The sequence below is a fragment of the Miniopterus schreibersii genome (assembly GCF_964146895.1).
Source record: "Miniopterus schreibersii genome assembly, chromosome: 1".
Lineage (NCBI taxonomy): Eukaryota > Metazoa > Chordata > Mammalia > Chiroptera > Miniopteridae > Miniopterus > Miniopterus schreibersii.
In genome coordinates this window covers 69,209,865-69,281,953 of record NC_138101.1, presented here as the reverse complement: position 1 = coordinate 69,281,953, position 72,089 = coordinate 69,209,865, and positions in this window count along the sequence as shown.

Sequence of the window (72,089 nt, the reverse complement as noted above, 5' to 3'; positions counted from 1 at the left end):
CATTCATTGCTCCCAAATCCTTCACATTTCTTCCCCTCGCTTGTAGTCCTTAGAGATTATTCTGATATCTCTTCCAGTAGGGAATCCAAGCAACTAGTGGTACCAATATCAGCAAACCTCATTAGGATTTATACCACAGCAAATACAGAATATTTTAAAAAGAGTACACATTCCATATAGGTCAACATACTACAGCTTCTGTGCTACTTAGTGGGATGTGTCTGCCACCCCAATGTGTGTCTTCAACTTACGGGCAGCGACAGGTACTCATTGACTTTGCTATAGTGTCCTCCATGCTTGTCTGTACTTCTCCTTAGCGCCTGGCTTTATCTCTTGGAGAGAATTCACAGATTTATCGCAAGTTGGTTCAGAGAAGCAGAATTTTTTCTTTTGTCTCTCTTCTTTGTATCTTGTTCCTCCCATCAACATAAATTTGGCATTTTAAAAAATTTCCTTCCATTTTAAGTTTTCTTTTGATTAAGATTTTCTCTATTCTAGGTAGAAAAATATAGCATCCTCAACATGAAATATAGGAACATTTGTCTCTTCTAAATCCCTTGTGTATGAATGATACATTCCATATTTGGCGTAGCTTAGTGTGAAGTGCTTCAGTATAGACAATTTTACATGTGTATTTTCACCTACACATTAGCACAGATTATAAAATGAAACATGTAGCCTTCAAAAGCACTTTCTCACTGGTAGGGAACTGATTTTGGCTGTGGGCCTCCTGCATTGACTTTCAGGGAACTTCGGTATTTCTTGAAGAGACATCGCCCTATAGATTTGGAAAGTTAGTGCAAAAAGAGATTAATCTTCATAGATATTCATTTTGAATGCATTTTTAAAATACTTTAAATAACCCTGGTTGGTCACTTTGTATCTTAAAAGATGCCCAAGTATCCTGATAATTGGCAAAAGAAACACTAAAACTTGACTGCTGATGAAAGCAAGTGACCAGTTAAGGTATGGGACATGATAGGGAAAAGACTTACTTTGCATTATCAATTCATGAACATCAGAGACAGAATTTATGTTACTCTGAACCTGAGCATAATTTGTTAAATGTGTTGCACCTTGAAGCTGAGGCCTGGAAAATATCTTTAAATGCCTTGGTTTTGCTATTCAAGTTATGTATTTAGGGAAGTACAATAGCTGTTTAATATATTTTTTATGTATGAGAGGTGAAGTTCATGAATTACATGATAGCATGTTTACTAGTTTGTTTCATCTTTAAATAAATATTGAGTACTATCAAATAAACCTTTCAATTCTTATTTGTTATTCTTGTGTTTCCAATTCTTGGCATTCATTAGCAAGGATAAGATTTTTCTTTTTTTTTTTTTGGGTCAACATTGAGTCCTATTGTCCTGAAAGCAGCTGCTGTGAGACTGTTTAAAAAGCTTCAACTAGTTAAGAAATATTTTAAAAATAGCTGTGTCATTCAAGTTTTTCACTTATAATTTATATTCTTTGAGCCTCAACCAATGCCCAACTCTTAGCCAGTCCCTGAGGGTAATATTTAGTTTGACTCAAGAGTAGCTTCACACACTTATTGGCAGGTATATGTTTTGCTAATCAAATTTGCACTTCTAATCTAGAGGACTCAAGGGATACATTTCTTACCTGCTATTTTACTTAGCTTACAACCCCAAGGGCAAGAACAGTTTCCATTATCTGAATTTTGTTCATGATAAGCTACAGCAGGAATAATAAAGAGCAGAAGAGGAAATGCTCTTTTGCTTATGAATTATAATACATGAGCAAGAGACCCCCTTTAAGAAATCATGATATTATACTATGTATTACTCATGTCATTCACATATTATAAAAATTATTTACCCTATCACTTTAGTTTAAATACCTTGAATGTAATTGTTTTCTATGTTTAGCCATTGTTGTGCAGAATGCTTTTCTCCTATTAATCATGTAGTTTTATATCCTGATTGAAAAAAATATTAAAATATTTATTTTATTTGTTTTAACTAATCTTGTTTTAAATTCTAATGCTCAAATTTATGTGGTCATGATCTCAAGTTATTTTAGAAACAACCCTGAGGGCTTTGAGTATCTTTTTGGCGGACACAAACTTCATCGCTCCTGAATTTTTGAGCAAGTCAAAAATAATGTCCATGTAAATCTGTTCCCCAGATCAATAATAAAATTAAATGCTTATAAAAATCTGCCTTTTCCAAAATTTACACAAGTGATAACTTATTTCCCCTTTATATTTTATTATTCAATGTTTTTTAACATACCTGAATTTTAATGTATGTGAATGCATTAATAATTATACAATTTTGATGACTATTTTAGCTTTAGATATTTATTTTTGTTCTCATTTCTTTGCTTTTGTTATAGTTCTTTACAGTGGTTTTTCTCTTCTAATTTTTAAATGATTTTCTAATTTTCACATTTCTTCATATTTTTTTCTTTGTTGCGTTTTGTTTAATGAAAGTACTGCATTTCTGGGGCCCTCAGCAACTTCTTGTGTCTGCTTATTTCTGGATGTTCATCTTGGCTGTTTAATTGCACTATGCTGCTCTAGGACAGATAATTTTTCTTTGATGACATTAAATAAGATTCACTCAACTTTGTTTATTTTTTCAGCTGTTCTTTCATAATAATTTTAATAAAAACTGTGAAATGACTCCACTCCAAGGAGGCAGCTGACTCAAGAAGAGAACAATAGTGGCCAAAAATGCTCTTGTGTGATCTCTCAGATGGGTGCTGTCACCGGGAAGGGCTTTCATTTCAGCCAGGATGCCGATGATGAAGCATGAGCACCACGGCTCTGAACTCCCTCTGGACAGAGCTTCATGACATATGGAAAATGTTTCCTGACTTATGAAAACTAATATCAGGACAGAATTTACCAAACAGCTCAGGTCACTGGGGTGAAATAAGCATTAACATAATCCTTAAGTACAATATTTAAGTCATAGATATCCTACTAATGAAAGAAATATAGTTATTTGTTTTAAAAATCTATAGGGGAAATAATGATGCAATCATATACTTAATAGTTAAAGTGTAATTTTTAAAAAAGTGAATAATTCTTTCTTGAAAATCAAGTACATGGACTTAAAATGACAATAAATTTAGTAATCTGCTTTGATATTTTTTGTGTGTGTGCAGTAAATGCAAAGTTTAAATCTTATGTCATTAGGTAAAACTGTAGTATCTTTAAAATGACATCAAATGAAACAAATGTAATGGCTATTTGAGTTGATATATGCTATACAGTGGTGTCACTAAAATCTGGCTAACAAGATATCAGCTAGTAAATCTTTTAAAATTTTAGGGACCATCCATTTGTCAGAAATTCAAGGTAGCTGTCACTAGGTAGTTACCATGCTTTATGTATTCACAAAACAATCACTGGTTGGGCATAAGCTGTTTCTCCAGCCAGGAAATTCAACATATTGGGAAACAAAACTGAAATCTAATTTATCTTCCAAGTTTGCAGATATAGGCCCTATCAACCATCTTCACTCTCTATGACAAATCTCATGCAGACTCCTCCCCAAATTATTGAGAATTAAATCCAAAGTGACTTCAGAATGACAACCTCCAATATGGGGTTAATTATAACATTGCCTTACTGAGGACAGTTTTTAGAAAGTAGCAGTGTAGCTAAAGCTCTAACCTTTTTTAAGCACTGGGACTTTGTTTTTTCTATTTTTCTGGTTATTTCTAATGTAATTGTATTTATTACCTCATATTACAAACCTAGCCAGCACCAGCATTAAAAGTGTTGTGCAAACACTAATTAACAATGTCCATGTCACTAGCTCCTGATATTTGTATTTGATTTTCTCAGGTGGTGGACAAACACTGCCTCAGACTGTGGATAAAGTTCCCCAGGTGGTATTGGCACCAATGAAGTCTTCAGAGGAGGGCTGTCTATGTCACCTGAGAGACCAATGTAGGGACACCACCCAAGAAGGAATACTTTACCCTAAAATATAGCTAAACTTTACAATTTTTTTTCAAATAAAAAGTAAAAGGCTACTTCATGCAACACCATGGTTGTATTGAAACCCTGAGCCCTGACTGGGACTATCCAATGCATTTAGAAGTCCAGCTTTAGGACTATATCAGCTTTTTAAATTGGTAGTCAGGAAAAAAAAGGCTCAACATTTCATCATATCAATTTTATATTTCTCCTTGTTTGAGACCTGTTTTTTTCCACTTATTTTACACACACACACACACACACACACACACACACACACACACACACATAAAATCATTTCTTCTTTTTTATGCTTCCATAAAATTTTCAACATTGAACCTTGCTTCCTTCCCTCCTGTATTTAGACACTTTTTAAATACCCATTTGACATTTTAGGTTTGACTTCAGATAGATGCATAGATAGATGATAATGATAAATAAATAGATAGATGATAGATAGGTGATAGATGATAGATGGATATTAGAAGGATGGATATGTAGATAGTTGATATTATCCTGTAGCTTCTTGATGTTTCTCCCCACACTGCTAAGAACTAAGCAAGATTACTCTGCCCAGGCAAATAAAAATTTTAGCTCGAATATCACTTTCTGTGATAGTGTGTGATATATGGAAACAGCATAAGATATAGGGTAATAAAACTTGGAGTTTGATTTCAACACTTACTTGCTCTGTTACCTTAACAATGTTATGTGATCTCTCTGAGGTATGTATTGTTTAATATGTTAGTGAAGATAGTAGCATCTGTTGTACATCTAATAGGGCCCTTGAAGAGAATAAATTAGAGCAGCACTTTTCACACTGCCTAAAAGGGAAGGACTAGACATTTATGTACGTATGTATGTATGCATGTTTTAATTCCAGTACATCACAGACTATACTTTTATAAAATACGATTTATGAAAGTTAATTACTAGACAATTAAAAGAATAAAAGAAAATTCAAAACACACAAAATGAAGGTCACCTTTTTTTTAATCATTAGATTTTATTGAATAAAAATTACTCTGTTGAATTGCCATAAAAGTTTGTAAGTATTCACTCAATTTTTGCATTTATCTTATTGGGGACTAAAAGAGAAAAGTTCTGATTATTCTTTTCTGTTTTAGCCATTAAACATATAATCCACTATAGTTATTTTCTTAAGCAAGTCTGTGGTTGCTTTATATTACTAAGGGGGCTTATTTCATAAACATTTTAAAACATATAAATATACATAACATAAAACAGTTTCAATTCTAAAGACTACTATATTATAGTCTATTAACTTTACCTCTCGTGCCAATTTGAATTCTGAAATTTAGCTATTATGTACATTCTACTATATATGTAAAACTTTCAAAATGAAATTAGCAAAGGAAAGTACTATAATATACAAATAATTAGATATGTCTAAGATGATAAAGAAAACATCTTAGGGTAAATTTTTTTTGTTAACCTCTCTGAAACGTCAACTTTATAACTACCCTGCACCTTCTAGTTTTCTATGAAATACTCCATTACACCTGGCTGTTTTCAACTAATATAATGATACATGATAAAGCCTAATTCACTAATTTTATTTTAAGCCTCTGCATCTAATGTAGGAATATGTAATTTAGATAATACTCACATGCCAAGTGTTTTTCCAAGGTTATGTGAGTGTCTATTATTATAATATAAGTTGATATGGGAGTGGAGTGTGAAAAATTTTAATAGTACTAAAGAAAATTTAGGCAAAAGAGCAATGCTGCTTTCTTTTTTTCACTATTTTAAAATATATTTTGAAAATTTTAATTAATTAAATTTACTGAGGTAACATTGGTTGATAAAATTATATAGGTCTCAAGTATACAATAAACAAATACAGTAAAGTTGCAGGATACAAAAAAATCAATTTATAAGAATCCACTGCATTCTTACATACTAACAATGAAATTTCAGAAGTGAAAAAAAAACCAAAACAATTTCTTTGCAATTGCAACAGAAAGAATAAAATAGCCAGGAATAGATTTAACAAAGGATGTGAAGGACCTATATACTGAAAACTACAAAGCATTATTAAAGATCTTGAAAAAGACACAATGAAATTGAAAGATATCCCATGTTCATATATTGGAAGAATCAACTTAGTTAAAATGTCCATATTACCCAAAGCAATATACAGATTTAATGTAATCCCCATCAAAACCCAATGACGTGTTTTAAAGAAATAGAACAAAAAAAGTCATCAGATTTGTATTAAACCACAAAAGACCCTGAATAGCCAAAGCAATCTTCAGGAAAAAGAATAAAACAGGAAGTGTCACACTACCTGACCTCAAATTATACTACAGAACAACAATAATAAAAACAGCATGGTATTGGCAGAAAATCAGGCCAATGGAACAATGCTGCTTTCTTAGGACAAACAGCATTCTGTAACGATAATGATATCCTCATGAGACAATCTATGCTTTCAATTAATTATTCCTAAAATAGATACTTTGTGAGATGTCACATGATTCTATGAATGCAAATGCTACACACTAAGGTGGGTTAATATTTCATCCTGAGGGGTATTTATCTCTGAGTGCTTTGTATGTCTTTTAACCTACATTTATGCAGCTTTTGCAGTTAACTAAAATGAAGCACAAAATTATAGTGTTTCTGTAGAACCTGAAATATCTTATAAAGACAGAAGTTATTTTCTTAGTATTTTAATATTTTGAAACTTGAGGGACTGAGTTACTGAGAGATCAAGCATGTTGCCTTGGGTCTCTGGCATGTCCGTGGCAGAGCAGATCCTGAGTCCTGGTCTGTCAGTCTGAAGAGGTTTCTCAAACACTGTTTCACATGGAATTATAATATTATATTGGATTTATACAGTCAATTTCCCTAAAGAGTTCAGAGAAAATGCCTATCTATTATTTTTTTTATCCTTTCTCTTGAGATTTCAAGGAGTTTGTTTTCTGATAGGTAAGCAATAGAAAATAAAATTAGGCTTCCTTGAAAAATGGAGAACTAGAGATGTACTTATGTAAAGTGATTTGTTCAAGGTCACACAGCAAATCAATGAGAACTTGAACTAAAATATATTTTATAATTTTCCTGCTTTACCCATTTTCCTTGGAATATCTCTGACTGGTTCTTTTCTCTCACAAGGGCTGAAATATTGTAAACAAATGAAGAGATTGTCTTTAAAGGATTTATTATATATATTCAGAGAAAGTTAGAACAAATGAAGAAAAGTTCAGAGAAATAAGCACTCTTTTACACCATTTTAAATTTAGGGGTAGAGATAAGTTTAAATTTATAGTTAGAAGAAAAAAATTTACAGTTAGAGTGTCTGCAGGACCACACACAATCAACCATGCATTATATAGCACAGATTCTTAATCAATGCTTGCAGAATAAATATATACATGAATGGGTAGAGTAATAAAAATGATATTTATCTAAAATAAAATAAATTGTCACGTTTAAAAGTATTCACTCCTTCATTTGTGTACACTATGTAGCAGGCAATAAATTAGTTACTTGGAACACAAGGTCAATGAGCTTATAGTCATGCCAAGGAAACACAGGTAAAAAGCTAGTTTATTCACAGACTGTAAAGTGTTATGACCTAGGTGGGCACAGGTCTCCTAGTGGCATGTCATACGGTCCTGGGAGGAAGCACAGCCTGGTGATGTCAGACATTCCAGGAAGAGGTAAGCATGTGTATAGCCCAGGAAAAAAACCCCAATTCACTGTGAAGAGAACACAAGATTAAGAAAATCTTATGCCTCATGGACACTCATACACTGAGTATTTTTCTATTTTTAATTAACTAAAATATTTTTAAGAAAACTTTGAAAATGTTAATATAGGTGCAGTTTGTGGCAGAGGTGGTTTGCTGAAATGCCTAGCCACCTCTGTCTTCTGGCAGATTCCAAAATCTGGAAGGCTGGAAAGTTTATCTATCAGATTTCTTCAAAAGTAGAGCTCAGGATACAAATACATCTTACCAATTTGAAGTTGGGACTCGTATGAGATTTTGAAAACAGAAGGATAAACTATATTCTTTTTTTCCCCAATCCTTACCCAAACGTATGTTTATTGATTTTAGAGAGAGAGAAAGGGTGAGAGAAAGAGAGAAAGAGAAACATTGATGTGAGAGAGAAACATTAATTGGTTGCCTCCTGTACTCTGTCCAACCGGGTATCGAACCACAACCCAGGTATGTGTCCCTTACTGGGAATCGAACTTGCAACCTTTTTGTGTATGGAACAATGCTCCAACCGAGTCACCAGGCCAGGGCTGATGGACTATATTCTGGCTGCCTGAGTTGGCGCTGCTAACAGGCATGCTCTTGGAGATATTGGATATTTTTGCCCAACATTTTAGTGTCTAGTCATAGGTCTGTGAGTGTCAATAGGCGTTGGCAGGAAGGATGGCAGGAACCTCCTGCCCCAGAAGGCAGCTATAATGGATTCCACTTGAGCATAGCAGTTCCCCTGCAGCCTCCTTGTGCCCACCTTCCTGAGAGTGGAGGGAGCAGCGCCCTTGGCCAGTGTGATGATGTTTCCAGAGTCTTTCCTGGAGGCCTTGCCAAAAATCCCACTCCTCTAGCTCTAGTAGGAGCACCCAACTTCCCATACCAAATTCCTCTGCACTTTCAGTTGCTAGAAGTATTTCTTGCAGTCAAAGAGAACAGAAGCTTTATCAAACATGGTCTTATGAAAATAAGAAATAAATGAGTCTGTCACCTCTTATAGGAAATTTTGATTTATACATTTTGATTGTTCTTAAACATACCACATTCTGAGCAATTTATATAATGTCTTACTCACCTCTAGTGTCCATCATTTCATATGCATCTAATATATAGATGCTCAGGAAATTCTGCTGATTATCTGAAATCAATCAATAACAATTGCATCAATCTATCCAAATTTATTTTTCTTTCATTTTTTAAAAATTCTGTTTGGTATAAATTAGTTATAGATGAGAGTATATAAAAGTTTTAATGTTCAAGTTAATAGATTTTTACTTTTAAAATTTCTTGGTATTTTATTAGTTTTCATTTCAAGTGGTGATATATACACTAAACAACGATTTTGCTGTACCCAAGGCAAGAGATAAAAAACGTTCAATAGCGGATTGGGAATTCCGAGACACTGGCATGTTAATTTATACATAGTTAATTTTTTCTCCCAAAAGCATCTGATAACAAAATGCAATTTCATCAAAATATTGATGGCAACTTTTGTCTTTTCTAGTTCTCTTAATTAACAAAATGAGGTAAAATTGATTCACAGGTACAAATTTTATTTTATACATCCAAAATACACACTTTAAATCACCAGTAGTCTGATTAAAGAATAAAATATTCAAGACAGTCAGCTGAGATTATTCCTATTCATTTATGATTATGACTATATTATAAGTAAAATATAAAAACACAAGATAAAGTTTATAAGACACATAACAGATCATATTATAATTCGTATAGTATCATGGATGAATGGCAGGTATATCATTTTTTGCCAATAACAAACCTCTGTATGTGGCCAAAAATACAAAAATCACTAAGGTCTAAAGTATATCTGTATATTCATTATCTGTGCTTCAATCATTTTAATAACTTATAGTCGAAGTAATATAAATAAAAACAAGACACCCTAGGCCTTCAATGAGAAATGGCTAATTAGAACTCTGTCAAGATTTACTTCTCTTTCCATGGTTCTCCCTTTATTCTTCACAAAACTTTCACCTGACTCGTTGGCTGCTTTCAGCATATTTATCTGTGGGCACATAACTATGAGCAACTGTGAAGCCAGTTCCCCAGGTGGAGGCTTCACATTTGCTCTGCTGAGCATGACATGCTGAAGCAACTAATGATTTCAAAGTCACAGCTAGTGGGCTGCTTTCATCTGGGGTCTAGGCTCAATAGCATGGCCGATGGGGAGGGAGGATGTGTTGATGGGAATATGTAGGCACTTTGAGTGAAAAAAATCGCCAGGAGCAATAATATGAATGGAGTTTTTAAAAATGAAAATTACCCTATCTCTCCATCCTTTGATGTGGGGTCTGGCAGGTTGAGACAATGGGAACAGACACTTACATGTAGAAAGGGTATATTGTTGGGGACTTCTTGAGGACTTGAGTACAACTGGTTGAGTCTTGGTTTTTGGTTGGTGAGAATTTTTGATAATGCTGCACTTCCAGCAATTTTATTATTTGTCCTCTCTTTGAACAGCACCTCCACCTCACGTACTTTATCAATAAAAATAAGGCTGCTCTATTGAATGTATAAAATGATATGATCTGGCAAGTATAGTGAGTCAGCTGAAGGTTTTGATTCATGGAGTGATGAATTTTTCTTGGAGGGATGTCGATAACCCAAGATCTCTCTCTAAATGGCAAGAAGTTAGATTAACAACGAAATAGCGTGCATACAGAGACTAAGGGAAAAGAAGTGGTGTGAGAGCGACCCATTAATTCAGCACAGAGACAAAAGGTTGGGTTATCATGTTATAGACAAGTCAATGTTCAAAGACACAACAGCTTCCTTTAGTCAAATAAGATATTAACACATAGAGACATAGCAGATAAAGAGGCAGAAATCAAAGCATCAGCAAGCCCTACCAAATATGTATAACTGCATCCAAATGATGTCTTATTACCAATTGTGAGTATGATAGCTCAATGACAGTAGTCAGTTGAAACATGAAAAATGCCATTGGGTTTGTTCACATATTGTCAAAATGTCTCTTTGTTAGTTTCTCCTGAGTCACAGTAAATGCCTTATTGAACTACAGACTTTTCAGGCTGTTTCACAAAAATAAAATTTTATAGGACTTAGAAAGTCTTGAAATTATGGCATCATCTTAAAGAAACTCCAGGTATTTGGGGGTTCACAAATATTCTTAAGAACATGTAATTATTTGGCCTGCCACTTGAACATTCATGTTTGGCCTAAGATGAAAATACACATTAATAAACCAAAAATATCTCCTATATGTCTTTAATATTTAGAGTTTTCTGTATGCTATAACCACACTTTAATACAAATGGAAGTTCTCTTTGAGTCCAGATCTTATAGTAGAGCAACCTGTTTGTCAGATATTATCATTTTATTTCCAGATTAGAGGGAATGCTGTTTGCAAGATTCAATTTCTCAATTGCCTTTTGCAAAAGGTTGGGACCATTTTTATACCTGATTGTGTGTCAATTGCACCATATGTTATTATACTGTATGTGCAATTTATATATGCATTTGTTAGGTCGAGTCCAGCCAAAACGAGGAAAAAAGAGCAAGCTTTAAACAGGCGATTTTCAGGTCTATACTTTCTTGGAAAAGCAATATGGGGAGGGATGCTAGCCTCTTCGTGAGATTGCATTATGATCTAGTGACCCTGAAAATAAGGTCAGGAGGAGGTCTCCCTGCTAACTGGAAAACTAATCAATATAATTCAATATAAGGATTGGTGCCCCCAAATCACATAACTTCTCTCCTTTTCGTTCCCCTTCAATATCAGCCCTGAGACTTCAGCCTCCTCATGGTTTTCCCCCATTGCTCACATGCCTATCATCCTGCATGTAGGCAGATGCTAATGAAAAGTTGTAAAAATCTTATATTATTGATTAGGCATGTAAAAATCAAAAACTTTTAACTGAATGTCATTTTCATATTCAACTTGTTTGAACTGAGATTTACTTGTTTGAAATTTGATTTAATGTATTTCAGTTAAAACAACAACTTGAGGATATAGATTGTTTTCAAATAAAATAAATGTATAGAATTATATTTTTCCTAATAGGTCAATTTTATTGCTTATACAAAACCCCAATTATTTAGATGTGTAGCAGGTTTGCAAAGAAACTTCTCTGTGGGCTGCTCTGCATTTGATTCAGATCAGGTACAGTTACTGAGAAGGAGAGCAAGACAAAGGGTAAAAGGTCACTGGTGACTAATTTTCTGAAAACTAGCAGCTTGTGTAAGTAATAGAACATTTATTGCCTTTCAATGTTGTCCCAGCAATGAGCTAGAAAATCCATAAGAATTCCCAGCCCTAGCCTTTATTAAGGCATAGCCTGGATTAGTTTAATGTGCAATTTAAAGTCACTGCCTGCCAATACTTTGCTTACTTTTCTTAAGTAGGATCATTTTCTACCCGTACCCCCCAACAAAGTAAAAATGCAAAAAAAGAAGTGTGTTTTTCTTAATCATTTGAGAGTGAATATTTTTTTCAATTTAAGTTATACATTTATTTCTTCTTACATAGTACAGATCCTGACAAAATGACCAACCCCAAATGAAGCTCTTTTCATTCACAGTAAATGATGAAAAAAGGTTAGGTCTGCTCCCTTTGTGCCTATCTGCTTCCTGCCTGAATATTTCAGTGTTTATGAAATAGGTATCCATGGACTGTTTAATAGGATATTTTAAATATAATTACAACATAATTTTAAGACTCAGTGTTTTTTGACTAGAAAATAATTTTAAATATTTATAAAAACATGAGTCTTAATAGAGTAATACTATCAGATACTGGGTAAGGAAGAGAATTCACACTATTTGATGCTCAGATTTGTGTATATTTATCTCAGAATCCTCTAAACAATTTCATAAAGTTGGTTTCAACATCATCTTTTTAAAGATGAGAAAACTGTAACTTGGGAAATTTAGTAAACTAGTCAAAGTCCCAAAACTAAAAAAATCAGTAAGTTTTGTTGTTATATAAATATCTCTAAACTCTTTTTATATGACTCTACATTGATTTCCAGAAGCATGTTATGGTTGGAATATCCTTCAAGGCTTCTGATAAGGCCCCTTTACAAACTGGACCTTTCAAGCCTCTGAAACATGTTTAAAGATGCCAACCAGGTTTTCATATATTTATTTATTTACATATTTTAATTTTTTTAACTTTATTGGTTTGACACTGGCTAATAAAATTATACAGATTTCAAGTGTACAACTCTATAATACATCATCTGTACATTGCATCATGGGTTCACCACCTAAAGTCAAGTCTTCTTTCTTCACCATTTTTACCCCCTTTTCCCTCTTCAACCTCCCTCCACCTCCATTCCCCCCTGGCAATCACCATACTTTTGTTTCTCTGTGAGGGTTTTTTCCTTAATCCCTTCTCCTTTTTCACCCAGCCTCCTAAACCCCACCCCTCTGACAGCTGTCAGTCTGCTCTCTGTATCTATGAGTCTGTTTTTATTTTGTTTGTTTATTTTGTTCATTAGATTCCACATGTAAGTGAAATCATAAGGTACTTGTCTTTCTTTGCCTGGCTTATTTCACTTAGTATAATACTCTCCAGGTCCCTCCATGCTCTCTCAAAAAAGTAAGATTTCCTTTTTTTTTTTAGCTGAGTAGTATTGCATTGTGTAAATGTCCCACAGCTTTTTATCCACTCATCTACTGATGGGCACTTGGGCTGTTTCCAGATCTTGGCTATTGTAAATAATGTTGCAAAGAATATAGAGGTGCATGTATTCTTTCAAATTAGTGTTTCAGGTTTCTTCGGATATATTCCCAGAAATGCAATTGCCGGGTCATAAGGCAGTTCGATTTTTAAAAAAATTTAATTTTATCCTCACCTGGGGATATTTTTTCCATCGCTTTTTCAGAGAGGGTGGAAGGGACAGAGAGAGAGAAACATCAATGTGAGACACATCTATTGGTTGCCTCCTGCACTTGCCCCAAGTGGGGCCGGGGATTGAGCCTGCAACCTAGATATGTGCCCTTGGTCACAATCAAACCCAGGACCCTTCAGCCCGCCGGCTGATGCTCTAATCACTGAGCCAAACTGGGTAGGGCCCATTTTCAATTTTTGAGGAAACACCATACTGTTTTCCACAGTGGCTGCACCAGTCTGATTCCCACCAACAGTGCATGAGGGCTCCCGTTTCTCCGGACCCTCACCGGTGGAAATAGTATCTGATCAATTATGAGCTCACTTCTCTTGGTCGCACTCTCCCTCCCCAAACGCTCCCCTTGGAGAGGTCAGGAACAGCTAGGAACTGAGGAGGTGAGAAGGAAAAACAGAACAGAGAACAAGATGAAAACAGCACCCTGCTCCATTTCAGATTTCCAGTCCAAAGCAAGCGTAGCTTGGGAAAGGGGCAGATTTAATACTGAATTAGGTTTGGAGTTCTGATTAATATGTTGGATTAGATAAACTGAGTTTTAAAGTGAGACAGTATTTGTGACTTCACATGAAGACAAAGCTATCTGATACCAATGAAGTGCAGATTTTGAGCAGAAACTAAGGAAGATTAAACCCTTATGACTCACAGTCCGGGTCCACCAGTTGACAGTAGAATGCTGTTCCCGCTAGGCTGGTTGTTCACCCACTCTCTCAGAAACCACCTTTACCAAGGACTCAAGCAGGACAAAGTTGTTTATGCCCAGTCTGGAAGGAAGCAGTCCATGGCTTCTCCCTAAGGATGCCTGCGAAACACCGGCCCTCTAACCCTGGGTCTTTACGGGGAAAGCCTCTGCTCACCTCCACTTTCCTATACAGTCGTGAGGGAGGAGGGTGGGTAAAGCAAAGCCATGCCCCTCCTCTCTAGGGACATGATGTGCATGTTGCTCAGAACAGTCCCTCACATCACTGAACCCACAACTTGACCAGAGGCCTCAACAGCCACGACAGAGGCAGCATAAACATAGATTTATTCTGGGCAACCGTTTGTCCAGCTAGACTTCTATTGCTTTGGACAAAGGGGAGAACAAATCTGGGTCTCTGCCACTGACATATGCTGAGAAGGAGTAAAAAATAAAACCAACTTAAACAAAAATGGATATTAAATTCAATGTAAAAATTGCAAGATCCATAAATAAAGCCAAATTACCTTTTTTAAGCAGAAAAACCAGCTTTTCAAAACATGTATATTATTAATTTAGTAAATATTATTTGGAGAACAGTTTATAAAACCAAACAAATGATGCTGACAAAAAAATTTGCTCGGGTACTTCAACTTTTCCCTTGTAGCCCTGCTAAAAACAGAGGCAGTCGGAGTTACAAACCCCAGGGGCCCAGAGAAAGCTGAGGCAGCTGGCTATAACTGGAAAGGTGATTGAAGTTTCTTGCTTGACATTAAATATTCATACACATTTTGCATTCTGGCACACAACACATGCTTGCTTCATAATAAAGTAATATTTCCTGTTACTTAAAAATCAGTAAAAATACAAAAAATTTCCATTGCTCTTCTTAAGGAAGGGACTAAAAATTAGACACCCACAAGCTACAAAAAGATTAGTGCAATGAGTATAATTCAAGTAACAAAAATGGAATTATCAAATATTTTGATGACCAATAAATTTCAAACCTTTGAGTCACTCACATAGAAGTCAACTGATAGGTTACCCAATACAAAATGTAATTTTGTATGACAACAAAACCCAAGTAAAAAACAGCAATAAACTAAAAAGGTATATAAACAGAGTTCAATAAAATATAAATAATAAACAAATATATTTTTAAATATTTATCCTCAATAATAATCAAGTTCCATGAGCATTACAACAAACTGAAGTGCAATTTTATGCATACAAAACTGATATAATATTGTTTAAAATTATAACATTTTATGCTGCTGATTTTACAACAAATAGATATTTTCAAATTGCTGATAGTATCATAAATTTGTGCAACTTGATTGAAAACCAACATAGGTATATGTTGTAAAAACAACAAAGTTTTTCATTCTCCTTGACCAATTAAACCACTAATGGAAAATTTTATTTAGGAAAAAATTATCCAAAATTAAAAGATGCTGTTATTTATATATATCCTAAAATAGGGAGATTTGAACACAATTTAAATGTCCAGCAATAGGAGAATGCTTTAATAATTTATGGTACAGCACATTGAGTAGCAATTACAATTATTTGTAAGCTATTTGTACAAAATTGGAAAATACAATAAATATTTTTAATGGCAGACTATGATTATGATTCAACTTTGTAAAATATGCAGACAAGTTCCAGAAAATAAACAATTTTAAAAAGAATCCTTTTTGCTAATAATAATAATCCATTATGGAAAAATTTTACTTTCTTAATTTTTAAAGTGATCTTTTTGTAAGTTCTTAAGTGTTAGATGTGGTAGCTGTGTCATTTATAGTTGCTTGAAATTTTTTATTAATAATTTCTGTAAATTTTTGTTGTTCCCCAAATTGTGATTCCCACATTCCCAATGTAGAATACATTAATATTATATATAAATTAAATATATTATTTATTGTCTATTAACAACAAAGCCCTAGTATGGTATTGGGAGTATCAAGACGAATAGACACATTCTTTATTCTAAACAGTTTATAATCTAGAGTTAAAACAAGCTGATTATTGATACTTCTATGCTTAAAATATGGCAAATTTTACTGTTAAGAAAATGTTTATTCCCCACAACTCTGATTTCTATGAGGTAGGATTTCCCCAAAACACTGCTAATTATTGCTTCACTCCATGCTCCTCCGCAGGGAGACAGAATGGGTTAACAGATCTGTGAGTTTGGTAAAGAAATTGGACATGGATAACTCCGCCTTTCCCTTCTCTTAGAAGCCAGCTGCTTATAAAGCACTATGTTCATCAAAGAACAAGTTTTGTCCAACACCATCTGTAACTGAGTTGGTGAGTCAACATAATTCTGGGATTCAGTATTAACTTGGAAACCCACCCCACTGCTGTTAGGTCTTCCACGCCATTCTTGTCATTATCAGTAATAAATACAATACTATTCTATTCTTTCCTGTTAGTAAATTTATAACTCAGTCAGGGAACAAAAAAAGAGCTATTTTTTTGGCCTCTTTAAACCCCAACTTCCTAAAGTAGAACAAATAAAATATAGTGGGAATTCAGGTAAAGAGAAGATTTTTTGCTGCACCAGAAAACATGTAGTGGAGTAAATTACACTTTAGTTAGTTTTAAAGTTCGTGTAGATATGTGTCTGGCTGGAGGAACTGTGGGGATACAGGAAGTAGCAACAGCATGACAAAATGTCATAAAGATAGAGAAGGAGATAAATGCAATGCTCATTCGAGGAAGACAAGGCTTTCTGGCTTGCCTATAAACGTTGTCAGTTTGTAAACTATATTTCAGTTAACATTTTTAAAAATCTATTCTACTGTTGATGGATATTTGGATAGTTTCCAGCTTTTGGTTAGTGCAGAAAGTGCTGCTATGAACATTTGAGTATATGTCCTTGGTGAACATATGTACAAATTTTCTGATGGGTATAAACCTAAGAATATTTGAGGCATGGTGTATAGATATGCTCCGCTTTCCTAGATATATTTATCCACCATTCTGATATACTCTTTTGCAAGTGTATATTTAGAAAGAACAATGCCCTTTTTCTCTTGATTTTCCCCCCTATTGACTTATAAAAGCAGTATACTGTCAGAGGACTTCTGAAAAGTATCTTGGAGGGACTATTAAAACTATGAGAGCTGCTTGAAATTTCATAGAGCTCTCAGAAAAAAAGTGTCAACAAAGTAAGTTCAAGGTGGAGTGATGACAAAGAATGACTTTTTTTCATGTTTGAATCTTACTAAGCCCAACTCATTTAGGAAAATGGTTATCCTTGAACACATTTATATTTATACTAAACATTTTATTTACCAAAATGAGATTGTGTTATACATACCAATTTTCTCTCAATTAATTTACATTATTTTATGGATGCCTCTCCAGATAAATGAACAGATATGCTTCATTATCGTAAATATTTAGCTGCCTGGCTTTTTCATAACTCATGCTATCATTTTCTTATTAATGATAATTTAAGTCATTGCCAAGTTTTTGTCCTTAAAATATTGCATTCTTGTACATCTATCCCTGTATGTATATGTATGTGTGTACTAGGATTATATCTATAAGAACGCTTATAGCAACAATGCATTTTGTTATTGTTAGTATCATTGTTGTTGCTAAATGATGTAGACTAAATTCCCAAAGTCAGCTTGCTTTATCAAAATTTTTATCAGTGATGAGGCTTTTGGCTCAGATAAAGTGTTTAAGTATTGTGGTTTACAGTGCTCACTTAGCCTCTTATATATTATTAAAAGAATACACTGAATAGCTCTCATAATGATTAATTCTCGTGCACTTTTTGATTTTCCTCCATATGCTCATTTTTTATACTTGTCTACATTTGAAAAGCCCTTTGTGATTGTGTTAAATAGGAACCTTAGCAGGCCTGGAGGTGCATAGTCTCATTGCACATTAGGAATGCATTAAGTGTGGTCTGGCAGCAAATTTACTCTTCTTAAATGATTCCTAGGCAAAACATATAACATAATGACAACAGGTTGTACTTGTTTCTGACTTGACAGCTGGTTGAGACTGGTACTGGCTAGAAGATTTATTTGGAATCAGCCCACATCTACTCACTGGGATTTAAAAAAATGCAGGCATAGTATTACATTTAAAAAATTTTCAAGGGGATTCTGGTAAAGATGTTAGAGTAGGTAGACACTGTATTTACCCTCTCTCATTACCACATCAAAATTATCCTAAATTATAAAAAAATCTGAAGACTAGCTAAATAGAAGTCCTATAACTAAGGATAAAAGAAGAAACTGCATCAAGACTAGTAGGAGAGGCAGAGATGCAAAATGGGCTGGCCTCACACCCATATGTGGTAGTTTATAATCTGGAGCGACATCTCAGCAGCAGATATCACCCATGAGGAGCAAGGATCTCACCCCCATGATGGGCTCACCAGCTGAGAACTCTAGTGCTGGAAAGAGAAGGCCACATAACATTTGGTTGGAAAAAATCAGTGGGGATTCCATCAGTCTGTATGAGACAGAAGGTTACTGGAAACCCAGGTATCCTCTCAAAGAGCCCATGCACAAACACAACCTGAGATCTGGTGGAGAGACAACATTGTGGGGTTTCGAGTCACATACAGGGAGATTGTGTGGTTTTAGGACAAGGGACAGCTGTCATTGTCCCAGTGTTGAGCCCTCCTCTCGCACAGAAGTTGAACACCAACCTTTTTGTGTTGAGCCCTCTCCCTACGCAGCCAAATCAGAATCTGAATTAGTCTGGTGCACATTTGCTCCACCCTGATGGCTCCCTGAGACCTCACCCCACTGCAACACTGGCGCTAAAACTGAATCTGAATTAATCTGTTGAACACCACTTGCCCAAACCTCGTGACTCCGAGTCCCTGCCTCACTGAACTATCATAATGCCCGAGGCTCGCTCAGCAGCTGAACCTTATGGGCAGCTCTCAGGGTGCCTTGGGCCTTTTGATGACCCACCCCAGGCCCAATACTGGTGGCAGATGGCCTTCAAAACACATCCAGGCCCAGCAGAGGTAGCTACCAACATTATATTGCTTTGTAACATCTACCAAGTAGTACTGGGCTAGTCACAGCCAGTGTCTGACATTGGCCTGCACCAGAACCCCTCCCAACAGGTCCCAGAACCAACACACATGATGGCTGGCTTCAGACAACAGAGCACCACTCAATTAATTCAATAGGTGGCACGCTCAAAGGGTAGTTATGGCATGCACCAAATCCTGCTGGGGTAAATCTCACTTCATTGGGTCAGTCCTTGCACTGCAGCTCCTACACTGTAGTCTTGGCCAATCCTTACAACCAATCAGTCTTACAGTTAATCCCATCTGCTGAGGTACCAAAAGCAACCAAGGCTCAACTACAATAGGGCCCATATAACCCAAAAAGGGACACTCTGGAACACCTAGTTCAAATGACAAGGGAGATTCCACCACTGACCCCACTAAGGCACCAAGGACATAAGGCTAACCTTAAATAACTGGTAGATGTAGTAGCAGATCTACTTAATACAAAGAAACAAATACAGAGAGGCAACCAAAATGAGGAGACCGAGACACATGTCCCAAATGAAAGAACAGGAGAAATCTTCAGAAAAAGAACTAAATGAAATGTAGGCAAGCAATCTATCGAATACAGAGTTCAAAACACTGGTTTAAGAATGCTCAAGTTACTTAGAATTGCAAAAAAAGATCATAAGTATAAAAAAAAAGACATAGAAACTGTAGAAAAGAACAGTCAGAAACAAAAAATACAATGACTAAAATGAAGAATACACTAGAAGGAATCAACACAGATTAAATGAAACAGTATTAAATCAGCATTTGGAAGACAAGATAGTAGAAAACACCCAATCAGAACAACATAAAGAAATTTAATTAATTAATTAATTTGCCCATCACCATTTATCCCCCCTCAACCCTTTTCCACCTATAGCTACTCCCAAACTCTCTGCAATCACCACACTGTTGTCCATGTCCATGAGTTCTTTCTCTCTTTTTTCTTTTTTGCTCAGTTCCTCCACCCCCCAGTACTCTCCCCCACCACCAGAACTGGTTTCCTGCTCTTTATCTATGAATCTGTCTCTATTTTGCTTTGTAGTTCAGTTTGTTTATTAAATTCCACATATGGATGAAATCATATGGTACTTGTCTTTCTCTGGCTGGCTTATTTCTCTTAGCATAATGTTAAATGAGGATAGTTTAAGGGATCCCTGGGACAACATCAAGCATAACAACAGTTTTACTATAAGGGTACCAGAAGGAGAAGAGAGAGAGAAGTGACAGAGAACCTATTTGAGGAAATAATGACTGAAAACTGGTGAAGGAAATACACATACAAGTTCAGGAATTGCAGAGTCCCAAACAAGGCACATCATAATCAATTAAAATAAAAAATTAAAGACAAAGAGAGAATCTTAAAATCATCAGGACAAAGACAGTTAGTTGCCTAAAAGGGGGCTCCCATAAGACTGTCAGCTGATTTCTCAACAGAAATTTTCAGGCCAGCCAGATTGACATGAAATGTTCAAAGTATTGACAAGCAAGGAATTTTAACCAAGACTACCCTACCCAGCAAAATTATCATTTAAAATTGATGGAGAGATAGTTTCTTAGACAAGAAAAGAGTTTATTCTTGGATTATTATTTATATCAATCATTGTATTATTTTCCATACAGACAACTGTAAACCTACTTTTGCCCAACCCTGTATGCTTCCTACAAGAGACACACTTCAGATAGTAAGACACACATAGACTGAATACAAAGGGATAGGCAAAAATATTTCATGCAAATGAAAATTTAATAAAAAGCTGGAGTAGCAATACTTTCATCAGACAGAATGACTTTAAAACAAAGGCTATAATAAGAGACAGCCATTTATCTTAATTATAAAGGGATAAATCCAACAAGAGAATATAACCCTTGTAAGCATTTATGCAACCGATGTAGGAGCATCTAAATAAAGCAAGCTTATACTGTATTGATGGACATAAAAGGAGAGAGAGAGACAATAATATAGTCCTAGTAAGGGATTTTAATACCTTACTGAAATCAATGGGTAGATCTTCCAACCAGAAAATAAACAAGGAAACAGCAACTGCAAATGACACATTATACTAGATAGATTTCATTTACAATTTTAGAACATTTCACCCAAAGCCAGAAGAATACACATTCTTTTCAATTGCTCATGGACCATTTTTTAGGATAGACCACATGCTATGTCACAAAACAAGTGCGAAAATTAAGAAGATTGAAATCATATCAAGCATCTTCTCCAACTACAATGATATGAATCTAGAAATCAGTTACAAGAAAAAAACTGAAATACACACAAGGAAATGGAGGCTAAATAAGATGTTACTAAACAATGAATGGGTTAACATTGAGATTGAGAAATAAATCAAAACAACGCTTAAGACAAATGAAAATGAAAACACAGTGACACAAAAATCTATGGGACACAACAACAGTCCTAAGAGGGACCTTCACAGCAATGCAGGCCTATCTCAAGAAATGAGCACAATCTTAGTGTAACAGTCTAACCAAACACACACACACCAAAAAAAAAACTGGAAAAAAACAACAACAAAGCTCAAAATGAGTAGAAGGAAGAAGATAATAAAGAGTAGAAATAAACAAATTAGAGTTAAAAATTTTTAAAAGATCAATAAAACCAAGAGTTTGTGTGTGTGTTTTTGTTTATTTTTTAATTCTCACCAGAAGAAATTTTTTCCATTGCTTTTCAGAGAGAGTGGACAGGAGAGAGAGAGAGAACACATTGATGTGAGAGGGACACATGGTTGCTTTCCGCATGTGCCCTGACCAGACAGGGCCAGGGATTGAGCCTGCAACTGAGGTACATGCCCTTGGCAAGAATCAAGTGCCCTTGGCAATAATCAAACCTGGGACCCTTCAGTCCACGGGCCTATGCACAAACCACTGAGCAAAACTGGATTAGGCCACTGACACCATTTGCTGCAAGGAAGCCAACTGAAGGAGAAATAAGATTAGAGGAAAACCAAGAGTAGATTTTTGGACAAGATACTGGTCAGACATCGAAGTGGGTATATAGGTGTGAGGCACAGAAGAGCTTCCAATTTAGATTGGAGATACAAAGGTAAGAGCCACAACTGAACATCTTCAGAAGGATAGAGCCACAAAGGAGACTGGGATGGGGTTGTTAAAGTACTGGGAGACAAGTTAAAAAAATATGCTATTGTAAAGAAAAAATGATCATACTTGGCAAATGTTGCTGAGTAAAAAGTAGGCGAAGATATAAAGCAATTTATTATTATTTCCCCCCCCCCCCCCCTTTTTCAGATCTTGTCTTGATCAGCTTGGACAGCCATAAAAGTATACCATAGACTGGGTGGCTTAACCAACAGAAATTTATTTCTAACTGTTCTGGAGTCTAGAAGTCCAAGATTATGACAGAATTCAAGTCTTTTCTTGGCTTCCAGATGGCACTCTTCTCACTGTAGCCTCATATGGCTGAGAGATCACCTTTCTTGTGTCATTTATAATTGCACTAATTCTATTTATGAGGACTCTACCTTCATGACTTAAAGTCCCACATCCAAACACTTACACTGGAAATTAGGACTTCAACCTATGGATTTGGGGAAGGCACATTCAATCCATAGCAGATCTGGTACCTTAAATATCATAGATCATTTTCAACTGAGTAGCAGTACTTGAAGAGGGATTGATTAATTATTCTCATTGAAAGGAGCTGAATTTTTCAAACATATATTTTAAAGTTATGACTTTAAATTTTTGATCCTATATGTGATATTCAACTTGAAATCACGGTTTTTTGTTTTTTTGGGGTTGTTTTTTTTTGCATTTAATTAAAAAAGTTGTCAACAGTGAAAAATCATATTTCACATAAAAATACTCTTGAAAAAAATCTAACAACCTGGAGTCTATATTCATGCATGGCAATAATGAGCTGGAGTTGACTGGCTCACTGTTTATTTCCATCTAAGGCTTAAAAGGTTGCCTCTGCTCTTCTTCAGCCCCAACCACTTCATGTGTTTTTTACACCCCCACCTGCTTCATTTCACCTGCCTGACCCAAAGACTTTGAATTTGCTGCTCCTTCATTAGAGATTTGCAGGGCTGCAAGCACCCTTATTTTATAATCCAAAGAGACTAACACAGGAAGCTGTGCTGACTATACAATAAAGTTCTGTTAAATTGAGTTCCCTCAGGTTTTATAAAATTGAGTGGCTTCTTTTTTGAATTTCTGTTCAAGCAATGAGAAATTGCTCATAGTCCTCATATTCTTTAGAATATTAGCAGAGGCTAAAGAAAAATGACCTGGCTCTTTAACCTCAACACAGTCAATAGGATGAAGGAAATTATACCATAAGTTATGTGACTACCTCAACTTTGGACTTTTCTCCTCTTGCTGCCTCTGAGTCTGAATTTCCAAAAAAACAAAGTTCTAGGGAGTGCTGGTTTGCCGAAGAGTGGGGTCAACATTCACTCAAAGAACTTACATATTTTATTGATGCCATACTCAGCAGTGAGCTGTTATATCCAGTTTGGGAAATCTCCATAATTTTCAACTTGTGAACTTTTAAAAACATTTCTGCATTTTACATGTGTGTCATTTCAGTGTTGTTATCAATGTTTCTGTAAATATTTACTATGGGTTTTTTTAGCCTAATTCCAACAATTTTGTACTTCAATAAAACATTCTAAACATTGCACACACACACACACACACACACACACACAAATTGAGTGGCTTCAAAGGAGGTACTGTAAGCTCACGCTTTTTTTTTTAAAGCTTTAAGAACACACTAATTTTATCATATAGTTAACATTTGAACTAACCATTTTTTACTCTTATGGATAGCTCTGCTTATGACATTTGAATTTTGTGTTTTATTTAATTATTCTTTCCATTCATAGTTATATCCTGTATGGTTCATTATTTGAAAATAATTTAGCTTTTAAATAATTTCTAATTTTTATTGGTGTATAATAAAGTATATGTCACATTCTTATTCCTCATCATCTTAATTCACAATAGGGGCAAATTTAATTACTCAAGGGGTGAAATGGATTCTGTCCTTGAGGAACAGAAAGACATGTGGCATCAACATGCTTCAGGGTAAGAGAGAGTCTTTTGTGTAGCCCATCTTAGTAAAGTTATTGATGGGCAGAAGACAGATCCTCCCTGCAAACCTCCCCCCACATATGTCCTGAATTTGCTTCTACACTGTGGAAAGAGTATGTATATTTATGTCTTTTTAACAATGACTCTGAGCACTAAAAATTGAAACACATGACACTAGTTTAGTATCTAGCACTATTTCATTTAATACATATCCCGTACTTCTTTTAAATTTGACCAATTAGTCATTGGTATTCTTTTATAAAATACAGTATTAACAATCTTGTAATCAGTAATTCTCACATTAGTGTGAATCACATGGTTTTTCTCTTGACACCTAACAGCAGTATATAGCTCAGTGCTCACTGGAGTACGAAGCAAAGGATTCAGTATCGACCAGAAAAGATAAGTTGCCAGAAGACTTCAAACTGAAGAGGGGCAGATAAAGATATGGATGGACAACAAAGCAAATGTGATTATAGCAGATTCTTGTCTAGGTTTGTATACCCTCAGGCTAGAAAACCATTACCTAAAGTCTCTCTTTGCTAGTATTGTTCATTGTTCATGATTAATCTCTTTCTTTTGGAATATGCCAATGTATGTTTTCTTTTTTACTAATTTCTTATTTCTATAGAGTTGCCTACATTCTAGAAAGAGATCTAAGGTGTGTGTGTGTGCACATGCGTAATTTCACCTTAAGTGGATGAAGTATAGGTGGAATTTTGACATCCTACTCATGTTCTTCAGAAAAGTGTTTTGAATATAATTTCCTCCACATGTTGCTTTAAATTGTTTACATCTGATATTGAGAGAGATTTAAGAAATATATAAAACAATTTAACATTACAAATCAATGGAAATACCCACACGATTTATTTTAAAACTGGCAAAGAATATAAACTGGCAATTTAACGAAGAATCCTAAAGGACTAATAAGTATATCAACAACCTCATTAGTAAATAGAAAACTCACATTAAGAAGTTTATTACCAAAGTTTATTTAAAAGTCTGACAATACCAACTATTGTTAAAATGTAGGAAAAAAATCACAGTCTTATACTCACTCAGTGGGAGTAAAAGTTGTTAGGACAAATTTGGAGATTTGTTTGGTAATATCTGGTAAAATTCAAAATTTGCGTCTTTTGAAACACAGCAATTTCACACAAATAAATGCCTTAAAGATAGTTTTCCTCTTGGAATCATAGACACGGAAAACACTTATAAGAATATTCATGGTGACTTATTTGTAATACCACAAAATTAGAAACTACTAACTATCCATCAACTGGAAAGGTGCTTAGTAAATAGTGGTGTATTCATATAACTAAATGCTTCTCAGAAGTTAAAATGAATGACATAGACTCTGTGTATCAATAATGTTGAACCATACATAAGTTGTGAAAGATCTTAGAAATGTCAAGCCAGGGTATATGTTGTTCCTAGATATACACATATGTACCAAAGTTTCAAAAAAACTCAGAGAAGTAAGACAGTGACGTCTCTATACCTACTATCTTCAGGGAAAGGGAAAAATGGGAGTAGGAGAGTGAGTTCAATGTGACTTTAATGTATTTATTTTAGAAATTTGACTTAAAATATTAGAAATTTCTAACAGTTAAATCATGGGCAAAGAGTATTGGTAATATATATTCTATAATTTTGTTTGTATTTAAACTACTACAAAAATATATTTTGAAGTATGTTCTCCATGCAAACTTAATGTTTCCATAGCATAATGCACAAGCGTCTGTTAGAGCAGTCATCAAGGTCCATTAGTTTATCTCCTTAGGACACTATCAGCTTCACAAGTTTATGTCTGCTCGTTATTCAGTTTTTTTCATACGGCCTGTGAATTTATTGTCACAATAATTGCTGTTGAATGACTACAACTTCTATTATTTGAAATAGAGATTGCAAAATTACATGTAAAGTTGATAGCATACTGGTCAATATTATATTTAAGACATTTTATAAAAGAGAACTGTCTCTCTACATGAAGATTTTCCTCTTCCTTCAGTTTTCACCTCAATCATAGGAAGTTATTTCATTGCACTGATTTTTGCTGATGGTATGAAATGGCTTTAGAAAATATCATGTATTTGATATATGAGTATAAATGAGTTATGCAATGCAGTTCATAGTCATGGCTGTAAATGAATAAGAATATGTTTTAATTGCATTTTATATTTGTATTTTTTCTGACCAAGGCCAATATTATTTTAGAAGTAGTAGGAAGCAAAGGAGAACTTCAATTATTTTATTTTTTATGTCTACATGTAAAATTAAGTTGTGGCCATGATAAACCACTTGTATCAGTTAACTTTTTTTATATTCAATATTTCATGTATCTTCTTTCAAATCTTTCTGAAACAACTTGTAACAAACACCTCTAGTTAAAAATCAATTTTTATTATAATCAAATAAGCATTTTGTTATGGTTGATCTGTGGCTAGTTCTGAAATTTTTAATCCAAAGAGGAGTATTGGCCATTATTGCTAATACTTAAAGTATAAACAATATCATTACAGAAAATTAAAAAAGTTTCTGATTAAACGTTTGATGGTTTGATGTACATATATTGAAATTTAAATAGGCTGATACATACAAATGATAATTATAAATATAATCATACTGAACAGAGTATAAAAGTAACTCTTTGAAGGTATCAGAAACTATATTCTGCATATCTGTAAAAAAAGAAAACCACAGTGAATGAGACAAGGTTGCACATGGTGTTTTCTGAGAGAGCATTTTCAATACATCTAGATGAAGCAGGTAGAGTTACACAGAAAGCCACAGTTTCATTGGCTGTAGAAGTGGGAGGAGATACTTGCAACTGTGGAAGCAGTTAGAAATTGAGGAATAAAATTCTTAATAGTAGGGAGTTACAGAAGAGAGTATCTCAAAATGCATGTATAATTCTTTTTCAAATCTATGGCTCCCCCTAAATTATGCATGTTTGGGCAAGGATCCAAGAAGTACAAGGAACTAACCAGATTTTTCAGCCACTGTCGACCATAGAGTAGACAAAATCTGAAGTCTGAATCCTGCCAAATGGGAGAAGCTTGGTAAGCAAACATGGAAGGGCCACACTCTGGAAGTAAGAACTAAATCCCAGAGATAGGAACTTTTCCCTAAAACTATGATCAAAGTCAAAGACCCAATTTAATAAAGCATCAAACCAAGTATCTACAAATTCAAGGCTATGTGTCGGTAATTTAATTGCCTACTAGAACATAATTCTTCAGAGAACAAGAATATAGTCAAGAATCTCTACAATGTCCTGTACCTTATTTTTAAAAATGTTAGCTATGCAATGAAACAGAAATATGTGAGCTACAGTAAAAATAATCAGTTAATAAAAATAGACTCACAAGCATCCCAAATGTTGGAATTGGCAAATAAAGACTTTTAAATATTTTCAATAAATATTTTATAAAACTTTGAGGAAAGTATGGGGAAATGGTAAAAAGAGGAGGATTGTCAGGATACATTGGAAAATATAAAACAAAACAAAATGAAAATTACTAAACTGAAAAATATAATTTATGAAATAAAAAGTTGTACGAGGTTGCCATGAAAAAGAACAGAAGAATGGATCAATAAATGTATAGACAGATTAATAAAAATCATATAAAATGAAGCCCAGAGAGATCAAAGATTATTAAACCAGTGTCTTAAGCAATGACTTGTGAGATAATATAAAATTGTATCTAATATTTGTATAATTGGTGTCCCAGAAGGTAAGAAAGAAAAGAGTGATGTAGAAAATATATTTTAATAACTGTTAAGCAAAGTTTTTCCCATTTGATAAAAACACTACCTTTAATAACCATGCTAGATAAATCACAGTCATACAAATACAAAGAAAATCACAGTTCTGCGTACCATAGTCAAATTGCTAAAAAGAAAAGATGAAGAAATAATCTCAAGAGCAGAAAGAAAAAAAGGAGAAATTAAGTAAAAAGAAACAAAGAATAAAATGTTGCTCATCTCTCATCATAAATAATGGAGAGCCTAAGGAAATGGAGTGACATATTTAAATGAAGAAAACTAGAACCTATCAGAATAGGATTATTTATTCTGAAAACAAAAGTGTTCAAAAGACGAATGTGAAAAAAAGAAGTTTCCAGATTAATTAAACAGAGCAAAATTTTCAGCAGCATTAATACATTACAAAAAAAAAAAAAAATCAAATGATGTCTTTCAGATAGAAGAAAATGACACCAGGTAGAAAAAATGAATTTATAAGAAAAAAGGCAGAATACTAGAAATAATAATAAATATCCCTTAACTAATTTTCTTTTAAAAACTCAATTGTCTATATAAAGTAAATGTATCATAGAGCATGTGGAGTATATAACAAGTAGAGAAATAAAGTAAATGACAACAGCAACATAAATAATGAGAGACTGTGAAAGGGACATGTAGTACTGCTGTTTTTTATATCAAAAATTTGGTGCTATATTATTATCATATTATAATCCTGTAATAAGTTAGGTTTCCAGGTACAATTTATAGAAAAAATGCTAAAATAATACAAAAACATATAATTAGAAAGCTAATACATTTAAGTGAAATAATAAAAAAAAATATTTGATTGATTCCCCCCTCCAAAAAAAAAAAAATAGAAAAGAAGAACAATGAAAGTAATGAAGAAGACAAATAGAAAAGAAATGTGAAGGTGGTTTGCAAGAGACACTTTAAACTTGATAATAAAAATACATTAATATGATGTAAAAAGATATACCATGAAAATAAGCTTATGAAAGATGAATTGCCTATATTCTTATCAGACAAGGTAGACTTCAGAAAATATATATGACCAGAAAAGATCACTTAATACTGATTAAATAATCAATGCTTCAATGAGACATAACACTTCTAATTGTGCATACACTTAATCACAATACTTCAAAAGTTCATAAAACAAAAGTTGAAAGAACTAAAGAAAGTCACAGAGAAATCGACAAGGATAGAGATTTTAATTTCTCTCATGGAGTAACTATTAGAATAAGGCAAAGATAACTAAATCAATAGATTTGGGTTGAAATATTAACCAACAAAAATTGATGTTTATAAACTTCCTAGTAATATGAAAAACAACAGCAACATGTAAAAATGTTTATGGCAGTATTAATCATAATCACTCCAAACTAGAAACAAGCCAAAACCTTGTTAACAGAATGTAGAATGGGAAGGGAAATGTAGTTATGTTCATTCTAAGGACGACTACTTAGCAACTAAAACGAAGCAAGAAGTATGGACAGATGATGGAGCTGGGTAATGTTCTGGGGCGACAGAAATGTACTGTCTTTTATGATGGGTGTTTAAATGTGTACAATTTTAAAACTTACTTTACTGAATACTTATCACCTGCACATTTAATTGTATATTAGCTATAGCTAAATACAAAGAAAAAAATCTATTGATACAATTTTTAAAATATGTTATGGATTGAATTATCTCCCCTCCCTCCCAAAATATGTTGAAGTCGCTGAACCCTACTACTTTAGAAAGTGACCTCATCTAGAAGTAAGGTCATTACAGATGTAATTAGAGAAGTTAAGATGAGGTTACACTTGCGTAGGATGGGCCCTAATCATATATTACTTGTGTTCTTAAAAGAAGAAGGAGATTGGACACACAGACAAAGACACAGGGAGTCGGCCATAGGAAGATGGAGACAGAGAATGGAATTGCGCTGCCACATGCCAAGGAGCGCCTGGAGCTCCCAGCGACAGAAACAGGGGAGGGGCCTCTCCTGGAGGATGTGGAGGAGCAGCTTCGCCATCACTGTTATCTTAGACTTTCAGCCTCCTGAACTGTGAGACAAGACATTTCTGTTATTTTAGGGCATTTAGTTTGTGGTACTTTGTTTCAGCAGCCCTAGAAAATGAAAGTCCACTAAAAGCTCCAGTCCTGGATGACTTCGTTAGTGAATTACATCAAACATTTAAGCAAGAAATAATATCAATATTACTAAACTCTTTCAGAAAATATTGGAAGGAACTGTCCCCAATTTCTTTTATGAAAATAGCATAAAAATGGTTCCAAAAGTTTACAAGGTCATTACCAGAAAAACAAATTAGACAAAATATCACTCATACGTAAAGATTCAAAATTTTTTAAAGGAAACACTAACAAATCACTTCACATAATATACGGAAATGAGAATACATCATGGCAAAGTTGAACTTCTTTCAGGAATTCAATGTTTACCACTCAAAAATCAACCAGTGCAGGCTATAACATTAATAGAATAAAAGAGAATATTGTAGAATAATTTTAATAGATGCAAAAAAAGCTCCATTTGAAAAAAAAATTAAATGGCTATTTATAATAAAAATGCTCAGCAAAATAGATGTGCAAAGGAACTTCTTCAGTGAAATACAGGTCACCTACAAAAAACCTACTGCTAGTATTATACTTAATGACAGAGTATTAATCAAGAAGAAAGATCTATTCTTACCAGTTTTATTCAACTTTGTACTACAGATACTAACTAGTGCCATATGCAAGAAAAGAAGTAAAAGGTTATAAAATTTAGAAAAAAAGAAGAAAGGCTGTCTGTATTCACAGCAAAACTTATTATATAGAAAATCATGAGATATTTAAAAAAACTACCAGAGTTGCTAGATAATTCAGCAAGTTTGCAGCAAACAAGGTCAAAATATATATACATTTTTATATACTAGCAACAAAGAATGTATAAGTACTTCTGTATACTAGCAATAAACAACCGAAAAATGAAATTTAAAAAATTGTATACCAGCATTAAAAGTATAAACTACTTAAGGGTATAATAAAGACAAATGTGCAAAGACCTCTGCACTTAAGCCACAAAAATCTTGGAGAGAAAGTAAAAACATCAAAATAAATAGAGGCATATAACATGTTAAATAATTAGAATACTCAATATTGTTAAGATTCCAATCTTACCCAAAGTTAACTGTGAATTGAAAACCATTTCAATCAATATACACGCAAGCTTTTTTTCCCTGGTTAAAAAAAAAAAGGCAATCTGAGTTTAAGATTTATACAGAAATGCTAAAGGACATAAATAGCTCAAATAATTTTGAAAGAGAACAAAATTAGAAGAATTATACTGTTTAGAAGAATTTAAAGCCACAACAAACCAGAGTGTATGGCATTGACCTAAGGAAAAACAATCAAATTAGTGTAACATAATAAAGAGTATAAACACAGATCCGCGTATACATGGTCAATTGACCTTCACCCAAAATAATTCAATCTTGAAAAGGTACTCCTTTCAATGAATTAGAATTACTGAATATCTCCGTGGAAAAAAAAAAGGAACCACAAACACTGCCTCATTAATGTATGTAAATCACAGACCTAAATTAAAAGCTTAACTATAAATCTAGGAAAAAAAAAACAACAACAAGGAAGGATATGCTTACAAACTTGAACAGCAAATATTTCCTAAGACACAAAGCACTAATCATCAAAAAATTGATTAATTTTAAGTTATTGAAATAAAAAAAAATATGCTTTTAAAAACTTGACTAGAGAAATGAAATAGCCATAGATTTGAGGAAAACAGTCTCTCTCTCTCTCATATCTATCTATCATCTATCATCATCTATCTATCATCTATCTCTCTATCATCTATCTCTCTATCATCTATCATCTATCTATCTATCTAATCTATCTATACGCACATATATGTATATACATACATATATATATTTAAAGAGCTCCTACAATTTCATAAAATTAAAAAAATTAATTTATATTAGTAAAAGACATTAATAAACTCTTTTCCCAAGAGGTATACAAATGGCCAATAATTACATGAAAAGATTCTCCACATAAGTTACTATCAAGGAAGTGCAAATTAAAATCACGACAATAATAATGATTAAAATAAAAGACTGACATCAAATGTCCTTTAGGAAGGGGAGAAACTGGAATACTAAAATATTGTAAAGGGAATGTAAAATGGTGCAACTACTTTGGAAAAAGATTTGACAGTTCCTTATAAAAACTAAGCATGTTTTAATAACTACTTCACTACTAGATGATTATTCAGTAGGAATGAAAACTTTGGTAGTTAAAAACTTGTGGAAGAATGTTTACAACGGTGTTGCTTATTAAACCCCAAACTGGAAATTACTCAAATGCCCATAACCAATTGTGTTATATCCATGAGAGACAATCTACTCAGTAATAAAGAGGAACAGACTGCTTATACATGTAAAATATGGCAAATCTCACATATTATGTTAATAAAGTGAAACCAGACACAAAAATTACATACTGTATAATTCCATCATATCAAGTTCTAGAAAAAGCAGAACTGAGCCATGATGGTAGAAATAAGAAGAGTGATATCCAATAGCAGTGTGTGTGAATTAACTGGAAAGCTCTGGAGAGCACAAACTGGTGTGACAAAAATTTTTATATCTTAATAGAGATAGACAAAAAGAAGACAAACAATCCAATTAAAAAATGGGCAAAGGACCTGAATAGGACATGCAGATGACCAGGAGACACATGAGAAAATGCTCAAAGTCACTAATGATCAGAGAGATGCAAATTAAAACCACAATGAGGTATCACCTCACACCTGTCAGAATGGCTCCATCAACAAATCAACAAACATGTGCTGGCGAAGGTGTGGAGAAAGGGGAGCCCCCATACACTGCTGGTGGGAATGCAGACTGGTGCAGCCACTATGGAAAGCAGTATGGAGGTTCCTCAGAAGATTAAAAATTGACCTGCCATCTGACCCAGTGATCCCACTTCTGGGAATATATCCTAAGAATCCTGAAACACTAATCAGAAAGAATATATGCACCCCTGTGTTCACAGCAGCACAGTTTACAATAGCTAAGATCTGGAAACAGCCCAAGTGCCCATCAGTAGATGAGTGGATAAAGCTGTGGCACATTTACACCACGGGATACTATGCAGCTGTAAAAAAGAAGGATCTTTTATCCTTTGGAGCAACATGGAGGGAATTAGAAAGTATTATGCTAAGTGAAATAAGCCAATCAGAGAAAGACAAGTACCACATGATCTCACTCATATGTGGAATCTAATAAGCAAAATAAATTGATGAACAAAGTGGATCCAGAGACATAGAAGCATGGAACAGACTGAGGGGTCTCAGAGGGAAGGCGGAGAGGGAGGGTAGGTGGGGAGAGATTAATCAAAGAACGTATATGCTTATAAGCAGAATCCACGGACACACACACACACACACACACAAAGAGAGAGCTTATGCGTGTGTGCATTTATGAATACTCCATGAAGTAAACACTTAATATCAGAGCATTTTGTTGAGATTAACTCATACTCTATTTAAAAAATATATTAAAGTCAGAAAACAGCACTGACTCAAGCACCCCTCCTCCATTCTTTGTGGACCTACCTGGCCCCTACTTTTCCGGTGCCTAGCAAGCAGAGACAGAAGAGTTTAAGGTCCCTAGAAGCCCAAAGCTATGAAAGGGGTAAACTTCCATAAATAAAAAGTTACTCCAATACCCAATGGGGCTTTCTGATAGAATGTCTTCTATAATAACACTGAACCTCCCCCCTCCCCCCAAAAAGATCTACTTTTAAACTTACGATATTTATATCTGAAAAAGGAGGGGTAAGCAGAATATCCACTTTTTCCAATAAGATTCTCATTGCTGAAACCATTGGAACGCTATTTGAGAGGAGTGAAGACACTGTGAGGTGAGGGCTGGGATTACCATGACGCAGTCCTTCGGGTCTTCCTCCTGCATGCCTAATACACATATCTTGGGGACATTGGTGTTAACTAACTGAACTGTACTAATGATAATTTATAAAATTCAGACTTACTATTTATAGTATTTTACAAAGGTTATCCTACTTCAGATTTACAATAACTAAATGAAGTCACTTTTAAAGTTTCTATTCTACGAGTGGAGAAACGAAGGCACTAGTTATGTGATTTAATCAGTGACAGAACTAGGACTATACTTTAGGGTCAATACTGTTTTTACCTGTGCAACCTGTATGGGCACAATTTTGTGAGGCACCCATCTTTTAGAATTCTAGAAGCTTTTAGTATCTAAAATTTGCCTATTAGAGAAATTCAACAGATCAATTGTATTCAGATATTTTTTCTCAGGAAACTAAATTCAATAATAAAGCTTTTAAAGACCTGCCACACACATCTAAACACATTTTTTCCTTAATCGGGTTTGCAATTTTTAAAAACATATGCTTAATGTTTTTGTAATGTTAACACTCTATAATTTAATACAAGTTCTGAATTAATCTAACGAATATGTCTTCTTTTAATAATTATTCTGTCAGTGTATTATTATTCATCATAATTGTGAATGTTTGACTCCACAAACACTTGCTGTAATAGGTTGAATTGTGTCCCCCTAAAAAAGATAGGTTAATGTCCTCAATCCAAGTACCTCAGAATTTAACCTTATTTGGAAACTGAATTGTTGCAGATAGAATTAAACTGTTAACTGGAAAGGTGGTAAGATGATGTCCTAATGGAATAGGGTAAACTCCTAATCTAAATGACTAATGTTCCTGTGACAGCCATGTGAAGACAAAGACACACAAGAGAACACCATGTGATGACGAAGGCGGAGACTGTAGATATGCAGCAGAGAGGCAAGGAGCACCAAAGAAGACTACATAAGTTTTCCACTTTGTTATTGTTGTTTGGTTTTTATAAAGTCATATAGGTTCTGATTATATAAAATCTTAAAAATTTTTTGCTGCTTTGTTTAGTCCCTTAGCGTAGTAATTACTAGATATGAAAGACGATTATTTTTGGAAACCTTCACCTAAATGAAGCCAACCCAAGTTCTCTCTTTCCATAAAGCATTTATTTTCTAAATAAGATTTCTAAGGTTAAAACGATTTTTTTAAAGTTTAATTTTAATTATCCATTTTTACATAATTTAATTACTTAGAAAACTCTTCAGTTAACATTTTCTTAGGTTTGCATAGTCTCATGATGCTGGTGTTATGAACTTCTGACCATTGAATGGAGTCAGCTATTTGGCAAATCTACTTAGGATCTGTTTTCACAACGTGGAACTTATTTCACACCACCTTTCTTGTTCAGGTTTGCATTGAAGCTTCCCTCCCCTTGGGCATGAGTAACAGTGTTATGACACTGGCTTCAATAAGCAACTTTTTATGGTGTCTAATCATGTGCAAATGTGTTAAAATTGGTAGTTTTTAGCAAACAGTTATGGAACATATTACCATAAGGCATTTGTTCATGGCGTGACAATGATTGGCCCTTGGCCACTTAAATGTTTTATTTAATAATGTGGGAATTTCAGTGTGTTTTCCTTTCATTATTTTAAACTTGAAAACAGAAACAGAAAGCCCCTTCTTTAAAGTTAAAACTTTACCGCCTACAGTCTGTCAAAAGCAATATAATCATCTGGATTTTGCAGAGGGGCTTTTGCAAGATGTTAATTTAATATACTGGCATATTTCATGATGCTTTTTCTATTTTGAATGCTTGAAGCTATCTCTAGAGTGACCACCCAAGAAAAATAGACTTATTTTTGAGATTTCAAGCTGAAGAGAAAAAAATACCTGTTAAAACAATATTGCAAATATTGGATTTAGATTAATATCCTTCCACTGAACACAATGCTTAAAATGCCAGATAATCATTGATGTACACTAAGGTAAAAGACTAAATTTTCTAAGATCAAACTTTGCTCTTCCACAAACTACATTAATTTTATTTCCCCCTCTTTGTACTCTGTCACAGAAATGGTTTTCTATGAAATATAGGATGATCTGTAAATACTTTGTAAAGTGAATTTTCAAATAATTGCTGAAAATAATGTGTTTTCAAAATTTTTTAATTAAAATGGAATAATATAAAATTCTGCTCAATGTCTTTATGGCAGAGCAGTATATATTTTAATGTTTACTGAGATTAGAGAATACAGATATTCTTTATTTTCATCATAACTTAGTACTTTTATTTACTATCCATAAACACATCTTTCAGCCTGACTTCAGAGACCTTTCATGAGACTTAACTCTTAAGTTTATAACAAGCTTCAACTCTATTAAAAATAATGATTAAACATAACAAACCAAACTTAAGTTTTAATATGCATATTAGGCTTGCTTAATTCAAATTTTGAAAGGTCTGTTAAAATGTTTTCAACATACAATTTATGTTTGTTTCTGTAATCTGCAGATTTATTTACAGAAGTAAGCTATCAATCCAAGAGGACCAAGTGGGAAAGGTGACTTTTACATTGGGGCTATTTGGTTTCAAGACTAGGGTACTTAGAGGTCTTGATCCAATTAAGTGTGTGTGTGTGTGTGTGTGTGTGTGTGTGTGTGGTGTCTAGGGGAGTAAGATGACAAGCTGTGTTGTAACTTTCAGACTGGAGAAGTTGAACATCCAGAACTCCACATGAAGATCAGCTGTGGGAGCTTTGGTAGACACCACTTAACATTCTTGACAATTGCCCATTAAAACCAAACCCATGTGACTCTAGTAATCCCTGAAGACAGTCAGTGCCAAGGGATTGAGAGAGGAACCCCCTGGCATCATCTGTAGGTAACTATCCTGGAGGTTTAGTTTTCAAATGGAGAACAAGGGCTACCTCTGCTAAATTTACGATGCAAAATGTAAAATATTATAACCCCCTCAGCGTATATATTCTGAGGAGCTGCTTGAACATCTGAGCTCTTGGCAATTTTTAAATTAGATTTTAAAGTGATTCTTTTATCGATGCTTTTATTATAAAGATTTTAAATATTACAGCAAATGTTACTCAAATTAGATCAAATTCTTAAACTAATGCACTGACGTTTTTGTAAATATGCATTTTCTTATTTGATAAATCATTTATATTATAAAATAATATGTACTAATTTTAGAAAATTTAGAATGTATAAAAAAGCACGAGAAAAATCACTTAGCTTATTACCACTCAGATTGATTAGTGATATATTTTTGTATTTTATAAAACATAAAATGTATATAAATATAAAAATACAAATATTTTATTTTTTGTACTTTATAATATACCAACATGTTATACATGTATGTGCATACATACATATATGTAAATATGCCTTTATACATCAGGGCTAATGAAATTTTACTGTAAACAATGTGTTTTTATTTTTAGGCATCCCTGGTTTCCAGCTGTCTTACTGCGTGGTGGTAAGAGCAGCACCTATGTCTGTAGGGGGTTTGGCCTTTTTACCATTAAGGGCAAACTGTGAGCTTCGATGCCCCCAAGGAGGAGGAAATGCCCCTTCTAGAGGAGAAGAGAAACTGTAAAGCCCACTTCTCCTGGCCTGGTACAGGAAGAAGAAATGAAGAGACAAGAGGAATTAGTCAGGTGCTAGCATTTTATTTCCATCCCACTTCGAACTAACTTTGAAGGCAGATGCCTTAGAGCCATCTGAATATGTATGAGGATGATCATGAAAACTTTGGAGCTTGTGTCCAGTTCCTTAGGCAAATAATGGAGAAAGAAACAAGCTGCTAGAAGAAGCCCGACTCCAGTTTAGTACCACACCCAGCAAGGTAAGTGACCGGGAGCATGGAGGTGAGTCTGACAGGACTTCTGGCCTCCCATGTCCTTTGGAAGGCTAACAGGGGTCCAGAAATCCCAGTGAGCCTCCTTGAAGGGACACACTTATAAGGTTGGCTGAAGGACCAGCAGAAGCAAGGTGCATGGACAAAAAGCCATTTTGATCAGGGACTTTGAAACTAGACATGGGTAGCCAAGGCCGTCAACATGAGTAATCGGTGCCAGGATGAAACTCCAGGAGAGTAGATGAGCCGAGCGTCTCTAATGAAACCAGAACAGTAAACGAGCAGCAGATATTAGCAAGGACGAAGGCCCTTGTGGGTAAAGGAGGCCTTTTCCTTAACAGCCAGAAAGTCATATAAATATTCCATGCACTCAGATGTCATCTAGAGAGAATCAGCGATCATGGGCATGTGACGGAGCACAGGGAATTCCAAAAAGCACTTCCCCAGGAGATGCTGAATCTTTCAAACGCATTATTAAACTGGAAAAACCTGACTGTTATTAGCAAGTTAATTTATCCCCATCTATCTATTTTTTCCTGCCCAGCAGCGTGAGAAATAGTGAAGTAATGAGATCAGTTACAGAAAATAAAGAAGCTATATTTATTTTCCACCTGTAGAGCAGAGTTTAAATATGCAAACCTGTTACCTGTGTATGAATCTCTGAAGTGTGTGTGTAAAATAAAAACTAATATAACATTATTTAAATTTGTAAAATACCACAGTCTTTTCATGTATTTAGTTTTATGTCTATATGATTATATATTAAATGTGCCATAACTTATTTAACCAATCCTCTTTTACTACACATTTATATTATTTACTTTTTTGTTTTATAAATGTAAACATTCAAAAAACAACATTTTTCAAAAGCTAAATTAAGTGATGATATCTCATAATAAAAAAGATTAGCTGCTTAAGAGTTTCTTGTTTCAATAATGATTGCTACCTTAGCATTGTGGTTTAAATTCAGATTTCCATAGGGCCCCACTATTACATTGTCCTCCAAATGCTTGCCCAGGAATGCCTTGAATAAAACATCCTCTCAGAAGTTTAGAAACTAATATCATTGAACAGGGTCCAGAATGGACATGGATTATGGTATACTTGATAATAGCAAGAATAATGTACTAAAAATACATTTTAGCAATAAAGTGGATGGGAAATTGACAGTAAGGGGTTGGTCATTACAAGAATAATGTATCAGTTCCAGTGAGAATAATTAGGATGATTCTTCTTAGATCAGGCTTCTAATAGCTAAAATCAAGAGGGAGTGAATAATAATTCAGGGGAAACTTGTTTATACATACACAATTTCTATGTTTCAGTTTGAAAGAGGAGACGTCTCCTGTACACTTTCCTCCATTTCTTTTACTCCAATGCGTATCAACTGTCTTAATTTACCCCAGAGATAGTCAGTGGCCACATGGGAAGCATTGCTTTGATTCATGCACTTTAAATCTCATTAAAGCAAGTGTAAGTTTGGTTATGGCATATTGCTTTGAAAGCAGTTGGGTGGTGGGGGACAATGAGAGGGTGTAAAAGAAACAACTGGTTCATATTCTGGGAACGCTGCCAGAATTTGATTCAAAACCAGAACAAGTGCTGGCTGTCAGCTGAATCTGTGCTTAAAATAAAAGAAGGCCCATAAGAGCCTAGATTAACAGGAAGAAGGAACAATCTAACACTGAAATCTTAGTACAAGTAGCCGAACATGGTGGGTGCCATCCCTACATTTTTTGTGGCTTTTAATATGATTGCAGATGACTTAGCTGCTAAAAGAGGAAATAGGATTCCCATCCCAAGTGCCCTATGAAATATTTGATAGTATTTATGAAAACTTAATTTGTGAAAACCAAGAAGGATCACAAACACATTTGCAATAAAACATGTAAAGCAAGTTCAGAAATGGGTGCCAAGCCATGATTCATAATACTTTACTGCATATAAAACTGATGAACTGTAGGTGGCCAGTAGTTATACTTTTAAATTTTGCTATGACCTCGTTATTTCTGATGTTTATGGATTAAGACATGAGCTGGGCTCGTGGTCTTTTATGCACTGTTCAGTAAAAAAATCAGTTTGCTACACCAATTAATTTTACTCTAAGCAAGTCTGTAAAGGAAATAATTCACCAAAGATGATAAAATATTTTAACACTTTATACAGAAGATTATAAAATTGAGATAATTACAAATCATTGTATGGAAACATAAAAGCAGCATAAAATAACATCTGACCGGAGCTTGCTAGATTATTTTGGGTTGTTAAGTAGACATACTTTGAAATAATCAATATGTATCTTTTAAAATATTTAATATTTAATTGACCTTTAATTAAAATATAACATTATATTAATTTCAGGTGTATGACATAATAATTTTTACTTGTATATATTGCAAAGTAATACCTACAGTAAGTCAACATCTGTCACTACACAGTTACAACTTTTTTTCTTGTGATGAGAATTTCTTAAATCTACTTTCTTAGCAACTTTTAAATATATAATACAGAATTATTAATTATAGTCTTTATGCATTACCAGGACTTATTTATTTTAAAATTGGAACTTTGTACCTTTTGACAACTTTCACCCATTTCTTTTAAAATATTATATAAATCAAGTTCTCTAATTCAAATTGTCTCCCCACTAAGTCCCAGTTAGTGAGCTTTTACAATATCGGTTACGTGATTTGATTTCACAGGCCTTCAATAGTACAGTGAGAAGAAACCACTTTGAGCCCATTATTACCAGAGAAAGCAATGAAAAGAGTCGACCCTTTTGGGACATAGTCAATGATGAATGTATTCAATGATTTAAACTAGCATGTGTGTAGGTGGGGAATCCCACACAATTTAGCCATCACAAAGTTGACCAAGATGCAGAATTGCTTTGTGCTGTTCTGCTTTAAATAAATACAGATAATTCAATAAACCTTTGCAGCATGAGAATAGAGCATAAATCCAAACTTTGCCCAGCCGAAGGTTACCTTGGCCTCTAGCCAGAAGCCAGAGGGCCAGGGCTAATTTGCATAAAATTGAACAGATTGCTGCAGCTGCCGTCCTTATTAATACCAAGACGTAATCAGAATCAGGAGACATTCCATCCACAGCAGAGCCACCTCCTATGAAGTGCCACCCATTGCTTTGTGTGACCTATAGTCGTTGATATGTGATCTGGCTTTAAAGAGAAAAGCTATTTCTAAGGGGGAAAAAACCCACAACTTTTTCAATTTGCTAAAAAAAAAAATCAAAACTCTATTCCTGCACTGAGTACATTTACCAAGTCTCTTGTTCCTTTGACTTATCAAAATAAAGCATTACAGATTATTTCTGTATATTGTCACAACTTGAGTAAAATCAGTGTGTGGAAATTAGTGAAACTGTTGATTTCAAATTTTCTTCAAAAGAATTGTGGTAATCTTTTTACAACTTAATTTTTTACACGTCTGCAAAGTATTATTTATGATACAGTGACTGCTACCAGTTGCTGATGATGTCACACTTGGCTCTTTACATTCTGTCACCCTTATTTCAACTTCAGGAAACTCTACACGGCAGTGAAATGCAGAAAGATGTCAGAAAGCATGTGCTATGACTTATCACACCCAAAACATGCTGAGAACACAGACACTATGTAATGCCTGATAGAGTGCTTTTGCATCAGGATATCAACAGCTCTCTCTTTGTCAGTACTACTAAATGAATTGGAAGATTACTGTTGTACAGTTTCTCAGTCAGAAGTGCTGTCAGCAGCTTCATGAAGGCCATCTGGGGAAAACAAACTCTTGGCCCACAGAAAGATGACGTAACATACAAGGAGCACTGGCAAGGACGGGTGGATTATATTAAAAACCTATCATATTTGTTAGCTAACTGCAGATGACAGCATTGGAGTGTACAATAAAAAGCTTTTATGGTGCTCTGAAAAATCTCATGAGTTTACCACACGGAATACATCTTGAGCTCATCTATTGTTCTTCAACACAGTAGAAGTAGAGTGTTGTTCTTTTCTGATCATATAATGTGCACTGATATATTGAAAGACACCCTAAATACCCACTAGTACCACATTTTGAAGGTAAGGTTTAAGATTTGGTAAACATTCTTTCTGCATCCCTATTATTTGAGGATGTTTGATTCTATGGTTAGGAATATATACTCATCACCATAGGATTTCCAGTGTGCATAGGGCCATATATCTATTCTAACCCCTAAACCAAGGTTTAGGAAATTTTTAGCCATAATAAAATAAATATTTAAAATATAATATATAATCTGTCATTATAAAGAAATAAAATATTATAGTTTTTTCTCTTTCCACTCAACATTATTCATTCTTATGTCTTCTATCATCTTTATGTGAATGATTTCTAAATTTATATCTCAACTTCTAAATTCTACTTTTTATTCCTTATGCATATTTCCATTTTAGTGTTGGAATTTCCCATGAATATCATAGAAGCACATCAAATGTAGGATGATCCACCAAAACTTACCTTGAGTTCCAATGACATCTCTATTTTCAAAGTCATTGCCTTAATCCTTTACATTTAAGCCTGTCTATACCACCATGGTTTTTGCAATGGGTGTTGATAAAAATAGGCTGCAAATACTATATCTCCACTTCCAGCTTATAGTCATTGCCTGGACACTCACTTGCTTCTCTTTGATGCACTTCCAAATTGATTACATCTCTCTGTGACTTGTGTCCACTCAGACCCACTTCTCTTTGGGTTCATCAGCTTGAACTTTAAAGCTTAAATTTTAAAACTTTCTAAAGACTATAGGATATTCTTGCACCTTTGGCTTTCCCCTTCTCAGGTGCCTGGGATGTCTATCTCAGTCAGGTTCACTTGGTTCTCAAAGGAAAACCTCTAATGATATCTCAAGAGCAGGAATACTCATCTGTAGAAAGATAAAGGTCAAGTAACTGTTAAGCCATAGTATTGGTATTTGGAACTTGGTTCTGATAAAAAAAAAAAAGGGGGGGAATTAAAAACTCTTGGCCCAGGCCAATGATCTCAGTGGTTAGAGCCTTGGCCGGGACAATGAAGGGTTACAGATTTGATTCCCAATCAAGGGCATATACCTGGGTTGCAGGTTTGATTCCCATCCTGCCAGGGCTCGTGAGGGAGGCAACCAATTGATGTGTCTCTCTCATATTAATGTTTCTCTCTCTCTTTCTCTCTCTGTCTTTCCCTCCTTCCCTCTTTTCCACTTGCTCTAAAAATCAATGGAAAAAAATATCCTTGGGTGAGAATTAACAAAAAATAAAATAATAAAATAAAAAGACTCTTGCAATCATTTGTCAATGTGTCTTTATTTACTTCTTTGAGTCTGCTTTTTGTTTTTGTTGTGTATTTTCCATTCTAATTATCCTTTTAAAAATATGTGCAGTTGATATGATGAAACAAGCTTGGAGATAATTTCCACTCAGGACAAGTTCCCACTTAAGACATTTGAAGTGTGACTCCAAATAAAATGGACCTGGAGAATATTATGCTAAGCGAAATAAGCTAGGCAGAGAAAGACAAACATCACATGATCTTACTTATATGTGGAATCTAAAGAACTTAATAAACTGATGAACAAAATAGATTCAGTGACATGGAAGCATGGATCAGACTGACGAATCTCAGAGGGAAGGTAGGGGTTGGGGGGAGAGATTAACCAAAGAATTTACATGAATATATGCATAACCCAAGGACACAGATAATGGTGTGGTGAGGGACTGGGGAGGGAGGTGGGTGCAGGGTGGAAAGGGTCAATGGAGAGAAAAGGGAACATCTGTAATATTTTGATTAAAATATTAAAAAAATAAAAGCATACTCATGTCCACAGTTTAGGTCTGTGCTTAATTTAAGCCAACCTAGAGAATCCTATTGATTAATACATGTCCTATAGTAATTTCTCACATTAGGGTTTAAGCCTAATTTGATCCATTAACAAGTAACCACTTTAGCTTGCTTTATTTTTTGTATGTCTACCTCCAACAGAAAACTTGAGCATCTAATGGAAATCATTTCAAGTGGTCTAAGCAGATTCAAAGATCTGGCAAGTCGTCTACTAGCAATATTCATGAGAGCTAGATGATTTTTTGATTATTCCAAGATCAAGATGGCGTTTTGGTTAGGCCTCCCTCAAATACCATATACTTTTCTCCACACCAGCCAAATTAACAAACTTATGAGAGTGGGTTTGAGTCTCCCAGATAACCTGTAGTCATCCTCAGTTTCTACCCTTCCTTCATTTCCCATACCTATGGGAGTACTATAGATTCTATTTCTGAAATTTGATCATTACTTACATTTTTTATCATCTGGATTATTGTAATAGTCTCTTAATCGTTTTTCTGGCCTCCAATCTGTTTCTGAAAACTTCAACCTTCCACTAAGATTAGGATGATCTTCCTAAAATACGTATTTTCCCATTTGCCAGACCAAAGACCTTTGCAATCCCCTACTACCTTCAATATAAATGTTCATGATAGTCAAACAGCTGCATAATCTGAGTTTAGCACAGACTTAGCTTTCTTGTGACCTACATTCCAGGGTTCATCAAATGGGACTATTTGCTATGACTCTGTGTCTCTTCATTATTTGCACTTGCTCGTCCCTCAGCCTATTATCTCTCTTCTTTGTCTAGATGTCAGAATTCATTAAACATAAATATCACTCAGTAAAGGCATTACGTATTCCTCCCTGATTTTATAATTAATTGTTCTCTTATGTGCTAAGTGTAGAGCCATGTGCTTATGGGAAGTTTTGTGCTGAAAGTTATCTAGTCTAAACCTTCATTCTGCAAGTGAGGAAACATTCTGTTAGCACTAGGTTGTTGAAATCAGACAATTTGCAGTTTATACAGCTAATATGCACTTATCACATCATAGTTGATGATAAAGTTAAATAACTACAAAGTTGAAATTCACTTAAATGTCCATGCCTATATTTCACTGGCTCATTATTGCTCACTGCATAACTTCAGGACTTCAAGCCACTTCCACCCCATAAAGTCTCTCCAGTTATCACTGAGAGTTCATGCCAGGGCCTCTGTGTACTCTGAAGCACACCCACACCTTTACCCTCTCCTGCTCATCTATTAAGTTTCTGCAGCACATGTGCCATGTGGACTTATTAACAGGCCTGCTGTAATCAATGTCTAAGAAAGTCCTGTTTAGGGCTTCCCACCATTATAACTCCTATCTACTTTGGGACCACTGATTGGACAGAATCATACAGTGTTCCAAAGTAAAAGTAAATAATCGGAAGAGGCCGACTTCTAACTTTAGAACATATTTTTACATTTGCGTTCCACGGCAACATTAATTTATCCCAAATGTCCTAATTCTCTCCTGAAAATAGTTCCTTTTGCTTCTTCCCGTATTCTGCATCTCCACAAACACACAAAATCAGCTCCTGGTATCAACAGGTAATCACAAAGTTAGCTAATTTTCTTTCTTTTTTTAATTGATTTGAGAAAGGGAGGAAGGGGAGAGGAAGGGGAATGAGTGAGAGAGAGAGAGAGAGAGAGAGAGAGAGAGAGAGAGATCAATTTGTTGTTACAATTATTTATGCATTCATCAGTTGCTGCAACTGGAGATCAAACCTGAAACCTTGGTGCATTGAGATGATGCTCCAACTAACTGAGCTACCCGGCCAAGGAAGAAGTAAGCTAATTTTCTCTCTTTAAAAATTTTTTTTCTCTATTTTTAAATTTTTTCCCCATCACTATTTTCCCCCCCATACTCTCTCCACTTCCACCCCCACCCCCACAATCACCACACCATTGTCCATATCCCTGAGTTCCTTTTCTTTTGCTCCATCTCTCCAACTCCCCCAACACCCCCTTCCCTACCAGAACTTTCTGCCTGCTTCATTTTTCTCTTTCTCCCAGGCATTCATGTATCACTCCCCCTCCTGTCAAAAAATAAAGTCCTCAAGCATATCAACTCATATAGATGACACCTAGATTATTTTAGCTGGTCACATTTGCCTTGGAGAATGAATGTTTTGTACTTGGACTCCTTCACAGGACTCCTGACTACATGTGGGTCTTGACCATGTCATATTTACCTCTGTTTTCCCCAAGGTAACTTGAGAGTGAATGGTATAAAGCTGGAGCTAAACAAATATCTGTAGTTTGAATGAAGGACAGATAAAACATAAATTCTAAGGGTAAATTATATAATATAAAGCATGGGATCATCTCCTAGGAATAATGCAATGTGGTTGTTTTGTTTTTTTTAGGTTTAACATTTTTATTTTCAGGCAGCATTAAGCAATTGTAAGATTTGTTAATCATTTGTTTATTACAACTGAATAGAAATTGATCTTGAAACCTTAGCAGAAAAAGATTCTCAATTTACTGCACTAAACAGTTAATAATGTAGGTAGTATCAGTGGCCAGTAAACTGTATTTCTAAAGTGTTTAACTTTATAAGTATAAAGAAATGCAAATTTAAAGTATATTTTTAAAAAATCTTGGCCCTTGCCCTTGTGGCTCAGTTGGTTGGAGCAGTGTCCCGTGCACCAAAAGTTGCTGGTTCGATTCCCAGTCAGGGAACATATCTAGTTTCAGGTTTGATCCAGGGTGGGGGCCATACAGGAGGCAACAAATTGATGTTTCTTTCACATTGATGTTTCTGTCTTTCTCTCCTTTTCTCCCTCCCTTCCTCTCTCTGTTCTATAAAAAAAAGTCTTGGAAATCAAACATACTTTAAAATACTCATAATACTGCTTAATTTTAAATTATATATCTGTTTTATTAAAAGTTAACTAAGCATTTTCCTATAAAAATCCTTTATAAATGTTATTCTTACTAGCTATACAGTATTTCATTGTACAAATGTACCATCATTTATTTTTAGCTTCTATTATTCCAGGCATTTGGATTGTCCACAATTTTTGGCTACTATAAATATTATGGTTAACATCTTAGTACATAAATCTTTATTTAATTTGATGACTTCCTTTAGGAGATTACTAGAACTGAAATGATTTGCTTAAAGCATAAGAACATTTTTATACACATTCTTTTCAACAAAATCGTTGCACTAAGTTATACTATCAGAAGAGAATACACAGGAATGCCTATTTTGGTATATGTCCAATAATGCAATGTTTTTAATTAAACAAGTTTACAAGTAACCACACATAAAACTAGAATAGCTTTACAAAACTGTCACATATGTTAAGCGGTACGTGACCTAGATTAATATTTTTAGTTATTCTGGTTTATTCCTTGATTTAGCTGTGATGTAATAAATCCCACTCCTTCTTATCTATGAAAAAGGAATCCAAAATATTAACTATAAAAATGGTACTTTTCAGATATACTCCCAGTCTAAAATATCCTCAAAATCTATTTATTCCATACATTATTATTTTGCCTCAATTTCCAAAAATCTTTTAAAATGCAATTCTCCCTTTCTCTTAATGTTATTTATCTTTTCTACTATCGTTTGTGATTCTTTCTGCATCAAGAAAGGAGTATTGGAAATAAACATGCCATTTTTTTTTTAATTCTCTGATTTGAAATATTGTTTTTTACTAGAAAAGTATTTTAAGTGACTCTGATGTGTAGTTATAGATTTGCACCTGCTCATGTTTCAACTGCCATGAAAGAAATAAGTAAATATTCAGAAAGTCCTTTTCTCAGTCTCTCCATTCACTTTAAATGAGGAAAAAAACTTGGTGAGTCCTTTGTGGCTTACCAAACCCCCCTGAATGCCAGGAGGGGCCTCTGGATCGAGTCTGCAGTTCCTTCTATTATAAAGGTGAACTGCAAAGTAGATTCTGAAAAGTTAATCCTTATAATTTAAGCCCTTATTTGTTCCACATGAACTAACTTCCAGATTGTTACTGAAACAAATTTTCTTTTACTTGTGTATTCAAATAAGTATGATTCACTTAAAAAGCAGTCCCACTGAACCACATTTGCATATCCTAATTAGTTTAGCATGTTCATTTTCCACTCACATGTTTTTCAAATAAATGCTTTTGAAGAATAGTAAAATTTAACTAACATCTGAGGCTGCAAGTTCACAAAAAGAAAAAGAGCTGACATACATACTAGCTAAAAAAAGGCAAGAATTCCAAATGTGTGGCACAGAGGATGTGGATTTGATTCTTGTTTCATAATGGAGAATTGATTTGTGTTTAGTATGTACCAGGATGTGGGTGGCTTCACTGCCAGCTTGTCCATATATTTGCATAACCAAAACAGGGTAGAAATGGAAGAAACGGTCTACGACTCGAATGCATATTCAGAATTTATCAATTTTTGAGGAATATTTTTGTAGTCTACAATAAGCTAATGATGCAAGGTTGAGATACATCAGAGAGAAACTACTAGAAGAGAAAGCTATCTGTCAAGAGGAAACACCAAATTCTGAAGCATTCTATCACAAACATAGGTACATCTTTTATATCTTGTGGAAATACGTCATTGATTTAGAAGAAATTTTTCTACACTAAACATTACTTATTTTTGTCTTTCAATAAAAGAGGAGAAGAGGAGGGGAAAAAGCTTCTGTGTCACAAGTGTGGTTTCAGATACATAATTATCAGCCGAAATTCATTTCTAAAACCCTCTCATTCTGAAAAATTAAAATAATACAAAATAGAATAATGTCAGTTTTGTTTTTAGTCTTATTATATAGCACCATGTTGCTGAACTTAGATTCTTATGTGAGTGTTCACTGGTAACTTTGGAAATTATATTAATTAAATTCTCCCACTTAGCCACTCTTGTACCTTCTTTCCCTTGATTGTAAAATGTATGGAAAACAGAATCTCCTTAACTTTTCAGTCCAGCCCAGGTCATGGATCAAATCTTGGAATCTATTTATCACATATTTATTTCACTCTGCACTGCATCTTTGGATTTGAGTAATTATTTAATGCATCTAATTTGATATAGTTATAATACTATCATAATACTTGATTTCAGAAAGTAGTTGTCACTGGAAGATTATTCTACAATATCCTTCCTTTAAATGACAAAAACAGGAAAGTCGTTGAAGAATGTTATGAAAACTATATTATGTTGGAATATTTTGTTATTCTTTTGGCTATTTTGAAATGTAAAGGTAGTCAACAAATGAAATCAACAACTGATATTTGGGAATTAATGGCACATATTGGAAAAAGAGAGTGCTTTAGGTATTGGGATGAAAAACTGAGTTACACAGCCTTGGAGTATGCTTGCCCACTAAGATGCTTTGCTATTCGACTTCCAACATTGCACAGGCTACTCACTACAATTGGAAGAGCAATTCTACTAAGTGGCAAGAATAATCTCAGCTGTAGGAGACAAAAAAGAAGGTTTGAGACTAGAGAAATCTCACTTTCCCTTTAGAATCAGAATGAATTGGGTAGGCCCAACACTAACAGCATGTCATCTAGAGTTACAGATTCATAAATAAATCACGTTGTATGTATTCAGTAAAACTCATTTTTTCACAATCAAAATCGACCTTACCTAAAAATATTCCAAACAATATTTTGTCGTGTTTGTGCAAGCCCACTTTCATATTCTATGTACTAAAATGTTCAAGAAGAAAGAGATGCCCAAACTCCAACAAAAGTCTGAGTCTAGTATGGGATGGATGACATATGTTTAAAATGGTGTCACAGCCACACATTTCTTATTTTATTTGTGTTTCTTAAAACTAGAAGAATGTTGAAAAAAATCTGTGAGTTAGCTAAGAGGGTACAAATGGGAGAGTATCTGTGCTCCAGCTGAAAAAAGTATAAGCGGTGTCATGTTGGAGATCATTTCCAACTCTCCATTGTTTTCTAGTGTGAGAAATGAAGTCGAGGTGCTTGGCAGTTCTTGTCAACAATATGTCGAGGTGGTGATTGTTTGATGCTGTGGCAGCAGAGCTTTCAAACAGAAAGCCCAGAACCTGTGAAGTATGTGTCTGTGATTAGTACCTGATGCTACGCACAGTTGTTGCCCAAGCTCATGTGTTTAACGGAATATCTTCTTTATAAAAACTAATGGTTCTTCTTCCTCTGTTAATCACATTAATGTTGAAAAGATCATATGGCTACAATCAATTCCTTAGCGTGAAAAAGTTTCTTTCCTTCACAGATCCATCAACAAAGACACATGAAATGCCATCCTTGCCTAGCTATAGACATCAACTTTCACAACAAGCATAAATAATATAAACAAATTGAAGAGCATAACAGAAATGCTTATTCAAAATAGCAACAGCATTCAATATGCCCCTTCACTCCCACAATCAGAATCATTCCAGAAAGACTGTACATTTTAGAAGACTACCTATAATCTCTAATAATAGTTTCTTCAACTTGTTTTCCAAATTAATACCAGAGGCACCCTTCTCATTGTGCTCTCAAACACATATACCCTGTTCTCACAGTTCTTGTTATAAGAACTTGTACTTTGGCTCTGTGTAGAGCTTATTTAGTTAAAGTATGTCCAGTACTTACCTGATTGCCAGTCTTGATTATGTTTCTCAATAAATCATGTAGCTCTAAAGAAAGACTGTGTTACCTGGTAAAATCATTTATGGAAAGAATTGCTGATGCATAAAGCAGGGTGAGGAAATTCAAGGGAAGACCGATTTCTTATCAATGTTTTAAACTCTGTGTGTGTATTTTGGGATAGGTGATATAAGTACATAGCCTCTGCCTGTGTTTTCTACTTATTAGATTTAGCACTTATGAATCTGTAGTGTTTATGCAAACACAAAGTGAAATTTAAAATAATATGAATTTCAAGATATTAACAAGGCAGAAGTATACATTTCAATGAGGGGCAGTGTTTCTGTCCATGTCCACAAAGTATTGTACTACATTCTAGAGAAAACAAATTTAAACAAACAAAAAGCATACATAACCTCTCTCAAGGAAATTAATATTCATCAGAAGAAGCAAGCATATGTAGAAACAGTTATTGGAAGTCATATTTCCCTTTCTGCTCTGCCTATTTTAAGGCTCAAAGCCAAATCTGGGTCTGTCGGTAGAAAGCACACAGGATTGGAGGGCTTGATCTTCACTCCTGGCTTCAGGATATTTTTGTTTCACTTCAAACTTTTTATTTTCTCATGTTTTATTTTTACATGTTTTTGTGAAGTATCTTAAATCCTCTTAGAATCAAGATATAATATCAAGGCAAAATTTGTGGGGGATTATTAAATATAAAACTTACATTATTAAATCTATGCTTTAGGAGATAATTCTGGCTGCACTGGGGAATGTGGATTAGAGAGGGTAGCTGGGAGACATTTGAAAAGTTATTGTTATGTCCAGATGAAAGACAATGGGGACCTAAAGTTGGGCATGGGCAATGGAACTAGAGCAAAAGGGACACATTTGAGAGAAATTTAGGAAATAACTTCTACAGGGCTTGCTGACCACTTTCACATAGGATATAAGAGAGAAGGAAAGGAGAAAAATCAAAGATATCTATGCAGTTTTTTGTCTAAGTGACTTGTCAAATATTATAGCCTTAGAATAGAGCACTAGTGGAGAGCGCATGGGGTAGGGGAGGGGAGGGAGATAATGAGTTCATCTTTAGATGATGGAATGTGAGCGCTTGCAGGATCTTTAGGCAGAGATATCCAAAGATGGTTAGAAATACAGATTAGTAGGTTGAGGACAAGTAGAAAGGTTTATATTAGCAGAGAAGAAAGAAAATTCAGAAACAATCTTGGAAGACAATAACAGCATTTAAAGGCTGGATAGAAGAAGAAATGATAGTGAAAAATTCTAAGAAAAAGTTGCAAGTAAAATAAACAATGAAAGATGTGTCGATGGGATAGAGAATTGAACTTTCAAAGGGCCACTATGTCTTCCTTTGTGTCTCTTATGTTTATCACAGGGTTGGGAAAATAATAGGAGTCAAACTATTTGACAAGTGATAAAGGGTTAAAAACTAAACATAAATCAAAGTTCAGTGAAGAAAATAATTGTGAAGAAAACATTGACTTAGCCATCAATATATTATTATTATCCTTTGTAAGAACAATTTGAAGCATAGGAGAGGGTGATGGAGATACATATAGGAAGACATATATGGAGACAGGGAAAGATGCGGAGAGTTCCAGTTGAGTGACAAGGGCAGAATTGTGTGATAAATAACTAAACAATGTTGCAGTGCTTTTTGAGGATAGTGATGTCAATGTACAAAATGGAAAAAAGCAGACGGGAGCATCTTCAAAGAAGAAATGTATATGGAGAATTAGGTGGGCGGAATGATGAATGGGGGTGTGTGCAGATTATTCATAGGGAAAAAAGTGCAGGACAGGGAATCAATAGGGCCAGGTTCTGACTCAGGACCTATAAGAAATTTACTATAGAATCTTCAGGAAAGCAATATTTATGAGCTCATCTGTAAAATGAATAATTTAGGTTAAAAGGAAAGTTCTTGATCTGGGGAACCTAGATGATTTTATATGCAGTTTTAGCACTAAATCTCTATTATTCTTGGACTCCATGGTTAGGGGAGGAGAAAGGAGAAGTGTTATATAGAGAGATTCTGGATAAGCCATAAATACTAAGAACATTTCTATTTGAACCAGTAAAAAAGGTTATCTGTGGCTTTTAATCAGGAATGGAAATTAAAAAAGTAATAAGTTAATCAGTTATAGTGTACAAAAAGTAAGAGGCATCAACAGCCCATTCAACTCAATATCCTACCCCTTTTGCTAAGGCAGAATATATTCATAGTCAAAGTATGTACCCTGAGGAGCAACGTAGTAAGAATAGTGGATGCAAAGTCATGGTATTCTGATGGGTCAGTGACTTTATTGCTCTTTCATGGCTCTCTGCAGGAGAAAATCAAAGATATCTAGCTGAGTCTCAGTCAGTCTTTAGAAAGGTCCCAACTAAATAGGGATTGGTTGGGCTTCTATGGTGCCCTTTCTACCCTCTCCTTACTCCTGCTCCAGCAGAGGCAGGTCCTAGTCCTCAAAACTTCTTCTCCCAGATTGTTGCCTCAGATGCAAAGACTATACTGGTGGCTCATTCACACACCAGAAACATTAATTAGAAGAGGGGACCTTATTGTGATTGGCTCAACTGTTCTGAGCCAAAGTTCAGTAATACCAAAAATTAAAACATTTTGCTACAGTCTTGCTAATTAATGCAAGACTTTGCTTTTTTAAAGTGAAGTAGTTTGGGTCTGTATAAAACAGATACTTGCTATCTTTTCCTATCTCCCAATGTGAGATAACCACAAATAGCTTTCAGGAATTTCCCATTCAAGGGAATGAAGGCCAGAAAATTGTGTGATATGGTCCAAGACCCGCTAGAAATGCTGGCTGAAAGCCAAGGAACTTACCCATTGAAGTTCAATAGGGAACAAAAGCTATTTTTTTAAAGATATGAAGAATGCTAGAGTTAGTAGAACCAAGGAATGATGGGTATAACATGGGTGCATATGAATGTAATACAGGATTATTTTAATATTTTAATGTATTTATCTTTTAAAATTTTCCTTTGAAATAAAGACAAATTGTCACACTATTAGTTGAAAAGACTGTTCTTTTCCCATTAAGTGGCCTTGGCCCCCTAGTTGAAAATCGTTTTACTATATTTGTGAAGGTTTGTCTGGGTCCTCTATTCAAGTCCATTAATTTACATCTCAGGCCTTATGACATTACCACACTGTTTTAATTACTGTAGGTTTTTGGTAAGTTTTGAAATGAGAAAGTATGATTTTTCTAGCTTTATTTTTTTTATCAAGATTGTATTTGCTATTTGGGGTTCCTTGAGATTCCAAAAAGAAAAAGTCATTTGGGTTTTGATTGGGCTTGCATTGATTTTGTGAATCACTTTGAGTAGTATTGACGCCACACAACATTAAATCTTCCAATCCATGAACATGGAATATCTTTTTGTTTGTGTTTTTTTTTTTTTTTTTTTTTTTTTAATTTTCTTTCATCATGTTTTATAGTTTTTATTGTATAATTATTTCACCTTTTTGGTTAAGGTAATTCCACAGTACTTATTCTTTTTCATGCTATTGAACATGGAATTTTTTCTTCAATCTTCTTTTCAGATTGTTCATTGTTAGTATCTAAAAATGCAACTGATTTCTGTGTGTTGACTTTGTATCCAGCTACTTTGCTGAATTTGTTTATTAGTTCTAACATTTTTTGTGCGAAATCTTTAGGGTTTTTTTTTTTTACTTCTTCCTTTCAATTTGGATGTCTTTTATTTCTTTTTCTTACCTAATTGCTCTGGCTAGAACTTATAATGCTGTGTTGAATAGAAATGGTGAAAGTGGATAGATACCCTTACTTTGTTCCTGACATTAGAGAAGAGCTTTCAGTCTTTTACTATTGACTATGATGTTTACTGTGTTCTTTTTATGTATGACTTTTATTATGTTGAGGTAAATTTCTTCCATGCTTCATTGTTTAAGTTTATTTTTTTTTTTTATCATAAAAGGGTGTTGAGTTTTGTCAAACACTTTTTCTGCATTGGTTGAGAAGATGATTTTTCATTCTGCATTGGTCAAGTTTTGTATGTTGAACCATCTTTGCCTTGTGGGAATAAATCCCACCTGGTCATGATGCATAATCCTTTTAATGTGTCTGAATTTGGCTTGCTAATATCTGAGATTTGCATTAATATTCATCAGAGTTATTGGTCTGTAGATTACTTTTCTTGTAGTGTCTTTGTCTGGCTTTGGTATCAGGTCATTGCTAGTCTTATAGAATGATTTAGAAAGATACCCTTCTCTTCAATTTTTTTTGGAAAAAATAAAAAGAGCTGATATTAGCTCTTTAAATGCTTGGTAGAATTCATCAGTAAAGTCTTAAAGTTCAGAGCTTTGCTTTGTCAGAAGATGTTTGATTATTGATTCACACTCTTACTAGTTATAGGTCTATTTGGATTTTCTATTTCTTCTTCATTTAATCTTGGTAGATTTGGGGTTTATAGAAATTGTTTTTTCCATTTCATTTAGGTTATCAACTTTTTTTTTGATGCACAATTACTTATAACACTCTTATAGACTTTTTTATGCCTATAGAATTGGGGCAAATGTTCCCACTTTTATTTCTGATTTTAGTAAATTGACTCTTCTTTTTTTTCTTAATCTAGCTAATGATTTGTCACCTTGTTGATTTTTTTGAAGAACTAACTTTTTGTTTCATTGATTTTTCTATTTTCTATTTCATTTATTTTTGTTCTAATATTATTTCATTCTGTATTGGTTCTCCTATCTTTGTATTTAGTATATTATTCTCTTTCTAGTTCTTTAAGTTGTAAGGTTAGATAGTTTTGATATTTCTTTTAGGCATTTATAGTTATGAATTTCTCTCTACCACTGTTTTCAATGTGAAGCATGCATTATGGTAGTATTAGTCTCTAAGTATTTTCTAATTTCCCTTATCATTTTTTTTGATTCATTGGTTATTTTAGAGTATGTTTTTTAATATCTACATATTTGTGAATTTTCCAGTTTTCCTTCTGCTATTGACTTCTGAAATTGTCCTTTTATGGCTGAAGAAATACTTTGGTCTCAACAATAAAGAAACATTAAAAAAATTAAAATAAATAAATTTAAAAAATTAAAAAAAAATACTTTGTATCATACATATTTTAAAAATCTGTTGAGTCATAATTGTGACCTAAAATATGGTCAATCCTGGAAAATATCGCATGTGCATTTTTAAAAAAATATATCTTTATTGATTTCAGAGAGAGGAAAGGAGAGGGAGAGAGATAGAAACATCAATGATGAGAGAGTCATTGATCGGTTGCCTCCTGCATGCCGTCGACTGGAGATCGAGCCCACAACCTGGGCTTGTGCCCGAACTGGGAATCGAACCCCGATCTCCTGGATCCTAGGTCGACGCTCAACTGCTGAGGCACGCCCAACAGGGTTTCCCATGTGCATTTGACAAGAATGTGTATTCTATTGTTGTTGGGTGAAGTGTTTTGTATATGTACGTTAGATCTAGTTTCTCAGGACTTCTGTTTTCTTATCTCCTATCCATTATTGAGAGTGGAGTAGAATTGTCTATTTTTCTATTTAATTCTGTCATTTTTGCTTTATATATTTTGAGAGTCTATATGTCAGTGTTTATTATTGTTATATCCTCTTGCTATATTGAACTTCTTTTTTTTTTTAAATATATCTTTATTGATTTCAGAGAGAGGAAAGGAGAGGGAGAGAGAGAGATAGAAACATCAATGATGAGAGAGTCATTGATCAAGCCCGCAACCTGGGCATGTGCCCTGACCGGGAATCGAACCCTGATCACCTGGATCCCAGGTCGACGCTCAACAGCTGAGCCACGCCTGGCCGGGCAATATTGAACTTTTTTATTAATAGGTAATGTGTTTTTTTTTTCTATCTTTGTTCTATATGCCTTATACTTTCTTGTCCTTCATTTTTGCATCACTATTTACTTATGCATTTAGTTGTTTTAATATTTTCTCATTTTCTTTTGTATCTATTCTATACCAGTGATTTTAAACTGGTGTGCCACAAGAATTTTTAAAACATGCAATACCTGACTATTTAGTCATGGTCACTAACCTTTTTCCCTTAGATTATAAAATTAAAAAAAAATGACAACGATGAACACAATAATCATCTGGTGTGAATAAATCAAAATTTTTGTCAGATTGGCAAACAATATAATATATTTTTTGGAGTGTCGCAGATTTTAGTAATTAGTTTATGTGTGCCATGAGATTAAAAAGGTTGAGTATATCTATTTTTTCCCCAATTTTCTTTGTGGTTATCTTTTTACATCCTAAAGTTATAACACTCTATCTAGTTGAATTTATACCATGTTAACTTAAACAACATGCACATTTATGTAGAAAAAAATGAGTTACAAACCAAATTTACAATATAAATAGCTTTTTAAATTTTCATATACTTATCTTTACTGTAATTTTTATTTCTTCATACAGTTTGAGTTATTTTCCAGTGTCCTTTTATTTCAACCTGAAGAACTCTATTTAGCATTTCTTTCAGGGCAGGTTTTACTCTTTTCACTTTTGTTTATCTGAGAATTTCTTAATTTCTTCCTCACTTATGAAGATCAGTTTTGGCCAAAAATATGATTCTTCATTGGCTTTTTAAAAAAAATCCTCATCCAAGTATATTTTTTCTATTGCTTTTCAGAGAGAATGGAAAGGAGAGAGAGAGTGATAGAAACATCAATGTGAGAGAGACACAAAGATTGGTTGTCTCCTTGGGGATTGAGCTTGCAGCCAAAGTTCATGCCCTTGGCCAGAATCAAATCTGGGGCCCTTCAGTCTGCTGGCCGGCTCCCTAACCATTGAGCAAAACCGGCTAGGGCAGTTGGCATTTTTGTTGTTTTGGTGGTGCTAGTTTTTTTGTTTGTTTTTTGGTACTTTAAATATATCAGCTCACTAGCTCACTGTTTTCTAGTTTCTAAAGCTCCTGATAAAAAATCTGCTGAAAATCTTATGAAGGAGCACTGTTATGTGATGAATTGTTTCTCTTTTGCTGCTTTAAGGTTTTCTCCTTGTCTTAGTATTTTAACAGTTTGATAATGTGTCTCAGTGTGAGTCTCTTTGAGTTTATTGAACTTGGAATTGATTAAGCTTCTTGAATGTTTATATTCATGCCTTTTATTAAATTTTGAAAATATTCAACTATTATTTTTTTCAATTATTCTTTCTGCTATTTTCCCACTGTTGGCTTTCCGGAACTCCCACTCCCTTGTACATAATTTTGTTTCATGGTGTACCACAACTTACATAGGCTTTGTCCATGTTTCTTCAAACATTTTTCTTTCTGGTCCACAGACTCAATAATTTCAACTTTCCTGTTTTTAAATTATTGATTCTTTCTTCTGCCTTTTCAAATCAGCTTTTGAATTCTTCTAGTAATTTTTTTAATTTAAATTATTGTCCTTTATGGTTACCTTTTAAGTTTTCTACCTCTTTATTGATATTTCCATTTTGTTCATTCATTTTTTTTCTAGACTTTTTTCATGTTTTCTATTATTTCTTTGAGGTTCTTTAAGTCTACTATTTCAGATCCTTACTAAACTATAACTGATCCTTACCTAAAGTCAATATTCTTTATCTATAAAATGGGAATGATAACATAATTCTCATTGGGCTTTTTAAAAGTTATTAGGAGTTATGGGAGGTAATTAAAATAGATTATTGATAGAGATTTAAATGTATATCTGTGCATACACTACTATATCTTGATCTTTTGAAGATGATGTCATTGGCAGTGATCATAATCCAGTAAAATGTATTGAACTAAAGAGATGATTGTCAATAATCTTTTTTTTTTTTTTTAATATCTTTATTGATTTCAGAAAGAGGAAGGGAGAGGGAGAGATAGAAACTTCCATGAGTCATCATTGATCGGTTGCCTCCTGCATGCCTCTGACTGGGGATCCAGCTCACAACCCAGGCATGTGCCCTGACCTGGAATCGAACCACCATCTCCTAGATACTAGGTCAACACTCAACCACTGAGCCACACCCAGCTGGGCAATCCTTTAGTGACTTTCTTGTTGCACATAAAGAAATCTAGATGTTTAGATCTTTCTAGGAATCATGATTTCCTGAGAATTCACCTTCAAAGAAAACATTTCTTTCAAGTTACTATTTGCTAAGGCAGACTTCTAAATACATGCTCTACATCAAAGTGTGGTCAATGTTAACCACTACAGTAAGAATTAAGCTTTATTCTTTGGTTCCATTAGGCAGTGACCCAAACAAGTTATGCTAACTTCTATAGAAAGATTAAAAATATTCAAACCCTAACTGACTAATGCATTATTCCCCTGCCTCATAACCATTTCTCAAACTGAAGTGTCTGGGCACTTGCCATTGTCCCCAACATCATGCGTTGTTCACTGTGCAGGATCATTGATTGTTCAACTTTTGTATATTACATTCTTTCCCTTTCTGGGGAGTCTCACATCAAGCAGCCAGTTTGGATGAGAAGGTAACACTGAAATCATTTTAAAGGGTATAGAAGAAGGCACGATTGTCAAAATAAGTTCATCGTATGTCAAGCCAATAGCTGTGATTTTAGTGTTGGAAATAGTAATAGCAACTTCACTTAAAAAATCCAAAGGTGAAAGTTATGTAGACATAAAATATGCATGTTTATTCTTACACACATTTTCCTGCCTTGTTACCCTACAGGTGGCAGAGGTTATAATGCATGGGCTTTCCTGGCATAAGACAGCTGTTGAATATGTCTCAGTGTGAAGTGCTATTTTACATTCTACAGCAGGAAAAGTAAAACAAACCTTTTGCCATACATGTTTTCTGGTGAAGGTATATTAATTAAGACAGTGATTAAATCAATTCTAGAACACTGTGGTATTATTACTTTACTTCAAAAACTCAGATGTTTTAAAAAGTAAATTGTATGCAGTATATATAATTAATATGATATAAATAATATATAGTTTAGTATAAAATATAAATAATATAATAAAAATAATGGCTAAGAGTCTGAGAAAGTAAATATGAAATAAAAATGATTTGATATAAAAGTTGAGCGAATAACACAATAACATACTCTTTTCCCGTATACATTTCTGAAATATTTAATTTTATTATTTAAAAAGTACATTTACCCAGCCGGCGTGGCTCAGCGGTTGAGCATCAACCTAAGATCCAGGAGATCACAGTTTAATTCCCGGTCAGGGCACACGCCCAGGTTGAGGGCTTGGTCCCTAGTAAGGGGTGTACAGGAGGCAGCCGATCAATGACTCTCTCTCAGCATTGATGTTTCTGTCTCTCTTTCTCCCTCTCCCTTTCTCTCTCTCAAATCAATAAAGACATAAAAGAAAAGAAAAGAAAAGAAAAGAAAAGAAAAGAAAAGAAAAGAAAAGAAAAGAAAAGAAAAGAAAAGAAAAGAAAAGAAAAGAAAAGAAAAGAAAAGAAAAAAAGAAAAAGAATGGTTGAAAAATTAAGTGAAATAAAGAGCAAGGTTACAGTAAACATATATACATTTCTGTGTATCTGCCTGTACATATCCTACTTACCAAAATGAAGAATAAAACATAATCAGTTTCAAAAGTCAGTGTCAATGTGATTAAACTAGGACAATTGATCTTCAGTAACTTTTTTTTAATGCTGAAGCCATAAGTGTATCATTGAATGAAGTAGAGGTATCAAGTTTAATATCATTTCTATAAAAGTATTACTGTACATTGGAAGATTTCGTAGATCTCACTCTACTGAAGCATAATGAATTAAAACTAATGCTATGAGAAAATCTAAATAAGAATAGTGAGCAAATGCATAATGGTCCATCTTAGACAAAAAAATGAAATACCTGAAACAGTATGGAGGGTGAGAAGTGGAAGTTGACTTTCTATCTTTGGAGAGTGGGAGTTAATAGTAAAATTACTCTTTTAATAAAACTTTTCAAGGATTCTTTGTTTCTTGTAGTAAAACAATTGTAACTAACAAAATCATGTAGCAAACTATATTTTAGTAGTGTTCTCACAGCAATAACTTGAATATGTATTATAATTTCATTTAGTGATATGGCATGATAACAATGTTTTTTATAATTAAAACAAAAATCTCATTTCCAACAAGCTATACTTATAAGGTATTTTTATAGCTAGAAATTTTTACTTAAACAAAATATTTTGTTTTGTACTTTCTTATTTTCAATGTCTTTCTCAAACAATTTGTTATGCTTTGTGATAAAATTATTTAATAAAGAAAAATTATTTAGAGAAAAATTATTTAATAGAGAACAATTTAAAAAACACACATTTTTAAAATTCAATATATTCTCCACATTTTCACCTTTTTCTAACCTCATTTATATTTATTATCTATTTGAGATTTATTTCCTCAGGAAAAAATAACAGAGTAGAAAGCAAAAGTAACTTCAAAGTCACTCTTAAATTTCCAAACTCTAAAAACATTGAATTCATTATGTTCCTTGTTCCTAAAGCAATATAAAACAAATCAAAACAAGCAAAGAAACAAGCCAACTAATAAGCACACTAATAAACATAACTAATAAACACACTAAGTAGGGTAATAACTGTATGGAAAAAGTGGAAGGTTACTGGAGGAACAAATTTCTTCTGAGATATTATAGATACTATATTATCAATGTTATAGTTAACAGAAGAGGTATAGAATTCACAACCTGGAATTTTTTAAACAGTTTCCTCTTCTTTAGTTTCAGAATTAACTTCCCTCACTGAGTCATTAGATGCATATGTTTTGACAGTAATTTAGATAACAACAAATTCTAAAAGCCTGCTCTTAAGCCCATTTGGTCAGGCTATAAAGACTACGAAACTTTTCTGCACATCAAATGGGTAAATTGTGGGGACAGTTGCTCTGTCTAATTCAGATTACCACATATTTTTTTATTGTGAATTAAGAATTTTTTAAATTACATTTTGCATTCAATATTATTTTGTATTAGTTTCAGGTGTACAGTATAGTGGTTGGATCATCATATACTTTATAAAATGTTCACCCTGATATTTCCAATACCCAACTGGCACCATGCATATTTATTATAATTTATTATCCAAGCTGGGATACATATGACAGTTAAAAAAGATGCAATAATTACACCAGCAAAACAGTGTAATAGAACTTTACAAACAGAGATGTCTGTTCACCCCTACCTTTAATGAACATAAGAAAATAAAAGTTAGATTTGGCAAATATAGTGTTCACATTCAGTAGTAAGAGCACTTGTTTTAGTTTTAGTTTTTAATGTGATTTTCAACTTGGAAATCAAACATAGATGAACAGTTTTTTTCTGATATATGATTTCAAATTATTTTGGATTTAATTTAATTTTTCTGTGGAAACAAGTAAACTAACACAATAACCATATAATATTAAAACCTGTCCTCAATATTTTAAGATAGTACCATCCCAGAAACTTCTTTAGGAAATTTGGTTTTCCTTTCAAAGGCAAAATCCATAAAGAAAAATATGACCTCTAACATATTGTGCAAATGAGTGAAACTTAACTGGAGAAGTCAAAGTCCAAGGAATTTTGTGGAGATAATGTGGATGTCAATTTACCCTGTGCTTACTGTTTGCACATTGAATCTAGTGTAAACTTTATGAAGGTTTTTAAGATCAATATATGTATTGTAAATGTTCTTAAATCTAGAGAACAAGCTTGGTTTTAATGGGTTTTAAAAAAGTAAATTAGTAGTTTTATGAAGTTCAAATTAACCTTCATAAAATATATATGTGTGTATATATATATATATATATTTTATTTATATGTATGACTATATATAGTAAACAAATAAAAAAATAAACACATTATTCTGGATTGTATTCTGCTTAATTCATGGACAAAGTTCTCCTTTAAACATTTTGGATCATTGTTCAAAAATTTACCTTTATTGTTGAAAGTATTACATATGTCCCCTTTTTTCCCCCATTGACACTCCCCAGGCCTTCACCACACTATTTCTGTGTCTATGGGTTAAGTATATATGCATGTAAGTTCTTTGGTTGATGACCATTTAGTGATTCATTGTTTCTATGTACTATAGGTTATTAAATTCAATTTTCTCAAAATGTGTCCTACAAAAATATTAGCCCATAAGGTGTTGTGGGTATATTCAGTGGTTAAATCATTTGGAGAAAACAACATAGTATATCCCTCTCTTAAGGATTCACAGGATAAAGATTGGCTCGTCCCTGTAATCTTTTTGGTTAACCCAGCATTTCTAAAACTTTTTTTGTCAAAGAATGTTTTATGTAAGTTCTTTTACTCTCCCATAGAATTAATATATGTTTGGTAAACACATTGGGTAATGCTGATTTTTAAAACTCCCTGTAGTTTGAATATTTAGGCAATCTCTATTATTTTTAATTAACCAATGCTTACATTTTATGATATTTATAATGGCAAAAATAGAAAGCCTAGAATGTTACAGTGTTTAGGAATGACCAACAGAATATCTGGAGGTGTAATAGTGGATAAACTGTCTTTCCAGTTTCCTTCTAGCTGCAATCCCCTATAATTTGTACTTTTTTATTTGCTGTAATGAAAGGGAGAGTTGTAAAAGATCATAGTGACCTCAAGGAACATATATGGAAATACAGAGATATTTTCTTACTTGTTATTTTGCTACTTACTGAATGGCCAGTAAGGAAAAAAATCAAATTTTATAGTTTAGGTATAGTTATGATTATAATAATTAAGATTAAAATTTCGTGTTTTGTCCAGGCACTAAGTTGGCCTAAAATATACATATGTGGAAGAATTTAGAATTAGATCTCATAGAAATATATTTATTCTTTCTACTTTAAAACCAACTAAGATACTTCGGAAACCACAAATAGCTCTAAAATAAACATTTTGAAATCTGAGAGTATTTTTATGTGTCTTATGGTGTAAAATAAAAGAAATCCCTACATGATTAAGCAAACTATATTTTTAAAAAGCCTTAACAATAGAAAAATCGCTTTTGAGGGCTCAGGAAATTCAGGCTGTCCATTTAGAATTATGCACGTGTTTCCAGGATCATAAATTATTGTTTGCATTTTTATAGTTGGATGTATCAGTGAGTTGGTTTGTTTTTGTAGTTTCAGAGTGACGAAAAATAAGGTAGATATTTGGGTGTTTCTTTACTTTTTATTTTTCAAAATATAACTAATATAGGTGACAGATTGAAAAATATTTTGACTGTATAAACACCATAGAAACCAGTAAAAAATTTTTGTGTTTTGGCTGTCTAGTAACATTTCATCAATGCCTAATTTTTCAATGTTATTTAAATTTTTAAATGAATCATTTAATTGATTATATTTCCTGTTATGACAGTTTGATCTTGTATCCCTTTGTTTGTTTAAATGTATAACCTCTATTTTGTAGTGTTTAGTTTATTTAATTCAATACTTGTCAGGTTTCTAGGATATTAATGCCCTAATTGCATAAAAATTTTGTTCTTAAAAAATATTTTGTTTAACTAGTTTTCTCTGTATTCAAGAACGTTCCTCTACATTGTTCTTGGTTATGCTGTCGATTATTTTATAAAACTCTCATTCCATGTGACTCATACACTGTACCCTCTTTTCATGGAAATGTTTCCTTCCCTCCCTGATATATAAGTACTTCTAGGCTGAAAGGAAATAACTGTTCAAAGGTGCAGTGCAGAGCTCGAGTTCTACAAAGCCAATTCTATTTCTTTCCAGATCAGATGACTTTTTTTATGGAAGTCACATTTTCATTATATTTTTTTCTATTAATCTCATGCAGAATTCCATTTCAGCCTCATGTTTCTTAAATAGAACAAGTGCATAGAGTTATATTAGCAATCTGAAGACTTGCACATAGACATTATAGGTAATAATTCAGAAAAAATGAAAAAAATTCTGCTCTCATCAAATGCTTCACAGATTTATTAATGGTCATACCCTGGCAATTTCCCCCTTCCCTCACAAATTTAATGTTTTGTAAATCTCCAAAAATTTTGTTTTTGGTGTGAGTACTGTTCACATATAAGCAAATGGGTAATATTCAAAATATTACTTATGAGATTTTTTTGCTGTTCAAAAGTGAGGTATTCAAACAGGACTATATCAAATCCCTTCATTCTTTGTGTCTCTTTTAATAAACCTCCATATGTAACATTAGTTTTTTTCCTCTGGCCACATAATGATAGTCAGTCAAATTGAATAGAACTAAAGTGTGCTTTAGGTATTTCCTCTGCCAGAATAACAGGTCATAGAGGAAATTAGTCTTATATTGTTGGAGGTACATAGAATTGGAAGCAAAAAGCTTATACTAAAATTCTGGTTCTATTATGTGTTATTATATGTAATTGTAAGTGCTGAACTTCTTTAGTATGTTTTATTATTTAAAATAAAGTTAAAATATAGGTTTGAGAATTTTCAGCATATGAAAATTAGAATGAATTAGAATGTTTCCTACATAGCAAGGGCTCCTAATGTTATACCTATTAATTGGCATTATTTTTCAATTACCATAAATCTTTTTTTTTTTTAAATATATCTTTATTGATTTCAGAGAGGAAAGGAGAGGGAGAGAGAGAGATAGAAAAATCAATGATGAGAGAGTCATTGATCAAGCCCACAACCCGGGCATGTGCCCTGACCGGGAATCAAACCCCGATCGCCTGGATCCTAGGTCGACGCTCAACGGCTGAGCCACTCCCGGCCGGGCATATTACCGTAAATCTTAAAAATATATACAAAGTACAAATATAAATTCCTCTTTTAAACTTGACTTTTCTTAGGTCAGTAATTATGAAATTATACTGTAACAGAACACTGATAGTTCTTGACTCAAATTGAATATAAATTGCATAATAAAAGTCATTTCAACCTGCTTAAAAAGTAAAAATATAAGAACTTTTCTATTATATTTTGTGCATATTTTACTGTTAAACCTACTCCATTTATTAGTGCTTTATTGTTAGTAATGTCTAACAGATGATTAAATGAATAAATGAGTGACAAATACTAATAAGAAAATTACTTTTCCCTCTGATTACATGTAGCTGTTTTAATTTTATATTTCATATGGTTAATTATCAATCTTTTGCTAGAAATTTATCCCTATTTCATTCTAGGGAGATATACACAGTTCATATGATCTTTTTGCCCAGCACCTGGAACAGAACAGTACCTGGAAAATAGTAAATGCTCTCTATATATATCCATTAAGTGAATAAATAAATAATTGAACATTTTAAAGAACTATACTGCATTATACTTGAAGATCTGTCTGAGGTGCAATATAGGATGGTAAGACAGCCTAGCTGAAGTATCATAATACAGAGGGGACACCTAGCCTTATCTAACAGTCCACAGCTGTCAAACAATCTGAGTTTCATAATCAAGGGAAGTAGAGCAGAGTTTTTAAGAACTTGGGTTGTAATTCATTAATTAAATTAATATCAGCCTTGATAGCCCTTGCTAAATGGAATTAATAGTACCTATTTTAGAGAATTTGAAGATTAAATGAGTTAATTTATTAAAATTCAGATAAATCAGTGCTTAAACCATATCAAGCATTCTTATAATTGCAGCAATTATTAATATCATCAGGGTATATTATACATTACAGATCTATCCGATTAGCTTTGCAAATTTAAAGCTAATGATTTTTCTTAATAAAAATATGACATAATTAGCCCAGCTGGCATGGCTCAGGGGTTGAGCATCGACCTATGATCCAGGTGATCATGGTTCAGTTCCCGGTCAGGGCACATGCCTGGGTTATGGGCTCAGTCCTCAATAGGGGGCGTGCAGGAGACAGCTGATCAATGACTCTCTCATCATTGATGTTTCTATCTGTCTCTCTTTCCCTTTCTGTCTCTGAAATCAATAAAGACACATTAAAAAATATATATGACATAGTTAAATGGTTTAAATTCTTACAGAAAAGTGAAATTATTTAAATATGTCACAATGTTTTGTCATATCCTCACTTGGTAGAAAGGCCTAGAGATTGCTGTGGATTTTTAAATTTTTTTTAATAGCAGCACTAATCACATTTCCCAAAGACTAATACTGTTGTCACCTTTGAAGGTTAGAATTTCAATATATGTATTCGTAGGGATACATCCAGTTCACAGCACCACTGGACAGTAGGTTTAAAAGCCATAACTTCTGTGATGCATATAATGCTTGTAAAAGTGGATTTGTGTCTCAAGTTGTACAGTCTGTAGGTCTTTTGGAACTCAGAATACTATAGTAGCATAACCATTTGGACAATTTCAGCTCTATTCTCAATCATCCACCTCCCCTTCTTAGTTTATTATTTTATTTCATTTTGCATACTTTTAAGTGCTAAGGAGATTGGGAAAAAACATCTAACTTTCAGACCTGTCTAAGCTTTTGGATTTTACTTAGGTTAAAAAGTGAAAGTTGGACACATGACAATAAATAGCTGCTATTCTGCTTGCCATCTCATAGGGCCTTCCATGCACTCTGGGTGTAGTATGTCTTAGTATATAAGGTGCAGCAATCACAGCTCCTGCTACTAAGAGTGTTCAGTTTTCAGGCAGGTAATGCATACTGAATTCATGAAGAGGGGAGTGAAGAATTTCACAGATTAGAATATCAGCAAACAGGTGTGTTATTCACATGATTTTAGTGAATTTTGAGAGGAAACTGGTAGGTGACAACAGGATTGTTTTGGAAGAAAAAATAGACACAAAGTGGTGGAAAAATAAAGTGTATATGTTATTTTTAAAAGTCAAATTAAATAGGTCTGAAATCCTCTACCATAATTTCTACATTAAGCCTCAAAATTTCAGATTTGTTCTCCCTTCAGGATCAAGAACAGCAGCTAAAAGCTACATGAACCCTCTCCATGACTTCTTCCCAGAACAGAAAGGGGAATTCAACTCCCTTTTATCCAGTTCCTCCTCATTTATCCAGTTGGACAATGAAAATAAAAGATGAGTAAGACTGCAAAGGATACTATCAACAGAATTAGGAAGGCATGCCATGGACTGTGAGAAAATATTTGCAAAATACGCATCTTATTAAAAAAACCTGTTATCCAAAATATATAAAGAACTCTTAAAATTCAACAATAAGTAAACAACTCAATTTAAAAGTGGACCAAAGACCTTAAACTGACAGTTCTCCAAAGAAGATATGAAAATTACAAATAAGTACATAGAAAGATACTCTGCATCACCTGTCATCAGGAAAATGAGAAACGAAGCAACAAGACAGCACAACAAGCCTATGAGAACAGCCAGAATTCAGTGTGGAGAAATAAGAACTCTCACTCATCGCTGGTGGGAAGGCAATTTCACAGCCACTTTGTAAGACTTTTTAAAATTTTATAATAAAACTAAACATCCTCTTACCATTTGAAGCAGCAATTGCACTCCTTGGTTACCCAAATGAGGTAAAAACTTATATCCACACAAAAATCTGAATGAAGATGTTAATAGAAGCATTATTTATAATTGCCAAAATTTGGAAGCAACCAATGTGTCCTTCGATAGGTAAATGGGTAAATAAGCTGTGGTACATCAAACATTAGAACAGAGTATTCAGCACTAAAAATACATGAGCTATCAAGCCATAGAAAAACATGGAAACTTAAATGAGTATTACTAAGTGAAAGAAACCAGTCTGAAAAGGCTACATACTATACGCCTCAACTCTGTGACATTCTAGAAAAGACAAAACTATGAAAACAGTGAAACTGCTCTGTATAATAACTATAATGGTAGATACATTTGTCAAAACCCACAGAATGTACAACACCAAAAGTGAACTCTATTGTAAACTAAGGACTTTCTTTGGGTGAGACTTATGTGTAAATATAGATTCATCAGTTGTAACGAATGTACCACTTGGGTGAAGGATGTTGATAAATGAAGGAGGCATGAGTAGAGGCAGGGAATATTGAGGAAATCTTTGTACTTTCCACTCAATTTTCCCATGAACTTAAAACTGCTTTAAAAAATAAAATATATCAATAAAAATTAGAAAAACAGGTGAACAAATCACAGTCTCCAACTTCAGGGAGATTTCCATTAATATAGTGGCAAGAGCACTGGCCATGAACCCAGCTCCAGGTGTTCATTTAATTTATACCACTAAAGTGTTCTGGGATCTTATATAAACCATTTAATTTCTCTGTGGATCTTCCAGTATAATCCAATGCAGCATCATCATCATCATCATCATCATCATCATCATGTCTATCTTCACCACCTAATTCATTCCCTTCCTCATTTTCTCCTAATTGGATAACCACAGTTATGCAATTGTCATACCTCCTACACTCAAATTCAATTAAGACCCTATTGCCAGAGCAATTCTAAGTGTTCCTCATCTGTTTAACGTTCTTTAATAGCATCTCATATTTTTAGTATCAATCCAATCTCTTTAATACATCCTTAAAAATTTTTTAAGGCCTGACCACTGAACTCCTATTTTTCCACCACTTTACGATGAATGCCTTATGCTCCAGGCATCCTGAGTTTCTTCCTTTCATATCCTTGAACACACCATATACTCTTTTATGTGCTTAGGTCTGGGCACATTTGCATTCCTCTGCCAGAAATGCCCCGTTGTACTTTTTCTTCAAAAAATGCTCCATTGTACCCTTCTTTACTAAAAACTTTGCAAAGGAATTTTAAAGGACTTCTTTGATCCCTGCAATCTGATTTACTTAGCCTTCTTTTGACTATAGACAGAGAATTTATCACACTGTAATTTGTTCTAACCTTACTCAAATATGAAATAAAAATTATCAGATACGAGAGCTTTAATAATATGGTCATGATGTGAATGTTTTATGAATAAATATATCTAAGAGGTGAGTCTTAGTAATAAATAATTTATACTAAAATTCCCTCTGTATGTAGTAGGAATAGCTAAATAAATTCACTATGTTGCTAATAATCACTTAATGGTCCTAGCCTTTTTTAACTAGTGGCTTCCTGAATGTTTGGTGAGCATAGTGCAGGATCAAGATATATTTTTGCACACTGACTTAATATTGTGCCTTTATAGTCAGGTTTAGTAAAAAATGCTACTAACTTATACATCTATGGTTTATGTGTAATTAGGGCAATGCCAACCAGATGCCCCGGAGACTCTTGATCCATGCAAGTAATGTGACAGAAAGCTGAGAGGAAAAAGTAGAAAGACACCAGAGAGGCCCTTCACAGGGTGCTCGTTTCATGAGCAATGACATTTCAAAATGAACATTTCTAAAATGTATATTTTCCAGGCCATTGGAACCAGTGCAAAGTCTCTGAAAATGTGGTAGGTTTCAAAACCTAATCCAAAAGGAAGACAAGACATTTTGCCAATGACATCAATTTTTTGCCAGTTTTACACAGCTTTAATTTAAACCAGCCCAATGTAACACCATGCTAATACCATACACCCACTATATAAAAATCACTTAATAAAATAATTGCTTTTAAAATGCATTAATATAAATGACCAATTTAGAAAACAGCTGAGTACCATATTTCTTTTTTCTTATACAGTAAGGGTTGCTTTACCACAAACATCTTGGAAAAACATGGGTTCTCCCATCTGCTACAAATTAATGTGAATTAGATCTTACTAGTCATATTGCCTTTTGTCTATTCTGGGTGCATTAAACATACAATCCGAAGTGAAGGTAAATAAGATGCCCTGCTATTCTCTGTATGCTAAGGAGCTCACTCGGTTAACTAGACTGCGGTGCACCCTGGGAAATGCTGGATCTGTGCCTGCAGTTTTATTTGTTCAAGTAGCTCATCCTGAAAGCCTGCCCAACCTCAGCTGTAGACTTGGAACATACAAAACAAGCAATTTGGATTTTCCAAATCGTCAGTCCCTGTAAAGGCAGGGAGAGTCCAGCAATGACAAAGACTCCTTTAATTCTTAAGTAACTAACCCCCATGGGACCAGGATCATTTGAAGAAACAGCCTCTACTGTAAGCTCATTTGAGTGCGTGTGTGTGTGTGTGTGTTTGTGTGGTCTCCATAAGGGTGACTGAAAATTGCTTGCTATCATTTCCCAACATCTGTGCCTACTGCCGCCTCTCCAACACAAACTTCCAGATATTGTGTCACAGCTGCGATGAAGCTGGCAATTGGCATGGCAAGAACTCTCCCGCTCAGGGATCCTGCAGGAAGCGCCCAGTCCCAGCGCCGAGAGCGCAAAGCCTTTCGCAACAGGAAACCTTCACAGGCAGTGCCATAATGTCTTCAGGGGTTTAACACTCTTTTCGCCCAGCCACCGCCCCCTTCCCCTCTGACAGCTGTCAGTCTGTTAAAAAACAACATAGACACAGACTATAGCGTGGTGATTACACAGGGAAAGTGGGGTGGGGGAGGTAGGAGAGGGTAAAGGCGGAATAAATGATGATGGACAGAGACTTGACTTGAGGTGGTGAACACGCAATACACTACACACATGATATAGTTATAGAATGTGTACCTGAAACCTTTATAATTTTATTAAGCAATGTCACCCCAACAAATTCAATTTAAAAAAAAGAATTGAACAGGAACTGGAAATCTGGTCAGCCTTATAGGGAAGTACAGCTATAGCTGAAATAAAGAAATCACAAATAAATGCTGTTCTTGGTTTGGAGACCAACACAAACTAGGTAATGTACCTAAAAATATTATTTGATGAGATTTAGATTTAGATTTGGGAATTCTAACAGAGATTTGTTAGGCATAAGTATTCTATGTTAACATATGTTTATAGGAAATTTTTACCACTGTGTACCTGAATTACTCAGCATGACCTTTATTAATAAAATCTCATAAAGAGCCCTGCATGGCTCAGAGGTCTGAGCATCAGCCTAGGATCCAGCAGATCGCAGTTGGATTCCCCGTCAGGGCACATGCCCAGGCTGCGGGCTCGATTCCCAGTAAGGAGTGTGCAGGAGGCAGCTGATCAATGACTCTCTCATCATTGATGTTTCTATATCTTCCTCTCCCTTCCTCTCTCTGAAGTCAATAAAATAAAATAAAATAAAATAAAATATAAAATATAAAATAAATAAAATAAAATATTGCATAAACATGATTCGAGTCTGGATTAGTAAAAAAACATTAACTTGTCCTACTATTTATCTCTTTTTATTGAATTTATTGGGGTGACACTGGTTAACAAAATTATGCAGGTTTCAGGGACACTGTGTGTTGCAACATATAGCAAAGATATGTTAACTTATTTTAAAATAGATATCTGAACAGCATCTTAGTAATTTTCAGGTGCATTTGTGAGAAAATATTTTAGAAAGCCAGCAAATACTATTGTTTGTGGAGTGCCTCCAAATAAGTATTGAACATGAATCAAGAGTATGAAACAAACAAAATTCCAAAGCATCAGGGCTTAGCCAGCACACGAAACCACTTAGTTAAAATAATAACTCACTTATGCTCATTTCACACCTGATTCTAAAAAAAACTCAGAAATTAAAACCTGAAAACTAGAAAATTAAATCACTGCTGACAAGGAGTGCAATATGCTTGTCATGATGGTTTTTTCACCCCAAGTTTTACAGGTGCACTTAGAGTAATCAAAATTCTCAATCAATGATTCTCATATCAATTATTTCCCAAGTCTCTCTGTGTTTTTCATATAGTGATGAGTGTGTCAGCAACTTTAGTTACTGCTTTCTAGAGCTCTCTGCTCAATATTAAACGTTTTCTAT